We start from the raw sequence: 72,089 nt of genomic DNA on the forward strand, positions 1-72,089 counted from the left end.
CATTTCTAATTGGTTTTTCTGGAAGTGGATACTTGAGTCATGCCATGAATTTTTATTTACACTATGAACAACTGACCATTTCACCCTTCTGTCTAGATTAGGTTGATTTCTCAATTGAAACAATAACTTTAAGGTTGTTTGTAGATAAAACACCAATTGAAGAGCTCAATCAGTTTTTGAAATTCAACTACCAAGATAGTAGGCGTCCGTGTTCAGTGATTCATTCAGGTGGTTTGGCGTGGCTCGATAGAAATGAATGTAAGTTGTTATATATTTCTAACAAATTAAAGTAAGTTGTTATTTGTAACATCCGTTTTATCAGGTAAATTGTTTTAATTATTTAATTTAAGGATTTTGGACGGACTCAACGAGTTGGTGCCTCAACTCGTCGAGTAGGGTCGCGACTTGGTGAAGTGTTAAATGGATGGACTCGACGAGTAGGGTATCTGACTCGCCGAGTCAGCGCTGCTGAGGAAAACCCTAATTATCCAGGTTTGTGACCTATTTAAAGGCTCTTATGGCCTTCATTTTTGGCCACACTTTCCCTTGAGAGACCCTATTTGATCCAGAGAGCATAGAGAGAACGAGGGGGCTAATTTCATCATCTTGGTGCATTCTTGCAAGGAAGAAGGAGGTTATTCAAGCAATATCAACTTGAGGGGCTCAGATTTGCTGCTATTCCATTCAAGGCTGTTGTTTAAGATATAAATCTATACCTATTTTCGTATGGTTAGTAGATCTCATGAATTTAGGGTTTCTTCACTCTCTTTTAAGTTGAATTATGAAGTATGTGAAGTCCTTTTGAGGCTTAGACATTAGATCTGGACCTTGAGAGGTCCAGAGAGTCCCATGATCCCAACTTTATGCAGTCACATAAGAGTATTGAGCCTAAAACACCATTAAGATGGTCATTTTGTCAAATAGTGCTAGATATGTGATGCATGAACATAAAGGTTGGACCTTTACGTGACTTTTGGATGCTAGGAGGTTGGATCTATAAGCTAGAGTTACAGATCTGACCTCAGGTGGTTGAATGAGAAATCCGATGGAGCCAACTCGCCGAGTCCATGTGTAACAACCTGAAGTTATCCATCGCCGAAACCCATTTCGTCCATAAGACCCATTTTTAGCAATTCGTTCCGGTTTCATTTTTGGGCTAAGTTATTCAAACTCATATGATTATTATAATCTAATGAGTGTCCAAACCCCTTAGGAACTCATGAAATTGGCCCAAAATTTATTGATTTGAGAATTTTAGAATCGTTCCCGCCGGATTACGACAACTTAATCGGGTGCGACCAAAAGCCCCGTTTAACGTCGGTATCGGTTAAAATTTCACCGTGTCCAAAACTTAGAACATATTTAAAGGAGTTTAATATTTCGTTTGAAGCTTTTTCCCTCTCTCTCTCTAACCTCTCTCCTCAACCAAAGATTCAAGGTCCAAAACATTGATTTAAGGCTCCAAATCTTTGAGGTAACATCCCTAACTTGTTGTTCAACCTCGTAGGCCTTCAAATTCGTGTTTAAACATTGTAAAAGGACCATCTTCATGAGTTTACGGCCAAGGAGCATGCTTGGGCCGTAAACTCAAATAAAATGGGTTTTCAAGCCTTAAAACCCCTCCAAAACAATTTTGGGACTTAGATACGACTATATGGCTTACAAATTCGGACTTAGAACACCCTAAACATGAATTTTGAGGAGTAAACATGGTTTTACTGCCCAAGAACATGCTTGGGCCATAAACTCATCATTCATGGAGAGTAAACTCCAAATCAAGTGTTTAAAAGCCATATTAACACACCATTAGCCTTGGAATAAATCCTAGAACCAACCAAAATTAGTTTGATGACCTTAAACATGATAAATACCTTCCATTTGAGTGTTTACGGCCAAGACTCCCCAAGAACAAGTTCCAGGGCCGTAAACTCCTTTACATAGCTTAAATGGTGCCCAAAATTCATCCCAAGGCTTGGAAAAATTGTTAGAATCACATGTGATTGTCCTAGCATCACCAAATAAATTAAGGAATGGGTATGGGGGAGTTTACGGCCGTAAACTCCATGTTTACTGCCATAAACTCCAATAAATGGTCCTTAAGTGAATTCAATCCATTCCAAGGCCCTAGAATTAATCCTAGCTAATTTTCCCAAGTGTTAGCATGCCATTTTGCACCATAAAACCCTCAACCATGAGTTCACGGCCGTGAAATCATGTGTGTATAGTGTATAGGGCCGTAAACTCCATAAGGAGTTTACTCTTGAAGAGTAAACTCATTTCCTAAGTCCCACACGTCCGTAGATGTCACCCGGGTCACTCCAAACGCTTGTTTTGAAGTGTTTTCGCTCATTAGAGTGTATTATCATATCTAATTAGTGACTTAAAATCTAATTAGATATATTTGTATATCATTTCATATTACATAGGAACCTCGCACGTATTCAAGCCTTGATTTGACATTTAGCATTCTAGTCGACACATTCCGCTTCCGGTGAGTTCATACCCCTACCCTTTTCAATGGTTTTTCAATGTTTTCAGGGGGGAATACAAGCAAAAGTACAAGAATATCTTGTACTTAAATTCATTATTTTATTTAAATGGTTTCATAATTCGTACACTTTTAAGAATTGAAAACATATTAACAAATGGTTTAACTTATAGAATTGTTCTTCAAACCTATTTCAATTCTTATTATATAGTGTTATACTTTATACTTCACAATTGATTGTTCACACTTTTACTGATAGAAATCATAGAACATTTGTATTGTCCTTAATAAAACACCGTAGGTTCGAGTGTAAAGGACAGACATCATTAGAACGTAGTCAGTCATAGATACTACTTCCCCTAGATACGAGAGTAAAGAGTAATCTTAAAGATTGGAGACACGTCCTTTGTAACACTTCCCTTGGCACGCGAGAGTGGAGGACTATCCCTGTAACCAGAATCTCTAGAAGGGAGAACGTGACTTGAGTGTATAGATCTATACGGGACTGACTATCCCGCACCTGGCTGCTAGCTACAGCCGAACCGAAAGGTTCAAGGGTGACGAAAGTCATAAAAAGATACTGGCCCTGGCCCGAGTCATATCTAGTCTGTAGTATGGTTATGGAACTTGCAATCAAGATTGTGAGCACTTTACACTTAATTATTAGTTTTATATATGTGTTAAAACTAATGTACATTTAAGGGTAATCAGAATTTCAGGAGACTCCACACACACACTTTAAGTATGGTAGATACTTGTACATTACTTTCAGATTCGGTAACACTTCACACACATTTAGGAAAATATAGGATTTTCCTGGGATAACATTAGTAAATAACTAGAAATGTGTAATCATTCAGATAACTAAACTTTACAATATACAAGGGTAAACATGTTTTCAGTGTACATCTTTTACATAGCATTTTGGATTCGATAACCAACTTTTAAGAAAATATGGGATTTTCTTGGGTGTAACTTTTTCAGAAACAGAAAGGAACTCGTACATTTTCAGAAAACAAACCACTTATGAACTCACCAGCTTTATGTTGATTTTTAAACTGCTTGTATTCTCAAGTCCGCATTAGACAGGTACCCGATGATCCTTTTTGTCGAAGACGGAGTGCGATGAAGTCACGTCTTACTTTTGTTCATATATACTATGTATCACACTTGTACAACTTTACTTTTAAACAACTGTAAATTTCATATGTAAGGTAAAGGTTGTTTACTTTGCTTACTATGTGCATTGGATTTGGTACTCAACGTGGAGTCCGCCCCGGAAATGTTTCCGCCTTCGGTTTTCGGGGTGTGACACCATGGGATGACTCGACGAGTCGTAGCGGGTGTGACCTAGTAGCCTAGACCCAGTGTTAACTCATCGAGTTGGGAGTCAACTCAGTGAGCTGAGTGAACCCTAGGAAGAACGTGGAGAATACGAGTGGACTCGGCGAGTCACAGGTGTGCACTCGGCGAGTCGGGTCAATCTTGGTTGTTGACTCGGTCTGGCTTTTTGTTGACTTCCTGGATGAGTCAATAAGGGGCAGGAGGGACCGAGGGGTAAAATAGACTTTTACCCATCCCGAGGGTAAAAAGGGGAAAAAAGGACTTAAGGAGTAAATGAGTAATAAGATGAATAATGATTGAGATGCTTGTCTAATGTGTAGGCGGAGGCTAGTCCAGGATTTTCGAGTGCTATCTATTACCTACTAGCCACCAGGTGAGTCTTCTCACTATACTTTACCTAGAGTGGTAATTGTGTGTGACCAGAGGGACTTATGTGCTTGCTTGAGTTATGCATTTTGTTTGTGTTATTTTATGCTATGTGCTATATAGACTGGACCGGAGGGTCCAACGAACTATGAGGCCAGAAGGCTCTCAACCAGACAAGACCGGAGGGTCCAACGAGCTATAACCGGATCAGAGGGTCCAACGAGCTATGGGACTGGAGGGTTCCACCAAGACACATTGACCGGAAGGGCTTACAGAGCTATAGCCTCGAGTGGATAATTAGTTGTGCGTGGTATTTTGGGGAACTCGCTAAGCTTCGTGCTTACCGTTTTATGTGTTATGTGTTTCAGGTTTTCTCAGGATTGCGGGACAGCACCGACTTGATTGTACACACCAGAGAAAGAATTATGTTTCGAGGATCTTGGATTATTAACTGATTAAACTTGGAGTTATGTTATGTAAGTAAATAAATGATATTTTATGAAATGTGTTATGAATATTATATGATTAAAAATGAAAAATTGGTTTTGAAAATTCACGTCGTGACAAGTTGGTATCAGAGCCTTGGTTTGAGGGATTCGGATGCACCTTCGGGTTAATCTGGACCCAAACTGAGGATTTGAGAAAAAATTTCAAAGAAATGATTTTTCTAAAACGAGCAATAGTTTCTGAGAGAAAACAAGAAGGAGCAGTGTGTACAATCAGCCAGAGCCTGAACGGTGATTTCCCAAAATACCCTATTTTTATGTTATGAGATATTTTGTGATATTCCGCATGCTAGAGGATAGGCTAGGTATTTCATATTTTAGGACTAGAGTGGCCTGATTTGTGATGCCTTAGCCTAGGAGTTGTTGTTATTTGTCATGTGCTTTCGAGTATGTGCTGAGTAAGAGTATCCAGCAGGAATATTACAAAGATAGAGTTTCAAGTAGAGGAGTAATCTAGGAGAGACACCTAGATGAGCATTTGAGGAGCCTACTGAGAGAGTAGTGAGATGCCCATGTGGGGTAGAGTTGCTTGAGTTCAGTGACACTTGTTGAGTATGAGTAGAGCAATAGAGTTGTAACGTAGAGTGGGTTTTACATGTTTATTCGATGCCCGAATGTTGCCTGCTTCGTGCTTTGTGGAACTCCCGATGATGGGAGTCAGCTACCAAGTGAAATGTGATGATATTCAGGAGGTAGATGACTGGCATCATAGGAGTTTTACAGCAGCTGATGGCGGAGAAGTGTGAGAACCTAGAAAGAGCCTAGGGAGTGACCTTAGTCAGATGAGTACGCTGACAGAGTAGAGCATTTCGTTTGGGAGCGAGCATGTGTGACGGGATTGGTGGTCGAGAAGGTTGAGCAGCTACTTAGAAACTCTGGGATGGTCCGTGTAGAAAGTATGGGTAGATGTGGCAAGTAGTATGGGCCCGTGCTGCCGAAAGCAGAGGACCCATACTCGAAACAGGGGGTATTCCGGAGGTTCTAAGTAGCAGATTGAGAAGTGATGTCATGGTTCAAGTACCATGCTAAGTAGCAGATTGAGAAGTGATGTTATGGTTTGAGTACCATGCTAAGTAGCAGATTGAGAAGTGATGTCATGGTTCGAGTACCATGCTAAGTAGCAGCTTGAGAAGTGATGTCATGGTTCGAGTACCATGCTAAGTAGCAGATTGAGAAGTGATGTCATGGTTCGAGTACCATGCTAAGTAGCAGATTGAGAAGTGATTTCATGGTTCGAGTACCATGCTAAGTAGCAGATTGAGAGGTGATGTCATGGTTCGAGTACCATGCTAAGTAGCAGATTGAGAGGTGATGTCATGGTTTGAGTACCATGCTTTGTAGCAGATTGAGAGGTGATGTCATGGTTCGAGTACCATGATTCGTAGCAGATAATGCTTGTGTTTTTCCAGTTATTTCTTCATGATTGATTAGGTGTGTTGGATTAATGTCTAAGTCCATAACTATTTTGGTATGTACTTGACCCGATTATGAGCATGCTCCTTTTGGGTTGCCTTCACCATAACAATATGTAGGATGAATTAAGGAGAGAAAGGTTTAATTATGATTTATTAATATATTATGAGAATAATATATCAAAGGAGAAATCATATTGTTTAATTAATATTAGTCAAGAATTAATTAAGAATTAATTTTGTGGCTAAAAGAGATTAATTAAACTTATGGGACTTATTGTGTAATTATAAGATAATTACATAATTGGGCTATGGATCACCTTGGAATAATAGGTTGGACGAATTCTCTAGGGAAGCCAATTAGAAATCGTCCAAGGCATGTTCCAGAAGGGGTCCATGGGCTGCTTACGGCTTAAGCAGTCAAATTAGGGTTTCCTTGTTAGATAACCCTAATTGCTTACCTATTTAAAGAACCCTTGAGACCCAAAAACGTGGCTAATACTTGTATTAGGGTTTCCAGCCGTTTTTGGTGCCTCCCCTCTCTTCTCTCCTTCATCCAATTGCTTAGTGGTGTTTGTGACTCCATTAGAGGTGCAACACTTGAGGCACTAAGCTTTCTGAAGCAAATCAAAGCAAGGAATTGATTGTTATTACTATATAACAATCAAAGGTAATTACTAAACCCTTATTTCAGTTCTTATTTGATAGATATAGGGTTTATAGCTTTGGATATTCGATTGCATGTTCATTAGACAAACTAGATCCAAAAGCTATTAGGGTTTGCATGTACACCATAGGAATGATGTATTGCTCGAAACCCATCAAGGTGGAGATTGGATGTGATAGAGTATGAGGTCAGAGGGCCATGTTGAACAAGTTTCCATGAAGCGTCCCTTGTGAGGGAAGTCGAGATGATTCCAAGGTATTTTTGGTGAGATATCAGATGAAGTCGCAAGACTCAAGGATGAGTAGAGATGACGTTTATGGAGGATTGCGACCTGAGTTGAGCAATCAGCCGATAGTGGAGATGTCACCTTCTGTGACCTGAGTGGTGTTATTTACGTTTCCTGTGGGAAAACATAAGAGGTGTTGAGATTTCGGTTTCTGAGCTTGGGGGTAAACCCTGAGGGTTAGCATTGATGGCGATCTTCCACCAGAGTATTTGGGTAGTATGTCTGTCGCAAGGTAACGATATAGCATGAGCAGGTTATCCGTGGGAACTGAGATAGTCAAGGACAAGGGTGCACTCTATTTGAGTATAGTAGGTGTCGCACCCCAAAACCACGAACGGCAGAAACGTTCAGGGGTGGAGGACATCATGTACAGTATCACAACAGTGCAATATAATAAACAAGCAACAACATCGTCCATTGAATTATAAGTAGAGTTTTTAATACATGTGTGTTCTTTCATAATGTACAACAATAAAATGAATAATCAAAATAAGGCGAGTCTTGTCTGTGCTCCATCTTCTCAAAAACCTGACCATCGCACCTGTCTAACTGATGACCTGAGAATACAAGTTATTTTGAAAGAGAGTATCAGCTTTAAAGCTGGTGAATTCATAAGTAATTAAGTGTCGTTGTCTTGCTTATGAAAATCTATTATGAAGGCCATGTAAACCTTTAAATGAAAATGTTGATGTAAGTATGAAAAACCCTAGAAAATCCCTTATTTTCTATTAGTCTGAGATGTAGTCTTCTACCAAGACCCGAATGTTTTGTTATGGCAATGTAGCCTTCTACCAAGACCCGAATATTTTGTTATGATAATGTAGTCTTCTACCAAGACCCAAATGTTTTGTTATGATAATGTAGTCTTCTACCAAGACCCGAATGTTTTGTTATGATAATGTAGTCTTCTACCAAGACCCAAATGTTTTGTTATGATAATGTAGTCTTCTACCAAGACCCGAATGTTTTGTTATGTAAAATGATAGTTTTTCCTTTCTATTGACTAGTACTAAAAGTACTTAGTCTAACTCTTTGTTTAGGTGAATGTATCACAAAATAAAGTAAAATAGGAAAATGATATGATAGTCTTCTACCAAGACTTAAATGTTTTGTAAGTAAAATGATAGCTTTTCCTTTCCATTGACTAGTACTAAAAGTGCTTAGTCTAACTCATTGTTTATGTGAATATATCACAAAATAAAGTAAAATAGGAAAATGATATGATAGTCTTCTACCAAGACTTAAATGTTCTGTAAGTAAAATGATAGATTTTCCATTCTATTGACTAGTACTAATTGTGCTTAGTCTAACTCATCGTTTATGTGAATATATCACAAAATAAAGTAAGATAGGAAAAATATAATCATGTAAGTGTTATTATCTTGGGTTACCAGGACAAACACGACATCGCCGAAGCGAAAGATAGACCCTATGAACATCCGAAGAGTGTCCCCTCATCCTATGTAGCGGCAGCAGGGTGGAGGGAGGGTTAGTCCCGATATCGATCTCCTAATACCGATCGTTAACCTAATGATCCTCCGAAGATTCACATCTCATCCATTGTTGCAACAGTTGGACAGAGGGATGGTTAGTCCCGTCACTGACTACTTAATAAGTAACAACCTTAGACAGCCGTAGACATTCATCGACCACTGGTGCTAATCAGTGGGGTTCGGAATGGTAAGTCCCGCCGAAATATCCCATTGAACCGGGATAGGAAAGATAATTTACTCAGAAAGTACTAATAAATCATCCTCGTAGTTCTAAGTACAAGTATCCAGGTAAGTAAATACAGGGTAATGCACCTATGTAGAAGTGTTCTTGTATGGTATTCATGTAAGTGTGTTCATGTAACAGGTAAGTATATGTAAACATATTCATGTATCATGTAATCCTAAGTAAGTGTACTCATGTATCATGTAAGGTATTGGTATAGACTCATGAATGAACTGACTCTTGTGTGATTCCTTGTAGTAGTAATAATGTTAGATATCTTCTAACTATCCCTATGATGGTTAACTGAAAGGTAATTGGTTGTTTACGTAGGTTTATGCACTCTTGCTACCCAAGAGTATTAGAAACTAAATGAAGGGTGAAAACTATAATCTCTAACATATATATGAACATATGCGCATAAGTATAGTTTGATTCAAGAAGGTAAAATAATGGTTTTGCAAGATATCTAGGAGTTTTGAACAATAATTAAGAATGACTTGATGTCATTTTAATAAACATTTCAAAACTAATACTTTTGTTATCAAGGTATTTTAAGATAGAAAACCACTTCATGTGTCACCTTTTGAAATATGTGAAATCTACTGAGTGAAAACACAGTTATAAAATACATAAGATTGATTTAATAACATACTGTTTTCTACTTGTATTCCCCCCATTAAAACATTTAAAATCATTTAAAACATTGATTAAGGGGTATGAACTCACCTGTAGTTGGTAGTTTAGATGAACTGGACGGTATAGGATTGTTAGGCATCAAGTGAGGACTTGTACACACACTACGATCCTAATGAACATATAATCACACATATATGCACTCAATTAGTCTCAACTTACTAATTTATAATGTTAAGACATCCTAGACATAATAAACACTTTATATAAGTGTTTTGAGCCCTAAGGATTGCATCTAAGCTATTGTGGGACAAGGTACTTGTGTTTAGGGTTCCAAAGGACCCCATATATGAGTTTACTCTCCTTATACCATCACACATGGAGTTTACGGTTGTAAACTCTTGAGTTTATGGCCGTAAACTCCAAGACTCAATGTCTTTGGTTGTTTTATGGTGTTAAATAATCCCTAGAATTATTCCAACTTGGTGGTTAAGTCCTTGGAAGGGTTTAAGGCATAGAAATACTCCATTTAGGAGTTTACGGCCCTAAGGCCATTTCCCTTAGATTTTGCGGCCGTAAACTCTTAAGTATGGGTGTTTTTGATGCTTTCAAGTCTCTTGCACATGTGGTATAGGTTCTAGACTTTTATTCCAAGCATATGAAGGCATTAGGCACACTTTGGTGCCCTTCTTTCATGTTTACGGCCCAAGAACCATGTCTTGGCCGTAAACGCACTTTGGAAGGTGATTTTGATATGTTTTGGTCCTTGATTTAAGTGGGAACAATTCCTAGTAAATGTCTAATGCTTTAGGTGCCTTAAAAACACCCTTTTGTGCATGATTTTTGGAGTTCACGGTCCAAGATCCTCTTGGGCCGTGAACTCCCATACATATGTGTTTCTTTGGTGTTTTCATGTCCCAACTACACTTATAAACAAGCCTAAGGTAGTAGTATATCGCGGGGGAAAGGCTAGGCATTGTTTTCGGGAGTTTACCGCCCAAGAACACCTTGGGGAGTAAACTCCTAAATCTAGTGATTTAGCTATGTAATCTATGTTATGAACACATTTAAAGCTATATAACACTACTAGAGAGGGGTACTCACGATTTGGGATAAAAACCCGAAGATCCGTGAGAGAGAAAATGGCTTTTCTCTAGTTGGAAATGCGAATAATGAATGAATTTGGTTCAGAATTCTATTTATAGTCCTGAGATATTTTTGGCAGAAAATATTTTTATTCCTGAAATGATTTCTAATATTACAGAGTGTTGGAATAACAGTGTTGCACAAAACCCTAGTGCAACCACTCTCCTGATATCTCCTTAAGTGTAAATCCTGAAAAACTGCCAAATTTATACCCGAAGTCTGGAATTTCACTGAAACTGTTCTAAGCTCTATTGTCTTGATATGGTTTGTTCAAAATGAAAATTTCGGGTTGTCACAGTAGGGCATGTATTAGTTGCAGCATCGGACGCTCAAGAGGAGTATACCGGGGCGGTGGCTCTTATTGTATATAATGGGTATCAAGTGTGGTAATGAGGTCTCCGCTCTCATGATAATTTACGTGATGGAACGTTGGTTGAGGAGTCGAGGATGAGGAGTATGATAGTTCATTATTTCTAGACTGAGAGTCAGAGTTACTACTGGACAGTTAAGATGTCCGGTAATGGGATGGTATGAGATTCTGAATAGCTAGAGGTAGTCATGATGAGAAGTTTTTGAGGATTTCATCTGAGATTCAGGGTATTTGGAGTTGCTTGATCTCTAGCGGGGAGATCGAGCGTTGCGCAACACCTTCCAAGGGTAGGTGCGATGTTACTGGTAGAAACAGTATGTGGGATAGATTGTTAATGCGCCAATCGGTGTTGGGTCGAATCCTAAGTGGGGGGGGGGGGACCGGGTATTTTATTGAAGGGATCAAAGATTTGTTCAAGAGCGGTTGAAGAACTGGATATAGAGACTTGCAGAACGGATTCATGAGACCAGGGTTATTGGTGATCGAGGCGAGGTGCAGAGCAAGGCAATTCATGTTGTGCATGTTCAAGAAAGGATGAGTGTCTCCACGGAAGGTGGCTATTGGTCAAACACCTTGTGGTGGTTAGGAATTCTTCAAGGTTATAATGGTGAATTCGAGGGGGTTGACCCGTAAGGTTAGTTCAGCGGTTGAGAATTTCTGGTGCAATGTATGGGCTGGTATTTGTAGTTGGGAAGGGCAGAAGTTGATTAGGCAACCAACTTTTGGGCATTATGAGTATGCTCGCATGAGTTCTGAGCATTACAGGAGAGAGTTTCAGATTGTCGTCAATATTTTCTGAGTCGTTTACTATTTCTCCGTGTTTCAAATTGAGAATTGGAATACTCCAAAATTTCGGGTTGTGTGACAGGAAGATCGGTGGTGAAAGGAATTCTGCAGGGACGTGTTGTGTATCAGAGTATGATGCCGTAAATAGGAGATCAGTGGCTGAGGTAAGACATCGTGAGGTTCTGTGATGGTGTACCGAGGTATCCGAGTTTAATGCCTTGAATTTCGGATTATTTTGGGTCTTGAGTTTGAGAAGGCAAGTGGTGTATCAAGTATCTATGGTTCCAGTGGGAGCCCTCCGGCTAATGGCAGCAAGTGAGGTTATTTAAGAAAATCGATTGCAGCGAGAAAAGGGGTTTGGTCGTGACGGTTTCCGTTAGGAATTGTGATGCATAATTTGGATAAGTGTGAACACCTATCTATGTTGGTCCGCGGAGCATGAGTTAGTGGACGCACTAGGGTGTTGTGATGCTACAAGGAGCCGTAGTACTCACTAGTCAGTGAGAGGTTGTTGTGATGTTGCGGGGAGCCATAGTACTCACTAGTCAGTGAGAGGTTGTTGTGATGCTGCGGGGAATTGTGGTACTTACTAGTCAGTGAAAGGTTGTTGTGATGTTGCGGGGAGCCATAGTAATCACTAGTCAGTGAAAGGTTGTTGTGATGCTGCGGGGAGCCATGGTACTTACTAGTCAGTGGGAGGTTGTTGTGATGCTGGGGGGAGCCGTAGTACTCACTAGTCAACGAGAGGGTGTTGTGATACTACGTGGAGCCGTAGTACTCACTAGTCAGTGAGAGAGTGTTGTGATGAAGTCTCTGATTAGATCATGACATAGAAGAGTTTTAGGCTTGGGTAGCCCTAATATTTGAGTTTTTGGGAGCCTGGTGGTCGAACCAGGGGCGAGACTGGGGTCTCCGTATTTGTTAGGAATCGTTATATTCTGAATTGAGTTGTGGTTGTCGCAACCAAAGGGAAGTGGAGAAGTGGTATACGTGCGGGTTGCGGGTCATGAGTCATGAGTTGAGTGCTTCATTGGGACGAGTGGTTCCAACTCTGGGTTAGAACAAACTCTCGAGTTTGATTTTGGCTCTGGTGGTGCGTTGGGTAATCGAGATGAGATTATGGATTCTGAGGTGGGTTCCATGTTGAGGGGTATTGTTTGTCTTCTGATGTCTTAGACTTGTGTAGGTCAGTACTCGGGTATGGGAGGTACCGCGAGATGCATGGAACTATGAGCAGTAGATGACAGAGGTTGGGGTTGAGTCGATCTTCAGTTGGGATTGTAGTATTCGTTTGGGGTAAAGATAACTTCATGACTTGTGTATCACAATGGACCGAGATAGTTGTTGTGAGAAGGAAGGCGGAGAGACGTGTCGGGCATGTAGTGGGTAACCTTTGGAGGTCCAACTGAGGGGTCGAGAGTAGACCAGGTGCTAAATGTTAAAAAGAGATATTTGGGGGAAAGTGAAGGATTACAATTTTTAGATGTTTGAGGACTTCTGAGCGAGCAGGATCATTTTTGTTCTTGTGTTGGAGAACAGGGTGTTGAAAGTTTATTGTTCGGATGGGTTCTGATAGTAGTTCAGTGGAAGAGCCCCTGGTGGGATGTGAACCCTTTCGTTCCTTGGGGCGTGATTCAGATTGTTTTGTACGTTTGGTATGAGTAATCGGTAGCCGATTGTTGGATTTTGTCTTGTGAGAATCATAGGAGCAGTGAGTTATCAGGGTTTGATGTTCGAGGAGCGAACAACATGGTGATAGCTTGAGTGGGCGGTCTGGCGACGGGCCAGGCCACTAGAGTTTCCAGATTTTAGGAAGGTCAGAAAGGGGTATCTTAGTGGCAGAGGGTTGGTTTTGTTCCGGACTTAGGAATTTCTGTGTGGATTCAGGTGTCCATGGAAAAATATATCGGTGTGGTATGAGATCCTTTCGGTAGTGCCTTTCGGGTTGTTGTATTTAATCTATGTGTGGTTAAAGAGCGATTTCGAGGGCGAAATCTAATTCTAGTGGGGGAGAATTGTAACATCCGGTTTACCAGGTAAATTGTTTTAATTATTTAATTTAAGGATTTTGGACGGACTCGACGATTTGGTGCCTCAACTCGTCGAGTAGGGTCGCGACTTGGTGACGTGTTAAATGGATCGACTCGATGAGTCGGGTATCTGACTCGCTGAGTCAACACTACTGAGGAAAACCCTAATTGTCCGGGTTTGTGACCTATTTAAAGGCTCTCATGGCCTTCATTTGCGGCCGCACTTTCCCTTGAGATACCCTATTTGATCCAGAGAGCATAGAGAGAAGGAGGGGGCTAATTTCATCATCTTGGTGCATTCTTGCAAGGAAGAAGGATGATGTTCAAGCAAGATCAACTTGAGGGGATTAGATCTGCTTCTATTCCATTCAAGGCTGTTGTTTAAGGTATAAATCAATACCTATTTTCGTATGGTTAGTAGATCTCATGAATTTAGGGTTTCTTCGCCCTCTTTTAAGTTAAGTTATGAAGTATGTGAAGTCCCTTTGAGGCTTAGACATCAGACTTGGACCTTGATAGGTCCAGAGAGTCCCATGATCCCAGCTTTATGCAGTCACATAAGAGTATTGAGCCTGAAACACCATTAAGAGGGTCATTTTGTCAAATTCAGCTAGATATGTGATGCATGAACATAAAGGTTGTACCTTTACGTGATTCTTGGATGCTAAGAGGTTGGATCTATAAGCTAGAGTCACAGATCTGACCTCATGTGGCAGAATGAGAAATCCGATGGAGCCAACTCGCCGAGTCCATGGGATGACTCGACGAGTCGTAGCGGGTGTGACCTAGTAGCCAGGACCCGGTGTTAACTCATCGAGTTGGGAGTCAACTCAGTGAGCTGAGTGAACCCTAGGAAGAACGTGGAGAATACGAGTGGACTCGGCGAGTCACAGGTGTGTACTCGGCGAGTCGGTTCAATCTTGGTTGTTGACTCGGTCTGGCTTTTTGTTGACTTCCTGGGTGAGTCAATAAGGGGAAGGAGGGGCCGAGGGGTAAAATAGACTTTTACCCATCCCGAGGGTAAAAAGGGGAAAAGAGGACTTAAGGAGTAAATGAGTAATAAGGTGAATAATGATTGAGATGCTTGTCTAATGTGTAGGCGGAGGCTAGTCCAGGATTTTCGAGTGCTGTCTATTACCTACTAGCCACCAGGTGAGTCTTCTCACTATACTTTACCTAGAGTGGTAATTGTGTGTGACCAGAGGGTCTTATGTGCTTGCTTGAGTTATGCATTTTGTCTGTGTGATTTTATGCTATGTGTTATATAGACCGGACCGGAGGGTCCAACGAACTATGAGGCCGGAAGGCTCTCAACCAGACCGGACTGGAGGGTCCAACGAGCTATGACCAGACCAGAGGGTCCAACGAGCTATGGGACTGGAGGGTTCCACTAAGACACATTGACCGGAATGTCTTACAGAGCTATAGCCTCGAGTGGCTAATTACTTGTGCGTTGTATTTTGGGGAACTCACTAAGCTTCGTGCTTACCGTATGATGTGTTATGTGTTTCAGGTTTTCTCAGGATTGCGGGATGGCACCGACTTGGTTGAACACAACAGAGAAAGAATTATGTTTCGAGGATCCTGGACTATTAACTGATTAAACTCGGAGTTATGTTATGTAACTAAATAAATGATGTTTTATGAAATGTGTTATGAATATTATATGATTAAAAAGGTATTTGTTTTATGAAATATTATAGTTCCATACATATCGATTGAATGCAAACGGGCAACAAGTTGCGCGGCTAGCCCTTTCTGGATGGCAAAACCAATTCTTTTGAAAACAACATTTTTGGATCTAGGAGATATGACATTAGAATGCATGACCCGTTGGACTCTATTAAGGAGCTCCACCGCCTCTGGTGCGAGAAAACCAAATGTATCGAATGCAAAAGAAACAAACACATGTTGAGTTTCTATACATGCATTCTCGTGCTTTACCACTTTGCACACAACGGCTTTCAAAGCGGCATGCCCAGCTGTGAAACCCCTGCTTCCCAAACCAACGAGAGGAGAGACCCCAGTAAGATCCACGCACGCATGCTTCCCTCCTATCCATCCAAAGACCAAAATGTCAATCGGTCTAAGTGTGGACCTGCCATCCTGCGGGTCCGTCAAAAAGTTCACCGGTGTTTCTTTCTTCATAGAAATACTAGCACGCCGACAAGCATCAAAGAGAACATCCCGAACCACATCATGTCTATATTTGAAACCAGGGAGCTCTCTACAATGAACCGCGTGTTCCCCAAAGGTATCCAAACATGTCTTGCGATAAACTGGGCATATCTCGTCAATTGGGAATATAAGAATCATGAGGCGGTAACGAAGGATAGTTCGGTACTCCACAAGAGACATATGTTGGCCAAGACCATCAATAAGGATAGTTAGCAGAAAATCCTGAGCATTAGCGCCCGCAGACACTCAAAGACTGATTTCTGTCTGACAGTCATGTTGAAGTCAACTTCCATATCTTAGATGATTTTGCTAAAAAGGGCACATGCCAAAGCTTTTTGGGATTTAGGGGGGCGGTGTCCTTATAAGTGAAACCGCTACAGTCAAATTGTAACACCAAGATTTCCAAAAACAAAATTTTCATTTAATTAATCAATTTAATATTAAAAACACTTATTTAAAATCTTATTCACATTCGAATTACAAAACGTAGTTTCATTTTCATTATAGTAGAAGACCAGGATCCTCCAAAACACAACTCTTTCTTTGGTGTGTACAATCGAACCGTTGCCATCCCGCGTTACTGTAAGAACCTGAAACAACATAACATAAACAACGTAAGCACGAAGCTTAGTGAGTTCCCCAAAATACCTTACGCACATACGCCTTCCGGCCCGGACCTCTCGGTCCACATAACATTGCCTTCCGGCCCGGACCTTTCGATCCACATAACATTGCCTTCCGGCCCGGACCTTTCGATCCACATAACATCGCCTTCCGGCCCGGACCTTTCGATCCACATAACATTGCCTTCCGGCCCGGACCTTTCGGTCCATAATATATATCGCCTTCCGGCCCATAAGATAATTGCCTTCCGGCCCATACACATATATAACACATAATACAAATACTCTAACACATAAAGCACATATATCATATATCATACCTGACCTTTCTGTCACATAATACCTTGCCTTCCGGCCCATATATAAGCATGTATATCACGCGTAGCAGCTAACTTTCCATTTATAGCATATAAACATAACACATAACATACTTGACCTTCCGGTCACACAATCAAACCCTTCCGGGTGAGGTATAGTGAGAAGACTCACCTCGCAGACACTGGAAGATAGCAACTCCTGAAATCTCTTGCACTTGATCCTCCGAGCTACAAGCTCCCTGTCTCATCATATATCTCTTTTTAATACTCCTGTCTTCCACGTTAACTGACCCTAAGAAATCACACCAGTCAACTCTGGTCAACAGTCCATTGTCAGCTCGACTGGACTCGGCGAGTTCCCTGGCGACTCGGCGAGTCTGGTCGTCCTTCAATCCTCTAAGATTCCTCTTCTACTCGTCGAGTATCCTCTTTGACTCGACGAGTCACTCCTGGAAGAATCGCGGGGCCACCCCGACTCCACTCGCCGAGTCTGAAGAACAACTCGGCGAGTCCCAGTGAATCTTCAAGCTACTCGCCGAGTCTGATCATCCGACTCGGCGAGTCCACGCCATGCAGTCGATCCAACTGCTTCCTGAGATACGTTTTTCCCAAGATACACACTCATGGGACTTCTGGACCTCTAATCATCCTATTACTAGGGTAGAAACCTTTGTATAACAACATAATAATCCATCAAATCTCCAAATGGGTTTCATAAACCCTAAATTCGTGTACACATCAAAATAACAGGAATGATCCGAAACCTTACCTGAAAACATACTCTCTGTGTCCCCAAACCTCAGAACTCGACCTCCTTGCTCTTCCTTTGGCCAAAACCCTTCCTCTTCTTGCACCACAATTCCTTCAAAGTCAATAATGGCCTTCAAGTTTTGCTCCAAATGCCACAGTCGTCTAGGGTTCTCCACAATCGGCCAAAAGACGTGAAATAACGACATACAACCCTTAAATACGACCCAATACGAAACGGCTAGGGTTTCTGCTGAACAGCGTCGACTCGCCGAGTCCATACCTGGACTCGTCGAGTCCAGTCGCGAACCCGCGACCAAATCTGCGACCCTACTCGGCGAGTCTGGCTCCAACTCGCCGAGTCTCCCCTTTAAAACACCCCAAAATGCAATTTAAACATACTTGAGATTTTGGGCTGTTACAATTCTCCCCCACTAGAATTAGACTTCGCCCTCGAAGTCTCACTCTGAAAATAGTTCTGGATGCTGCTCCCGCATCACACGTTTCGGCTTCCCTAAACACTTCCAATATCTTCCGAGGTCGCTACTGAACCAATACCAGAGGTACCTCCTTGTTCCTCAGAACCTTGATCTTCCGATCTCCGACGGCCACTGGCCTCCCGACGTAACACAGGCTCGCATCCACCTAATCGTTCTCTAGTAGAACCACTGCTGACTCATCCGCTATACACCTATTCAACTGCGACACATACCAGTGTCATGGATCCGTCCCAGTTCCGTTGACAGCTCCAAACGATAGGCCACCCTTCCTACCTTCGCACCTTCACGAAAAGACCCAACATACCGGGGCCCCCCATTTACCCCTCTTCCTAAATCGAAGCACCCGTCAGAAATACGAAGTCGCTGACCTGAATCACATACTCTTAACGGCGTCTGCCTGCATACTTTCCTGTTAACTCTAAACGATCACTAACTCTCCTTAACCTGCTGAGTCTGCTTTGTCAACTAAATACGAACTCTGAACTGCTCATCACTCTCTGAAATCTGAAATTACCCACGATGCACTCTGCTCCAAATCTCAACGATCACTCAAGCCATAAGGGTTAGGAAACCCTGAACCACCGGATCCCCGATCCAAAGCCCACTTTGCCCATTCCGGACCGACTGAGAGATCCGTTCTCCCTCTCAGATCAACTCTCACAAGTTCCCTCTTGCCATCACATGCACATACTGAACTAGTCCCAACACCCGCAGGTGGAAGGACCCGACACACTGATGCTATCCTCGAACATTCCCCAAGATGAACCACCACATCCACCCTACACTCTGATCAGATTCACACTGAAAATTTAAAATTTTCTCTCTCCATGCATCCCTTCTAAGCCTCAACAGACATCCCAACCGGATGGGTTCCTACTCCATTGCCGCGAACACGATGCTCCAAAACCATACTCGAAATACTCTAACCATAACTCTGCTCTGCAGCTTTCACTTTCGTGAACTTGCACCCCCTTTCGGAGTTACATACCCTCCTCTTTTCCTTTTCCACGGAACTCTCTTGAACATAATGCCACTCCAACCGGTGCCACGGTGCTCGCCCCAAGCGACACCACCCTTTTTGCGTAACTGCTATTCACATACTCCGGTTCTCATTGCAGGGGCTCTCATTCCCATGCACTCTCTCCACTCATCAAAATCACTGCCTCAGCTAAACAAGATCAATAACCCGGGGCCAGACCTTCCTATGCAACCACACTGCAACATACGCGATCCGCAAATCTCGAGCTAATCCAGCAATACCAACAGAGTCTCCAGTATGACTGGACCGACTCTCATAACACATACTAGCCACTCGAGGCTATATCTCTGTGGATCCATACACCCAAACTCTGCGAACCCTCAGGTTCTAACTCTGGGAACCTTCCGGTTCCGGCTCTAGAAACATGCACAACATAATCCCGTGGGATTAATGCAGTACAACCCATCACGTACCCCTAACATACCAATACTCTGATCGCATAACCCCGGTTACTTACTCAAGCTTGATCCCGACCTTCTCTCAGGCCTCCACAATAAACTGCCCTGGGTCCGTATCCCGCCCCGCATACCCGACACTCGCTCTCGTCGGCCTATACTCTGCGCTGACAAACACTGCTGAATCCCAACAGCTAAGCACCCTTACATACTCATCGATCTCCCGGGGAATTTTACAATTCTCCCCCACTAAAGCACTGACTAACTGCCACCGGTCGTCATTACCGACCTTTCAGAACCATCCTGCACAAAGAGAACATTTACCCACTGACTGTTTCCCACAAGCGTAAGCAACCCTCAGCAAAACACATCTCCTCCCTGATCAATCCGCTCAAAAGAATCCGATCTTTCAATTATCCGCTCCACAACTGCAGATGCTACCCGTCATTCAACCCAGTGCCGCATCTCCACTATCAGCCCTCACGACCGATGACCAACGGAATTTCCCAAGCAATAACCCATAACCAAGCCCACAACCTGCCCAAAGGATGAACACCACATCGAAAACCGCACAAGACTACTGACACTAACACACCAATTATAACCATACCCAACCATCAGGGAATAACGAATGCTAAAGCGAAAACCTGAGGCACCAATCCATAACCATGCCAAACTCGCGAAACAACGAATACCGCATCGAAATCCACACCAGACACCAGCACAAACGATACGCCACAATCAACGCAAGCTACTCAAGACATCAAGAGAGCATCATACCCGCAGCTGCCTCCGGCACTGCTCCGTCTCCCTCTGCCGCAAGCCGATAAGCACGACCTTGAGCCCTTGGGCTCTGCTCCATCCTGTCCTCCTCCTGAACTCCTCAAGGTGGCCGATGCTAGAGCCTGCACCGGTCCTGCAGGAAACTGTGGACGGTTGACCCTCAAATGTCCAACCTGCCGACACTGATAACAAATCCTGAAATCCCGAATTGGCACTGACTGCCGACAATCCCGTGCACCATGCCCCTCCTTTCCGCACTTGCAGCATGCACCACCGGGCCAACAAGCTCCGGTGCCACCTCTCTCACACTTCCCACAAGTGTGACCGCTCCGATCCCCCATTCTAACGTCTACGGTCATGGACCGTTTCGGCGCCGACTGCGACTGCATCGGGGCCTGCCTCAGCTCACGCAACTGCAACTCAACCTCTAACTCACGCCACATGGCGGCCTCCTGCAACTCCAACAGGGTTTCACACCTCTGCGCAGACACGAACTGTCTAATACCCCCTTGAGCATACTCAGATATCGGGGCATCTGAGCCTGCTCCGAAGCGAACTTAGGGAAAAACATCGCCCTCCCAATAAGCATCCCGGTGATCTCAGTCACCGACTCCAAATCCTGCCTCAGCTCAAGGAATTTCCGAGCCAATCTCTCCTTTTCATCCCGCGGAACATAGCGAGTACTGAACATCCCTCTGAATTGATCCCATGAAACCGCAGCCCTCTGCGCATCGGAAAATGACCTCGTGGTCAATCTCCACCAATCCTTCGCCCCGAGCCTCAATAGGTTCAAAGCACACCCCATCCTCTGATCAGCAGGGCATAAACTCGTGGAGAAACACCCCTCCATGTCTGATAACCATCTCATAGCAACAATCGAGTCCTGAACTCCATCGAAAGTGGGAGGCTTCGCATAATAGAAGTCCCGATACTGAAAACCCCGACTAGCCCCTTTCTTTGCCGTTGCTACAGCCGCTGTAACCGCCGCGGCAGCCGTCTCTGCGAAAGCCGCATATCGCTCATCAAACTACTTCAATCATAGTGGTCCTGATCGACCCAAACAATTCTGACGACTCAGCCCGCAACAATGCAGCAACCTCATCACGCAGGCTCTCGCGAATCCTCGCATCTCGCTCGCTCGTGCTTGTCCGATCGATAACCGGATAACAAGATGGCCACAAGCATCACCCACTACGAACCACGGTACTCATCCCATGACATCCCTCCTCAACATGCTTCGGTGTATGGTACCTGAACCCTAGCACCACTCCTCAATCTGCTCCAATGTATAGCACTCGAACCACAACGTCTATCTCAATCTGTTCCGATGTATGGTGCCCTGACCATAACATCACTCTGTATCCGCTCCGATGTATGGTATTCGAACCATAACATCACTCCTCAATCTGTTCCTTAGGACCTTCAGAATGCCCCCTGTATCAAGTATGGGTCCTCTGCTTTCAGTAGTACGGGCCCATACTACCTGCCACATCTACCCATACTTTCCACACGGACCATCCCAGAGTTCCTAAGTAGCTGATAAACCTGCTCTTTCACCCATCTCATCGCGCGTGCTCGCTTTCCAGCGAAATCTTCTACTCTACCCGCTCACTCACCTGGCTAGGTTTACTCCCTAGTCCCTTCCGCTGTCCTCCCACTTCTTTGCTATCAGCTGCTGAAGAGTTCCTAATGATGCCAGCCCTCCACCTCCTGAGTATCGTCATACTCACTTGGTAGCTGACTCCCATCATCGATAACTCCACAAAGCACAAAGCAAGCAGCATTCGAGCATTGAAGCATACATAGGACTCCCCATCTGTGGTAGCTCCCCTTCTCGGCTCATCCTCGGAAGTACCTCCGTACCCCGTAGCTTTACCTCTTGTGCGTTCTAACTAGATACTCTCACTCATCACATACACACAAAAGCATAAGGCACATATAGCAGCAAACCCTAGACTAAGGCATCACAAATCAGGCCACTCTAGTCCTAAGATGTGAAATACCTAGCCTGTCTCTAGCATGCAATAATGTCTCATAAAGTGCATAATAGATATTTCATAATACAAAAGTAAGGGTATTTTGGGAAATCACCGTTTGGCTCTGGCTGATTGTACACACTGCTCTTTCTTGCTTTCTCTTTGAACTCTTTTTCACTTTTAGAAAACCATTTATTTGGAAAACTTTTTCTTACTTCCTCAGTTTGAGTCCAGAGTTACCCGTAGGCGCGTCCGAATCCCTCAAACCAAGGCTCTGATACCAATTTGTAACACCAAGATTTCCAAAAACAAAATTTTCATTTAATTAATCAATTTAATATTAAAAACACTTATTTAAAATCTTATTCACATTCGAATTACAAAACGTAGTTTCATTTTCATTATAGTAGAAGACCAGGATCCTCCAAAACACAACTCTTTCTTTGGTGTGTACAATCGAACCGTTGCCATCCCGCGTTACTGTAAGAACCTGAAACAACATAACATAAACAACGTAAGCACGAAGCTTAGTGAGTTCCCCAAAATACCTTACGCACATACGCCTTCCGGCCCGGACCTCTCGGTCCACATAACATTGCCTTCCGGCCCGGACCTTTCGATCCACATAACATTGCCTTCCGGCCCGGACCTTTCGATCCACATAACATCGCCTTCCGGCCCGGACCTTTCGATCCACATAACATTGCCTTCCGGCCCGGACCTTTCGGTCCATAATATATATCGCCTTCCGGCCCATAAGATAATTGCCTTCCGGCCCATACACATATATAACACATAATACAAATACTCTAACACATAAAGCACATATATCATATATCATACCTGACCTTTCTGTCACATAATACCTTGCCTTCCGGCCCATATATAAGCATGTATATCACGCGTAGCAGCTAACTTTCCATTTATAGCATATAAACATAACACATAACATACTTGACCTTCCGGTCACACAATCAAACCCTTCCGGGTGAGGTATAGTGAGAAGACTCACCTCGCAGACACTGGAAGATAGCAACTCCTGAAATCTCTTGCACTTGATCCTCCGAGCTACAAGCTCCCTGTCTCATCATATATCTCTTTTTAATACTCCTGTCTTCCACGTTAACTGACCCTAAGAAATCACACCAGTCAACTCTGGTCAACAGTCCATTGTCAGCTCGACTGGACTCGGCGAGTTCCCTGGCGACTCGGCGAGTCTGGTCGTCCTTCAATCCTCTAAGATTCCCCTTCTACTCGTCGAGTATCCTCTTTGACTCGACGAGTCACTCCTGGAAGAATCGCGGGGCCACCCCGACTCCACTCGCCGAGTCTGAAGAACAACTCGGCGAGTCCCAGTGAATCTTCAAGCTACTCGCCGAGTCTGATCATCCGACTCGGCGAGTCCACGCCATGCAGTCGATCCAACTGCTTCCTGAGATACGTTTTTCCCAAGATACACACTCATGGGACTTCTGGACCTCTAATCATCCTATTACTAGGGTAGAAACCTTTGTATAACAACATAATAATCCATCAAATCTCCAAATGGGTTTCATAAACCCTAAATTCGTGTACACATCAAAATAACATGAATGATCCGAAACCTTACCTGAAAACATACTCTCTGTGTCCCCAAACCTCAGAACTCGACCTCCTTGCTCTTCCTTTGGCCAAAACCCTTCCTCTTCTTGCACCACAATTCCTTCAAAGTCAATAATGGCCTTCAAGTTTTGCTCCAAATGCCACAGTCGTCTAGGGTTCTCCACAATCGGCCAAAAGACGTGAAATAACGACATACAACCCTTAAATACGACCCAATACGAAACGGCTAGGGTTTCTGCTGAACAGCGTCGACTCGCCGAGTCCATACCTGGACTCGTCGAGTCCAGTCGCGAACCCGCGACCAAATCTGCGACCCTACTCGGCGAGTCTGGCTCCAACTCGCCGAGTCTCCCCTTTAAAACACCCCAAAATGCAATTTAACCATACTTGAGATTTTGGGCTGTTACACAAATCTCGGAATCGATTAAAAATGAAAATTTGGTTTTGAAAAATCACTATGTGACATTATTTCTTTCTAACAAACGGAAGTAAATTGTTATTTCTATCATTTAATTTTTGTTAAATACAAAAAATAACAACTTCCTTTAATCCTAGATTCATATCTTCTACATGATCCAAAAGAAGCCATCTTTCAACCTTTATTAGTAGAATATTTGTTAGTTGATAGTTACAATTAATCTTATATTTTTTTTAATGTTATCCATGTTAACAATATCTTTTAGTTATGTACTGTATCAACTTTCGATATAATATAAACAAGTATCAATTTTTATATACAATTTCGTTCATAACTGAACACAACATAAAAAAAAATAAAAAAAATAAAAAAAAAACCGCTGACCCATGCGAAGCATAGCCCTTTTCTAGTTAATTTTTATTTTTAAGTTGTGTCAAAATTTAAAAAAGAAAAAATAAATAAATGTTTACACTTTTTGACCCGTATGCCACTTTTACGGCTTTAAACACTAATAATGTAAAAGTGAGATGCAATTTCCACCACTTTCGCATTTTGGCCCATATATTAACTTTTTAAAAGTTACTTTAACTAATAACCTTCAATAAAAACACAAACCATAGCAAATAACAGTGAACTTTGTCACTAAAAAATATAGATAACGCTCTTTTTCATGATAATAATTAATTTGTATTTTTCTATGGAGTTGCATAATATACCAATTTACATTTTGTTATATAATATTTATCGAATTTGGACCAAAAAATATATAAGGATGTTTATTGATAATTGGTCCAAAATTTAATGTCATCATCTCACAGCATTTTCATGAAGAAAACGTTGCCACATCACCCACCCAATCTTCTTACAAAAACATCATTCTCCTGGATATAAATCATAAGGCAAAGATTTCAAGCTCATCAACAGTTCATCACTAAAACCATAAAATAAAATGCCCACTATATCACCTTCTTCTACCTCTGATCCTGCAACTTCTTCATTTATCCCTGAAAAAATGGCTACAAAACTTCCGGTTGAGATAGGGACGAAAGGAACAGTCGGGTCACTCATAATCCAAGAAATCGAGTACTTCAACAGGCTCGAAATCCCAGTAGCAGCTCAAACACGCAAAAATGGCAGACACACTAAGCCAAGAAGAAAGAACAGGTTCGTACCAAGCATGTGTTCAGCCATCGAAGTGGAGAAAATTACAGTGGTACGTTACAAAAACCCTAAAAGATTATCGATTTAGCTATTGGTTTCTGAAAGCTTGGAGAAATTAAGCTTCTTGAGTCGATTTGTTATGGGATCGGGCATCCTGCACTTTATGTCCACCACTTCAACTATATAAGAACCCTTTCGTCTATTAGGATTCCGGCCACTTTTTCTCGTTTTGTGGGTTTTGGTTTTCCGGCCGGTGTCGGTGTTCTTTTCGTTTGTACTGCTGCTGTTGCTTGAGCTTGCTTCAATGGCGGAATTTGAAGATGCATCTTCGACTGTGTGTAATTCTCTTGACATTAAGGCACTTATTGTACCGGTGGTTCCAATTTTGATGGATCCTCCGCCACCCTTGATAGATTCGAGTGCTGGAATCATGTTTTACCACCAATCTTGATCGATAGTGAAATTGCTCACGAATCTTAAATTTGTACTTAATCACAAGTTCGCAGCCTCTTTTAAGCTACAAGTTTCCAGAAATGGAAGTAATAAATACATGACACGTAAAAGAAGATGAGGGTTGTTGATAAAATAAACATAATTATCGTGAAATTAACAAGGTATGCACTACCATTATAAAACAAAATTTTGGGTATCCACCACAATAACAAAAAGAATCATATTTTATGGTACAGAATAAATTAATAACAAAACACGTAATCGTGATTCATGGAACAAGTATGCATAAATGTTTTCAAAACGATCGTTGTGATATCAAGAATTTAAATCAGAATCAAATGATGTTAAATTGGGGTTGTAAAACAGGTATGTTGATAATCAAAACCTGGATATAAGTTACATCGAGAATGTACATTTTCTTGAATTATATTTCGATTGTTGCATGAAATTAGCGCGACCATAATCCAGAAAAGAACTTTGTTTTCTTAGGCACAAAAAAAGAGAGCAACATAATAAATTATGTGTATGGAAAGTTTAGATTCCTAAGAGAGTAAGAGACCAATATGAGTATTTTTAGTATATTGCTAGTTTGCAAGATAGTTTTTGAAAGCTTCTATCTTTTAACTTTTTTATAAACACTCGAAAAAAAAAACTTCATAATTAGTAGAGCTTCTAGCTTTAGCTAAAACAAAAGGTTTTGAATCTAATAAGGTGCCACCTTGCGGGAATATAATCTAATTCTTTTGGCACTACTCATATGAATTCAAACTAAACCAAACACAACATTTTGGCAATGAATCATTATAATGTGATCAAACCAAACTGAATGAAACCGACAAAATGTTGTTTCATAATGCCTAAAAAACAAAATACATGCTTAATTGCTTATTAAAATAGGTTATCAAGAGTAATGTCACATTGATATCGGTTGCAAAAAAACTGATACTCAAAGGGTAAAGCAACATCACGTATATACATTATACATAGTACTCTTATTTATTAATATTTTTAAAAATCTGAATTTTACAAACCTTAAACTCTATTTGTTAAAAGTGATTATTACAAATACAACCCACTAAAATGCATCTAAACGCCGTTTCTTCTATAATGTGTTATAAAAGTTAAATATATGATTCTAACTATTCAATATCTTCAAAACACCACACTGATAATGCTCGAGAGATAAATCTAACAAAATTCACCCACTTGAATAATTCAAAAGGTTAAAAATCATCAAGAAAAAGCTTGAACATTGCACAAAATCATTTAAGGTAATATGAACGAAATTAGTTATCATCCTCGGTTCCAATCAAATGCAAGGAATGACATGTCAACTATTACCCTAAATAAAACTTTTTGTTCATTTCAAGTCATTTCTTGGTGAATTCAAACTTTACTGACTAAAGTAGAAACTGGAACAAGATTGGTGGCCATTAAATGCAATTAACCCTAATTAAAAAAGTAGGGTGAAGTGGATGAAGGCACCAAACTTAATCTTTAATCAATGGCATTCAATAAATATCGGGACAACTTCAATAAACACCATAACTAATCATCAAATTTGAAGTGCAGAATTGATGGAGAACCACCTTTAAAACCCTAGTGCCCACTTTTTAAATCGATCTTAAACCACACGCCATGGGCGAGAGTGTGTGTAAATGTGAAGAAACAGTGGGGCAAAGTCCATAAAGCATCATAAGGAAGATAAAGAATCACAGATGGAGACAGGAAACCCCATTAATGAGTCACCTTCTGGTAAGCATCAAGAAACCATTTTTAACAGGTTGTGAAAAGGGAAAACCCAAGAAAAGCTTACCCAAAATGCGAAAAGTTCTAATAGAAGAATCTTTAATGAAAACCTTCAAGAAGAAGCTCCGGATTTTTTTAATGTATGCAGGCAGCTATCAAAAAAACCAGGGAGAAAATCAAGAACAAGATCCGACAAGAAATGTGCCCTTGCATTTTCATGGACCAAGGACCTTTTTTTTATGGGCTGATATGTAATCGTACACCCTCTCATTTAAGGGTTTTTTTGTCAAATTAATTAATGGGGTTGTACATCGTAGAATAATCTCCTATTATAATAAATAAGTACAACTTAGACACGTGTCAATCATATAGCCTTCCCCCTTTGAATTTTCCCACTTTTTTCACTAAGTGAATTTCCGGTTCTACCCTTCATTCACCACGTCAATTTTGCTGCATTTCAAACAAAAAAAGGAAGGTAATTAATAAAAAATTGGTAAAATACGATAATTGAATCTGTCAAAAGGTAAATTCTTATCAATTCCTTAAATACCGCAACATACCTAATCTTTGTTTTTAAAATACAAATATCACGGTTTCTTCATTCACAGCGATTACAATTTCCACAGGAAGACATATATCAATTACAGTAGACCATCTAAAATCGTGTTCTGTTTTTCTTTAAGGTAACACTTTCATTCATCTTATCATTCCTTCTACTGTTTTTTTTATCACTTTCTTTGTGTATATATCTGTTTTTTTTAATCAGTTTGAAGGCTTCATAATCATAATATGAACCAAAGTATGAAACTGTTACGGTATATAAGTATTCAGTTAAGTAAACATCAATCGTTTTTTTAAATGTATATGTTTCATTCGTAACTCTTTCATTCAACCGTGGTTTCTCTTTAAGGTAACTCTTTCATTTATCTGATCATTCAAACTACTGTTGTTTTTATCACTTTCTTTGTGTATATATCTGTTTTTTTTTAATAAGTTTGAAGGCTTCATAATCGTAATATGAACCAAAGTACCAGTCTCGTGTATTTAACCAAAATTTTTCTAGATTTGGTCATCTGTTAAAGGAAGATCAAAGTTACATCATTTTAAAACCCAGTATGGCTGCTGTGAAGAATGGGTTCAGTGTTACCGGTCAAAGACAAACCATTACTTTGGATTGGAGAACTATTATAAAAAGATGTGACGATTTTTCAGGTCCAATTAATGGTTTTCTGTTTGTTGAATTTAATTCTATCGTGGAACAAACTTGCCCAAGACAATCATTTTTTGGTAAGTTGTTTAATTTTATTCCATTCAGTTTTATAATTTATGTATTTTCTTATCAATGTTATTATCAATTTTATTCCATTCAGTTTTAACTAAATAATTTCTACTTCTATTTTATTAAATTGTGTAGATGTTATTGGACAAATTGTGTCATTTCGTCCCCTTGAAGCATCCGATCCTAACACACAAAGGCATTACATGAAGATTACACTAACTAATTTAGAGTGAGATTATGCAAATAAAAAATTATTATTTTTATTTTATTCTTATTTTTACTAATATAAGTATCAATTAAAAATACTAATTAAATTAAAAAAAAAAATTAGGAGTGTACACTTGCAGGTCACTATATTTGGAAGTCAAGCACACCAATTGTCACAGTACTTGAAAAGTAACCCCACGGTTACTTGTGTTGTTATAGTGATGCAGTTTGTTAAACTGAACATTTGGGATGGTTTGTATTTAAACTATATATATTTACATATTTTTCATCAATCTACTTTTATTTAATAATTTTTTTTACAGGAATAGGTCAGGCAAAAAGTCATTATGATGTAACAAAAATGTTCATTAATTCTGAAATCGATGAGATTAATGACTTCAAAAAAGAGTTAGTCTATTTTAATATATATTTAAACTGTTTAAAAAATTATATGTTGTGTTTAAAATTATAACTATTCAGTCTATTGTAATTAATAATATAACTTAAAACAATCCAGATTGAAAGTTAATGTTAATGGAGGTACGCCGGAAAAAAGCATAACTACGCTGCCAAGTTACGCTTCTTCATACATAGATGATTTTAAAGGGGATTTCCCTTTAAAAACCATTTCGGAGATCACAGAACCACTCAAAGTATGTTTCTTTATTTTAGGTCCTTTGATTTTATATACATTTTTTGTGTTTTTTTTGTTAATTTTACATTTTATTTTATACAGCCAATGAAATTTGTATTAGTTGGTAAGATTGTCAATATAAGACAGAATCTACGTTGGTGTTATGGAGCGTGCTACAAATGTGGGAAAAAGATAAACAAAGTGCCCAAACCAAATCTGTCTTATACTGCCCCCGACAATATCTCAGAAACTGTTGAAATTCAGTGTTTAGATCCAGTTTGCAATGACGAGAATTTTCATGTTGTTTTAAAGTAAACACATATTTATATATTCCATATGAAATTTTATGTTTTTTTAAATTTAGGATGTCATATCACAGACAGATGAGAGTTTTACTCCATCAACAGTTGATAAATCATCTGCAATCAGTCCGTTGAAAATATCAACTGATTTGAAGCGAAACCTCCATGACATTTATGACGTTGATTGTGGAGGTGATATGAGTTCCACAAAAACTAAAAGAAAATCAATTGGAGAGGGAAATACACTTTTAGTTCCTAAATTGGAAAAGTGAGTTCTTTTATGTTTTCAGGAAGAAATTAGAATTTTTGAGATGGTTTTCTTTGCTGTTAAAAGTTGTTTTACTTATTTGGTACAATGATTGGTTAAAATAAGTTTTTTATGGGACAAATTTCTTGACAATGGTTCAATTACATTTATTTCATTTTGGTTTCCTTTTTTTGATTACTACTATCATCATTTGAATGTATTTTTTGGATGATTTCAAAGACATATTATTATACCTATGTTGCTTAAATGTCATGCTCAATGTCTTTTTATGTAACCGGTTTATTGTAACTAATTGTACATGTTCGCCTATGTTGTACATGTTTTTCTATGTTACATATTCTTTAAATCCATTCTATACAAACACTTTTTTATGGGACAAATTTTAAGATAATTGTTCTTTAAAATTAATAAATTTATGTTTTTCTTTTTTTGGATGATTTCAATGACATATTATTATAACTATGTTGATTAAATGTCAGACTCAATGTCTTTCTATATATATAAACAGTTTAATGAATTATTGCTTGTCCTTTTTTTGCTAATCGTTTCACTGCCTTATTTTTTAAAGTTATAATCTCCTATTATAATTTATACTTACTGTTTTACTTTTAATGTGAAAGTCAAGTAATCAGATTATCTAACAAAAGATAATAATGTTATTACGATATTATTAGCATTTCAAAATTAACATATTGTTTCTACATTTCTAGATTATCTAACAATTGATAATTTTTATTAATGTTAATAGATTAATATTTCGAGAAAAAATGACCATCCCAAGTATTATTAAATTTATAATAATTCTAAAATCTAATATATATATATATATGCAAACCAGATGGCATTACCTCCATATTATTATCGCAGCTGAAGAAAATAAGTACCAGACTTCCACGTGTCAATCTGCCAGACCTCCAAATTTGTTTTTTCCCGCTTCTTTTCTTCATCTCCAACTTCAAGTCCTTTCATGTAATTGATACATACAATCCCGACAAGTATGTAACATAAAGAATAAAGATAAAGATTCATTAATAAAATTAGAAAGAATATTATGATTTTCAGAAAATATGCAAAAATCTTTTAATAAGATAAACTATACACCGCATGTTCAAGTCAAATATATCAATACCATAAATAATTTTTTAATTTCGTCCATATAACATATTTCATTGTCATTTTATGTAATCCCTTCTTAACTGCAAATCGTATATTTATTAAGAATTGATCAAAAGTCTATTAAATCCCATAAGATCAGGTACAAAAAAATATCCAATCCAATTTTAATAACAACATATGCATAAAATCCGGAGTTATAATCTCATAATATTAAAATAATAACATTTATATGTATAACTATATATAAATATACCTCTATACGTAATATACATCTTCTTTAATTTACAGATCCTGTCTTCTTTGTCTTTCAAAAGCATCTGCAGTTAATAAATCGCTTTTCTTACTTCAATCTACTTCGTAAACTTTTTATCATCTATTTCGTTCACACATCAACTACCATTGAATTCTTCCTCCTGTTAATCCTGCAAAACATCCAGAATCACATATCAGGTAAGTTTTTTCAGAGTATTTGGTACTATTCTTTTCATCGGTTGATGTATATTCTTTTAGTATATCAGTTTTTGTATTACATTGTTCATTCAACATTCAATAACAATATACAAGTTGCCATTATATAGTTCATCACTTTCATGTTTAATTTATAATATATTAATGCCACTTTCATGATTTATTGTATTCTTTTCATTATACTCTAATGTATATTGCATCATACAAGGTCATGATTACAAATAATTGAATTTAGAAAACATAAATTATTTTCTCATAACGATTTATATATTTATTTAAACCAAAATTACAAATTTACTAATATAACTTATATTAGTTTAAATTAAAACTTTTTTTCCAAATTTTTGATTAGTTATTACGATTTCAAATTATTAATAATGTTTTTCTTAAGCATGAGAATCTTTAATTTTGAAAATATTTGTAGATTAAAACTTGGACAATAACATTTTCATTAATTTTATTTATTAAACATAAAATTTAATTAACTACTAAAGCCGACATTAGGTAAAAAGGATGTCATTACCTCCATTAAATGCTCAACCGAGCAAAATCATGAACGTGATATGTTTTCCAATTTAAACTCATTCTCTGCATTTAAAAACCAAAAAATCAGGAAGTTCAAAATCTTAATTTGTAAGTCAAAGATATCAATATAATAGCTACTCAATTAATTTCATCAATTTAACTATTTTTTTCCTAATTTTCTGCAATCCCTTATTAAATGCAAATCATATCTTTAATTTAAATTAATATATAATCTACTAAATCCCATAAAATCATGAACACAAAAATATCATATACAATTTCAATAACAATAAATTCATAAAATCAGTGATTATATTGCGAAGATATTCAAAGATTAATTTTATATCTATAAATATACCTTACTACGTGAAATCCAACGTTTTGAAATTACTCATTCGTCTTCTTCCTGTTTCAATTGCATCTGTGAAAGCCTCTTTCAACTTTCTTACCTCAATCTGCTTCATACAAGTTCTATTCATCTATTCATTTGAAATGCCAACTGCTTTTCAATCCTATGCCCTCTTAAGTCCTGCAACAATTACATATTCACATATCAGGTTAATGTTTTGAAACTAATTTTTAGTTTTTTTATTCGACCAATAATAAAGTTTTTTTAATATACCCATAATATCCTCCTACTTAAGAAAATGTACTTTTCATATCAATAAACTTTAGAAATAAATTACACTTCCGTTTATAATAAAGTTTTTTTTTACTAAACTACAAAATTTATTAACAACAAGGACCACTCATGTCATTTTTTTCTACCACAGGGACTGGTATTGTAACTTTTAAAGCCACAAGGACCATTTTTCTAATAAAATATGATAACAATGTCCATTTATGTAACATTTTATTAAAGGATCATTTTTTTCATGATTTTCCTGACAAATACCATAATTTTTTTGTATTACTTATGTTTCAAACTATTGTACTTTCAATATCTATCCATATTATCATCCTACTTTTGAAAATTTTCCTTCAATGGCTCTCACTTAAGATTTTTAACCGTTCATCCTATTTCCACTTGATTCATCAAACAGAAAAAAGAACCCTTTTACCCATTATCCAAAATTATGACGAAAATACCCTTGTGATATTATGTATTTTACTTAGAAATGCAAGCAGAAATTTTACAACACTTTTATAAATTTTAAAAAAAATCTATATATAAGCCACCTACTCTATATTTTAATGAGATAGCGATGAACAAAAATATCATCAAAAGTATAGCATTATGTTTTTTCCATTTCCTATGAAATAAATAGTGAAAAAATTAAGTTATACCGCTACTTTGAGTGGTTTCTGTGACATCCATGCTGAACACCAGGTATCTTAAAGAGCTCACTATCAACTATTTTAGTTTTGCCACGTGTTGGAACTACCCTCAACAAACACACCAGAAGTGAATTGAAGTTGATTAAGCTCCTAATTTCTTCATAAATATCAAATGATTTACCTGTTAAAACAATCACTTTTACATTATCTCTCTCGTAGCATTTCAATCAAGATTTGGTTAATAAAAGTTAAAGCAATGGTACGATCATAATGAAATTGATGATGTAGGTTATAGAAATAATTAAAAGAAAAACAAACAAACAAATTATGGTAGCAAATACCAAATATACAAAATAATGCAAAATAAATTACATTTTACTGCTAGGTAGTGGCTATTGAATGCCTTCGTATCCAAGTTCAAATTGGGTTTCCAATTAATCACCAATAAGCTCAACATCCTATTCTTTTTCTACCTGAAAACAACACAACAGACATCTGTCAAACATAATACATAAAATCAGAATCATATCAGTAGAAAAAATAAAAATAAAAATCAACATGATGGGAGAAAGAGGAAGAGAGGCGTATGAGTACGGATATCGGTTTGGTGTAGTTTAGGGTTTACGTTAGTGTTTAGAATCGAGCAAAAATGAGAAAAGTAGTAATGCTATAACCGCTTAATCGTAAAATTATTATGTACCTAATAAAGAAATTGGATGTCGAGAATTGTAATATGATTCAATAAACACCAGGTAATGGAAACATGGAGAGAGATAAATGGAAACAGTAAGCGAGAAAGGGAGTCCGACCTAGGGTTACAAGGAGAGTTGGGTAGAGATTGGGAACTGAGAAAAACAGATGGTAACACACTGTGACCGAAGAGAGATACATAACACTACCCCTTTTTTTATCTCTGGTTGATCGATACATAACTCCAATTCAACTTCAAACATGTAAGGATTCCTATCTTTGAAACACCCATGAAATATCTTCTGATTAATCACTGAAATGTGATTCCTTCCTCTTCGATTTTTGTGTTTGTGCTGAAATCATGTTTAGGGTTAGGGTTCATTCTCCTCTTCTTATCTCTTCGATTTCTCCCGAGGTTGTAAGGCCAAAATACGATTCACATTTCATAAAGTGTATTTATCATTAAAAGTAATAAATTATTAAGTTTAATATTTTTAATTATACTCACAATTACACAGTATAAACAAATATCAAATATTGATTTTATATTATTTTTAAATGTAAAAAATTTGAAAAAAAATACTGACACATACTTGGAATTCACAACATTTTAGACAGTGTCCTTAATTCTTATACATACTTATATATTAATTTTATTTATTTGATAAATGTTATGTCAATAGTTAATTCTTATCTCTTAAGCATGTTAAGGACTATACTAATTTTATTTATTTTTTAATTGTTGCAGCCATCTGATGCATTCGTTTCCTTCTAAAAAGACTAGAAAACTAAATAGTTTTTATTTAGATAATACAAAAAATATCAATTTGGGTACTAACTCAACACATGTATTTTCAACAACTACAAATGTTAATACTTCGATTTATAAAGGTAAGTTTTTCATATATATTTTTTATTATAATTCTTAATTTTTAAATGACATAATTTTTTTAATAATATAAATATTTATTAACCTAAAAAAATAGATACATTCTCTAATTCTTCAGCCGATGCAAGTCAATTTTCTTCGAAATTTGTAACCGATGCTTACAAAGGTACGTTTATTACTTTAATATTATTATACAATATTATTATTTACCTAATTATACATTTGATTTCCTATCCTATTATTTATTATGCAGAAAACAACAATAACATGGACCAGTTGCAAGCCAGAGAGAAAAGAAGACAAAGAAAAATATATTTGGAAAATAAAAGATCTAACAAAATGAATACAAGAACCAAAATTACAAGTACATCAATAGTGCATCTTTTAACTAATATAATTACTTTTTACGCTAATAATATTTTTAATTCTATGTTTTAAGTTTATTTTACATTTATATACAATAAATGATCTCTAATAAATTTTTTTTTCAAAACCTGTAATATTAGATGATTTCATGTCATTACTTTGTTTTATACATATGTCTTAATTTTTTAAAAGTTTTTTTTATTTGCAGATCAATCAAGCTACATTGTTGGTCAAACTGAAAATGTCAGTTCATTTGCTTCACCTGCAATCCAAAATAGAAACGTACAATACTCTCCTTCCTTTACAGATGTTAGAACTCCGTTATCTAACATTACAAATGTTAGAACTACATTATCTAACACTACAAATGGTAATAATTTTTCTTTTATAATGTACTATTATCCATATTCTATATAATCTGCATATATATACTTTTTTTTGGTCAGATAACATCAGTTTCGATAAATATTCCACTTCGAATGTAGCAAACAAAAGACAGTACAATGTACTTTCAAATGATATGACATCCAAAAATGCATCTACATTAACTGGTTCTTCATCATCAATCAAGTTAAATCCAGGATGTCATAAATCAAAAAGGAAGACGACAAATTTATCCCCTATCCCATTGATTGATTTGAGAGACGATGTAGAAAATATACATCAACTCATAAATGAAAACCTTATGGTTGGTATCTCAAATGGTAATAAAAAAATTAATATCCATTTTCATTTTTTTTACATTTTAAATAGTGTGTTGTATATACTTATAAAATTTCGAAATAATTTTTTTTTTGCCTTTTCTTTTACAGAATATTTGGATCATGGTGATCAAAATGTTGTATGTCAAACATGTCATGCAAAGTTATGGAGAAATGAATCCATTAGAGGCAAAGAAAAAGGGAACACGGATTATTCATTATGTTGTGGTTACGGCAAAGTTCAACTTCCAGAATTAAAGAGAGCACCCTTGAGTTATGAAACAATGTTTCGAAATATGGATTCTAAAAGCAAACACTTTATGAAAAACATTCGACGTTACAACTCAATGTTTTCTTTTACGTCGATGGGTGGTAAAATTGATACTTCAATCAATAGAGGAAACGCTCCATACATTTTTAGATTGGGTGGTCAAAATTATCATAGTATTGGAAGCCTTTTACCATCCAAAGAGTCTAACCCTAAATTCTCTCAGTTATACATTTATGATACTGAGAACGAAATTTCAAATAGACAGAAATGCTTTGGGTATTTTTTGTAACTCCTTATTCATAATTAATTATTATTATTATTTTATAGTTATATATATATATATATATATATATATATATATATATATATATATATATATAGTAAGTACTAATATTATATAAAAATTTATTTTTTTTAGTGGGGAAAAAGATCAATCAACATCAATTGACACCGATATTATTGAAGATATTAAGGTGATGTTGGATTCAAATAATGTGTTGGTTAAATCTTATAGAATGGTAAGAGATAATTTTCAGAAAAATCCTCAAGTCGATATGAAATTACGACTTATCGGGAGAAGACAGCGAGATGGAAGAACATATAACATACCGACTGCTTCTGAGGTTGCCGCCTTAATTATCGGTGACAGTTGTGAATCAATTGAAAATAGGGATATTGTTGTTCAAACAAAATCTGGATTTTTACAGCGTATCAGTGAATTGCATCCTTCATACCTTCCTCTACAATATCCACTGCTATTTCCATATGGGGATGATGGTTACAGTGTTGACATTCTTCATAGAGGTGTGGCATTTACAACCAACAGCAAGCGAGCGAAATGTACAATGAGAGAATATTTTGCTTTTAGAATTCAAGATAGAGATCATTCGTTCTCGCTCATTCTTAATTCAAAAAGGTTGTTTCAACAGTTTCTGGTAGATGCCTATACTATGATGGAAACAGAGAGATTGCATTACATACGTAAGCAACAACATGTTCTTAGATGCGAGTCTTACGAGAATTTACATAACCAGAAAGCTAGAGGAACCACTAATATCTCCAATGTCGGTCAGCGTGTGATTTTACCTTCGTCATTTACTGGTGGTGCACGATATATGTTGCAAAACTATTTGGATGCCATGTCACTTTGTAAATGGTTTGGATATCCAGATTTTTTCATAACCTTCACGTGTAATCCCAAATGGCCAGAGATTAAAAGGTTTCTTAAGGATACTTCACTTCAACCAGAAGACAGGCCTGATATATTATGTAGGTTGTTCAAGATAAAGCTCGATGCATTTATTAAAGAGTTAAGAGAGAAGAGAATTTTCGGCACAGTTCAAGCATGTAATTAAGATTATATTTTTTCATTATTGTATTTAATATTACTCTTATTATAGTATATGTTATTTAAGTTTTTATTGTCTAATCATATTTTGTTTTTTTTTTTTTGCAAATATTTTGCAGATGTTTATACGATTGAATTTCAAAAGAGAGGTTTGCCGCATAGTCATATTTGTTTGTTTATGCATTCTGACAACAAGTTACCCACTGTTGAATTTATCGATCCGATAATTTCCGCCGAGATACCAGACAAAGTTCAAGAGCCTGAATTATATTCACTTGTCAATGAGTTCATGATTCATGGTCCATGTGGAGCTCAAAATATGAATTGTCCATGCATGGTGGATAATAAGTGCTCTAAAAACTTTCCAAAACAATTCTGTAATCATTCGTCTGTTGATCAGAATGGTTTTCCTTTATATAGGAGAAGAGACGATGGTCATTTTGTAGAAAAGTCGGGTGTCAAGTTGGATAATAGAAATGTTGTTCCATACAACAAATATCTATTAAAAAGATATCAGACACATATTAATGTTGAATGGTGCAATCAGGGATCTTCTATAAAGTATCTGTTTAAATACATAAACAAGGGTCCAGATAGAGCTACAGTTGCTGTTCTACCAACAAGCAATGAATGTGAAAATAATGATGCGGTCGATGAAATAACGGAATATTACGATTGTAGATATTTATCTGCATGTGAAGCATCATGGAGAATATTTACATATGATGTTCATTGCAGGTATCATTTTGTGTTTAGACTACCTTTTTCATATTCATTATTTAAATATGATGTTCACTGCAGGTATCCTTCTGTGGTTAGACTACCTTTTCATCTTCCAAATCAACAACAGATCGTGTATGGCGAAGACGATGATATCGACGATGTTCTGGACAAAGCTTCTGTTGCTGCTTCAAAGTTCACATCATGGATGGAGTGTAATGCAATTAATAGTGAAGCACGAGATCTTACATATGTTGAATTTCCTACAAAGTTTGTTTGGAAGTTAAATGGTAGATTTTGGAGCAGAAGGAAAGTGGGAAAAGCCATTGGTAGAATTCATTCGGTTTCACCTAAACTTGGCGAAGCTTATTTTTTAAGGATTCTTTTAAATAAAGTTAAAGGACCGACGTCATTTGATGATATTCGCACAGTAAACGGTCAAACATATGCTTCTTTTAGAGATGCTTGTTTTGCACTTGGTCTATTAGATGATGACAAGGAATACATCGATGCAATTAAAGAAGCAAGTCATTCTGGATCTGGTTTTTATCTACGCTTCTTATTTGCAACTTTGTTCATGTGTAATAGTATGTCTAAACCAGAGGCCGTTTGGGAAAATACATGGGAATATTTGGCAGATGGAATTCTATATAACCAACGACAAAGGTTAAAGTCTCCAGGTATTTCAATTATTATCTTCATTTCTATTTAAAATATTATTTTTAAAATATCAACACCAATTAAATAATTATTATACATATTATTAAATATTGTATTTTATTTTTTTAAGTTAATTTTAAATTTGTGGTGCAGACTTATCACTCAGTGAAGATGAAGTTAAGAATTTAACTTTGTTCGAAATAGAACAAATCTTACTTCGAAATAACTCCACTCTCAAAAATTTCACAAACATGCCTTACCCAAATGTTGAATCAGTTTCTTCTTCGAATAATCGACTTATCATTGAGGAACTAGATTTCGACATTCTCGTTATAAAGAATGACTTTGATCGTATGTTTCTTGCATTAACAAATGAGCAATGTAACATTTTCGTTGACATCATGAGTGCTGTTAAAGAAAATAAAGGAGGTGTTTTCTTCGTTTATGGTTATGGTGGAACGGGTAAAACTTTTTTGTGGAAGACAATATCTGCAGCCATTAGATCTGACGGTAACATTGTTTTAAATGTTGCTTCAAGCGGTATTGCATCATTATTATTGCCCGGTGGTAGAACAGCACACTCTCGATTTATACTTCCATTTGAACTTACAGAAGATTCTTTTTGTAAAATAAATCCAGATGGTGACTTGGCTAGCTTAATAAGAAAAACCTCTTTGATAATTTGGGATGAAGCACCTATGATCCATAAGCATGCATTTGAAGCTTTAGATCGAACATTGAAAGATGTGTTAAGGTGTGAAAATTCTAGCATCTCAGATATTCCTTTTAGAGGGAAAGTTATTGTCTTTGGAGGAGATTTCAGACAGATTCTACCTGTAGTTCCGGGTGGCAGCAGACAAAACATTGTTAACGCTTCTTTGAGTTCCTCATATTTATGGCAACATTGCAAAGTGTATAGATTAACAAAAAATATGAGACTCAGTGTCGGAAAGGATCAAGCTAATATAGAAAAAATAAAAGATTTTGCAAGTTGGTTATTGGATATAGGAGAAGGCAAACTCGGTGGTCCGAACGACGGCGAAACAATTATTGATGTTCCGGATGATATTCTCATTAAGGATGCAGATGATCCTATAGGTTCATTAATTGAGTTTGTATATCCTTCAATTTTGGAGAAGTATAGCACTACAAATTATTTCCAAGAAAGAGCGATACTTGCTCCAAAGAATGAAGTTGTTCAAGAAATAAACGACCGTTTGCTTAATAAGTTTCCAGGAGATGAGGTTGAATATTTAAGTTCAGATAGCATATGTGAGTCCGAATTTGTCCATAATCAGTTTGATGCAAATTTATACTCTCCTGATGTATTAAATGGTCTGAAAGTATCCGGTCTACCAAATCATAAGTTAGTTTTAAAAATTGGTGTTCCAGTAATGTTACTGAGAAATATTGATCAGAAAAACGGCTTATGTAATGGCACAAGACTACAGGTGATATCATTGGGCAAACGTGTTATCGAGGCGCGTATAATAACTGGAACTAATATTGGAAACCGAACTTTTATTCCAAGAATGTCTTTAACTCCATCAGAAAAAAAAATTCCATTCAAATTCACAAGAAGACAGTTTCCTTTGGCGGTATGTTTTGCAATGACTATTAATAAGAGTCAAGGACAATCATTATCGAAGGTTGGTTTGTTTCTCAAAGATCCGGTTTTTTCACATGGACAATTGTATGTTGCGTTATCTAGAGTTCAAAGCCGAGAGGGATTGAAATTATTAATTTTAGATAAAGATGGTAGAGTAACAAACAAAACTTCCAATGTTGTTTATAAGGAAGTTTTTCGCAATCTATAACCAACTTTTTTGTAACATATTTTAGTTATTTATAGCATAGCACATTTCATCCATCGTAATAAGTAAATACTTTATAATTACGTATTGTTTTTTTTATGTTAATTTCATGACTGACATCGTTATTTTGTTTTGAATGAAATCAATTGTGATGTTTTTTTTGTCATTACTTAAACGTATCTTGCATTATATAAAATATTTAATTTTATAAAAGAGGTGGATTTACATTTATAATTAAATACTTAAACTTTACAAATTTATTCTAAATAGAAAACATATCGTAAGAAAAAACATACGAAAACAGCAAAAATTCTATTAACCTAACGTACAATCCACATGAAAGATAAGGAAAAAAAGTAAAAAATAAAGGTTTTAAAATTCTCCATTTGTAGTTAAATACTTAACAATTCTTGTGTAACTAAATACCTACAAATAAAATCCGTATAAAAAAATACAATATTAGTCTTCTAATTTAATGATATTTTATTTATTACATAATTAAATTTACAATTTTATTTAACATTAACACCCGTGGGTTCCACGGGTTTTCACCTAGTATTAAATTAAAGCGATAAGAATAAATTACACGAATGATCCCTATGGTTTGGGTTAATTTGCATGTTTGGTCCTTAACTTATTTTTTTAACTCGAACGGTTGTTACTGATTGTTTTTGTTGCGCGTTTGGTCTCCCTCTCACCTAAAAAAATTATTTTTTTTTTAATTTATTTAAATAAACACACCTCCAACCTCACTTCCACCTTACTTTATATTACCTTACATACCCATCTTATTTAAATAAATTAGAAAATCAAGGACAACATAGTCCTTTTGGGTAAGACAATGATCAAGCACGCAATAAAAACAAACGATAAGAACCTTACGAGTTAAAAAAATAACTTATGGACCAAACGAGTAAAATACATCAAACCATAGGGACAATTCGTGTAATTTACTCAAGGGATAATGACTTAAAAGGTAATATATTTTTCAATTTCTACACATATTGTCATTGAGTTTTTTTTCTTCCATATTTGCTCATTCAACTTGTTTAATTGTACACATTTGATCCTTATGATCGGTTATTTCAGGTAAACCGGAAAAAATGACTTAATAAGGAAATATATTTTTCAATTTATCCACATTTAATCCTTATATTTTTTTCACATTTAGTGATTAATATATTTTTTTTGTAAAATAAGTCTTTGTTGTTTTTATACATACTCAGTACTAATGACCAGTTTATTTAGCTTTTTCCCATGTCATCCTATATGGGACAATCATTAACAAGGTGTTCAGGGTTGTTCGTGCTTATGGCCACCACGTCCTCAACTGCTTGATTGCTTAGGTCATGCATTTCGCTTAGGTCTTGTGTTATGAACATTATAACTTCTTCATACGATCTCAGATTTTAACAATCTTTATATCCATGCGTTCGTATTTGTTGTGTTCAGAACATCGTAACTTCTTCATGCCATCTCGGATTTTAACGATCTTTATATCAACGCATTCGTATTTGAGTCTACTATAACTTTCATTTAAATTATTCCCGTTAAAAGGTAATATATTTTTACTTATGATCTTTATATACATGCATTCTTTATGAATATATGTATGAACGTTTTTTATAAAGTCGTAATTAAATATATATTACTTTTTAATATGAGTAATCTAAGCTACTTTGTTGCTTAGGTCTTGTGTTCTAAACGTAATAACTTTTTCATACGATCTCAGATTTTAATGATCTTCATGTCCACGTGTTCGTATTTAACTCTACTACAACTTTAATTTAGATTACTTCCGTTCAAAAGCTATATATTTTTACTTATGATCTTTATATACATGTGTTCTGTATGAATGTATGTATGAACTTTTTTTTTTATAAAATCATGAGTAAAAATATATTAATTTTTAATGCGAGTAATCTAAATGAAAATTATAGTAGACTCAAATACGAACGTGTGGATATAAAGATCATTAAAATACGAGATCGTACGAAGAAGCTACGATGTTCAAACACAAGACCTAAACACCAAGCAATTGAGGTCGCAATGAACAACCCCTAACACCTCACTAATGATTGTCTTGTTTATGGTGTTGTGAGAAAAGCCTAAAAATATCGTTCATAAGTACTGAATGTGTACAAAACAACAATGACGTGGTTTGCAATAAAAAATATTAAGGAATAAATGTGTACAAAGTGAAAAAATATTACCCTATTTGTAACATCCCAATTTTCAAGACCAAAATTTTCATTTTAATATAACGATTTAGAAAAACATTTATAACAAACATCATCAAGTAACCATAGGTGCATGTCTCAAAGCCATATCATAAAATAGTAACGATGTCAGAGTACAATCCTAAGAATATCATAATGCAGAAATCCTATGTGTGTGATGCGTTGCTACCATGCCCGGCTCCTTCCCCTTCGATGAAGAGGTACCTGAAAACAAAACTGAAAACTGTAAGCAAGAAGCTTAGTGAGTTCCCTCATCATACAACATACCATACATAACACATACTGCTAGGCATATTTGGGTGTCGGACCTGCCCTGCTGAGCATATCGGGGTGCTCAACCTACCCCTGCTAGGCATATCGGGGTGCCTAACCTACCCCTGTCAGACATACCGGGATGTCCGACCTACTCCTCCGGTTTATCTCAACCGGTTACGGGGACTATTTCACCCCTACTACTACCACATAAAAACATAAGATAATCATACTGTCAGATATATCGGGGTGTCTGACTTACCCCTTGGCCCTATCGACTGGATATGGGGACTATTCCCCCTACTACCACTATCACATATCGTCATATCAGGCTAGCACATAATCATAACAACATACCAGAAAATTATCACGAAGATAATTATCTCTACTATAAATCTTACTAGTGGTTCGGCCTTGGTGCCTTCAACCCACTTCTACTGGAAGGTAACTCACCTCAAAGTCGTGTAGTATCTGAACTGTCCTCGGTGTTGGGATCAAATCCTCTCAAACTCCTCGAACTCCTACACATAACAACCTTCCTTAATTACCATTTCATACTCACAACCCTTTCAAGGGTCAACTCAGGTCAAAGTCAAAGTCAAGGTCAACACCCTGGTCAAAGTCAACTTCTGGTCAAAGTTAACATCTGGTTGACTATACTCGCCAAGTTGGTCCACCAACTCGTCGGGTTCCATAATCCACTAAATACTGAAACTTCAATCCTACTTGTCGAGTCTTTCAAGAAATCACCGAGTTCTCTTTCATACAGAATTGGGACCTTTTGCTCATGACTCGTCGAGTTTACCCTTGAACTCATCGACTCCAGCTTCATATAAGTTGGAACATTTAGTCCTTGACTCACTGAGTTCTTCCTTGAACTCGTCGAGTTCTTCTTCGTATCAGTCAGGACATTGCCTTCAACTCGTCGAGTTCATCCTTGAACTCGTCTGTTCTTTGATCTTCAAGTTCATATTCACGTCCATCTTGTTGAGTCCTTTTCTAGATTCAACCAAATTGCTCAGAAACAAAAAAGGTTGGGGAACCATGACCCGACTCGCCGAGTCATATGAGCGACTCGTCGAGTCCCCCAAAGTCTAAGTCTATCCAGTCGATTTTTGTTGGGCTTAATGCACTCAGAGCATAGATCTGGTTTTCTAGGGTCGATGTAACACATAAAGTTACAAATTTTATGTTTATGCATGGGGTATTTGGCTCAGATGGTCCTAAAAGAGTTTTATATGATGTATGGGACTCCTATATATGTCCATAAAGTTGGCACCTTTATGCCATGGAGTCACTCTAAGGCTCTGGATCCGAAGTTATAACTCCAAAACAAACCTGCACCCATGAATGGTTCTATAAAATGATCCATAAAGCCCTAAACTACCCCATGAAGGAATCTAAGGAAGGAATGAGCAAGGTATAGACTTTATATCTCAATGAGCTGGAAAAGTGGCACAATCTCTGCATCTACTTGCTTCCTCAAGAACCTCCAAGCTTTCTCTTCCTTCTCAAGCTTCAAAATCACCAAAAACACACAACATTGGCTCAAGAATACTCAAAATGGGCTAGGGTTTCGTGAATGATGTTTGGAGGTAATGGAGGCTGTAATGAAGGCCGGTTAAGGTGTTTAAATAGGGTGCAAACCCTAAAATTTAGGGTTTCATCCAGACATGTCTACTCATTGAGTCGGGGCTTCCGACTCGGCAAGTAGACTCTTCCACCCGCGTCCAAGATTCGCCTATACTCGACGAGTTGGGGCCTCCAACTCATTGACTCCTAGTGTAAAAATGCAAAAATTCATGTTTAAAATACATACCGGGAACCGGGCGTTACACTATTAAGACATTCTTTCCCGCTTACCTGGAGTAGCCAGTCATAAAGACCGAATTTACACAGTTAAACAAGTTCAAAAGGCGAATATAGACGAAAAAACTCAATGACCAAATGTGTACAAATTAAAAAGTATATTATCATTTTAAGTCATTATTCCCAGATTTCATAAACTAGTAAGAAATTCATTTTGCTCTAAGTTGACAGAAAACCTTTTTGCATAGATAAGTGTTTTATCCTTTTATAATGATGCACTTGATTTGATGGACCTTTGTAAAAAATTTGATTTACAGAGAGAAAATTTATGTCACTCTTTATTGATCACAAACTATAAAGTTTGTCTGATTTAAGTAAAATTAATAGGCATTTTGCAAGTACTGACTGTATGTGATACCATTAAATCTCGTTAAATAAAGTTTTTGTTGATTAATAAGGACACGCCGTTTGACAAAGACGATGTGATGCCAATGTTTGTGTTTTTGAATAAATTAAAGGGACAATCTGTTATAAGCTTATGTTAATTTCATAATAAACCAGGTTTATTCTGTTTGAAAAGTGTGTCATCTCAAGCTTGTCGGATTCAAACTTGAGACCATTTTATTTTAACAAATGATCACCATTAGATCATTGTGATGTTCGTAACAAGCCTATTAAATTCATCCTTTAGGTAAAGTTAAGTTTATATTTGAAACAAAAACATTATATGTTTAATAAATTTAAGAAAATTAAAAAATATATAAATATATCATCATCTTAAACATATCAAATTAAGGTTGATATATGTTTTGATCAAGAACACAAGTGTAACGTCCCAAAAATCCATGGAAAAAATTTCATTTTTAAAACATTGGTTCATATAACATTCTATTCCCAAAATCATTCAATGTGAAAATAGTATTTAAACAACAGAGTAACAATCACGATTAATCAAATGTGAAATAAACTCAGGGGATGTTGTGCAGTCACGTCGAGCCCTTCCTGTAACGCCCTAAATCAGGTACGTCTTGAAACACTCAAGAATTCACATTTTTACATAATTGTCCCTTTAAGTACGTTGGACTTACTTAAGTGTACGCTTAGCGTACTAGCTATAGATGGTCGCGGAGGAGTTGGACGTACATTGGGCGTACCAGAAGTACGTCGGGCATACGTGCCGAGGGTGTAAACCCTAAATTTCAGACTTGTGACCTATTTAAACGCCTTTAACCCACTTGAGCCTCACCCTCATCAGCTCTCTTCACCTTCAAACGTTCCTAGAATCCCTAATAGCCTTTGTGAGTGCTTTTGAGCCTTAAGAGTGCATTGTGGTCCTTTTTAGTGTTCACTCCAAGGAGAAGAAGTGGTCAAGCAAGCTTGGGACGAGTTAGTGATTCAAGGATCTGCATCTTGGTAATCTTACAAAGCTTCTGGAGGTAAAAAGCTTGCATCTTTCCACTTAAATCTCTAGATCTAGCTAGGGTTTTCTACCTTGTCCCTTTTGGTTGATTTTGGACCTCCATTAGTGAGTTAAGCAACTCCAAAGGATGGGAATTACAAATCTGAGGTCCCCTGGTCCTTTAGTAGCATAAAAATGGAGTCTTGGTGGAAGTATTGGCCTCATGGATGGGTTAAAGACCTTGAAAAGGTCTTAATGGAGGCGTTGGGTGTATATGAGCCATCCAAAGGCATAAAGTTGCCAACTTTATGCCTTAGGACGTCTTAACAAACTTAGATTTGGCTTTTGGACGTAAAGGAATCGACTATTAAGCACTTAATGGAGAAAGTGCTTAAATGTACTTTGCACGTAGTTCTAAGACCCCAATACGTTGTGCGTACCAGGATGGTACGTCGAGCGTACGCATCACAGTTGGGTCAAATCTGTTTTAGGCCTTTGAGTCATGGGCCTCACTTGGTAATTGGACTTGGTTGCATTCTGTCAGTTATGGTCCATTTCATCTGTTATTGGCTATGGATATATTGGTTGGGGCTTATTGGGCCAAGAGGCCCATTAATGATTTTGGACTTGGACTTTGGGCTCATTAGCAAGGGAAGGATAATTGGGCCTCATGGAAGGGTTGGAGTTTGGGTTTATTTTGATTAAGTAAGGTCCTGACATTAATTAATATTATTATTCAGCACGGGAGGTTACGGACTGTTAGGAGAGCAGCTTTTGTATTCAGCAGACAGAGGTGAGTCTTCTCACCACACCCATGGGTCTAAGGCACCAAGGTCGGCCCATTATGTGATTACGATACATGTGTTAGTCATTCTGTGATTTGATAGGCTATGTGATTGTGTGTTTTGCATGGAAGACCCCGGGGGGAGCCTGTGGCATTTGATATAAGACCATGTGACGTAGCCCATGGCATTCCTAGGTAAAGACCATGTGGGGTAGCCCATGACATTGGATGTAAGGCCATGTGGGGTAGCCCATGGCAGTCCTAGGTAAAGACCATGTGGGGTAGCCCATGACATTGGATATAAGACCATGTAGGATAGTCCATGGCAGTCCTAGGTAAAGACCATGTGGGGTAGCCCATGGCATTCTTACAGGTTTTATGTATACATGGCTTATTTGATATGTGTATAACTTTAACTAGCTAACAGGATATATGTATGTGGATTTTATGTGGTATGCTCTGGGGAACTCACTAAGCATTTCGCTTACAAGTTGTCGATTTGTTTTAGGTGCATCTGACCCCGCAAAGCGTGATGGCGTGGCGTACACTCTATCTCTCTTTCACTGATATGTTTTGGGGACATGCTGATGTTTTCTTTTAAATAAATTGTAATGAATGTGGATTTGAAAATAATTATGTTGGGATTACATGATTTATGCAAATGTGCTTGACTAGTTAAAAATGAAAATTTTATTTGGAAAAATTTGGGTCGTTACACTTCCCTTTCAAACTGAAAATACCTGAAATCATAAACATAAAACTGTAAGCACATAGCTTAGTGAGTTTCCCAAAATACCACATACCATACATATCCTTAGGTCTAGCCCTCACATTGGGCCCAACCTATAACAATGGGTCTAGCCCTCACATTGGGCCCAACCCATAACAATGGGTCTAGCCCTTTCTAATCAATAGGCCCAGCCCAGCATACAATTGGTCCTAACCTGTCATATAATGGGCCTAGCCCAACATATAATGAGCCCAACCCTCTCATGCAGTTGTGCTCAGCCTTACATGCATGTCATTGGGCCCAACCCATCATATAATGCAAGAGTCACAAAGACAGCTAGCATCCTACATAACATATCATAGTAGGTCGGCAACGGTGTAACATCCATAAAATTTTGAAATTTTTAAACTTTTAAATAAATCCAAAAACCATCATTTATTACGTATTGTTTTCAAAATAAGTTTCACATCAGAGTTTCCCAAAAATCATAACACAAAATATTAGGAGGTGTGCGATCAAGCCTTCGCCTTCCCGCGATCATCTGAAGTACCTGAAACATAATCAAAAACTGTAAGCCCAAAGCTTAGTGAGTTTTCCCCAAAATACCACCACATAAACATAACAGACAACACCATGCATAAATGAGCCTTCAGCTTGGCCGGACCGCCTCGCAGGGCCTACATCCTATCTGAACCGCTCGCCGGGCCTTCGGCCTGACTGGACCGCCTCGCAGGGGCTTCAGTCTATCTGGGCTACCCTGGGTCTGTTGGCCTTCAACACAAAGCAGGACCGCCCCAACACGAGCACACACACATGTCGACATATACATAACTCATAAACACATAATCAATCAACAGAAAAGCACAGATCATACATATCAATAAGCATAGCATCATCCTATCTACCAGGGTTCAGATTTAAACAATTACTACAGTACTCAGTTATACGATAACCAGGATAACAATCTGAAGGGCCAGCCTTGGTGCCTTCGAGCCAACAAGTACAGTGAGGAATACTCACCTCTCAAGTAGTGTTGAACTGGTAAAATCCAACTTCAAACTTAGCTCCAGACTCAAATGCCTACAACCACCATATGACCATTTTTATCAAAACCCCAAAACACCCTAAATGCCCTCAAAGTCAAACTTGGTCAACCATGGTCAAAGTTAAAGTCAATAGTCAATGTCAACAATCCATGTTGACCCAACTCGTCAAGTGCACATACTAATTCGTCGAGTTACTATAGTATCCAGAAAAGCGGGCAACTCGCCGAGTTATCAGGACAACTCGTCGAGTTCCTACAGCATCCAGAGAAGCGGGAAAACGCGAGCCAACTCACCGAGTTGTCAGGACAACTCGTCGATTTTTCCACTTAACACATTCAGCCCCTTCTTATCAAATCTAATGCTTAGAAATGTAGATCTGATACCCAAGGGTTGGAAACCCACGTAAACTTGCTAACTTTACATCCATGCATGACACAAGGAGGCTCCAAGACTCAAGAAAGGCTTAATAAGGGACCTAAAGCATGAAATAGGTCTAGAACTCGATAAAGCTTGCAACTTTAAGTCCAATGAGGCCATAAGACATCCAGATCTGAAGTCATAACTTCATGAAATACTCAACCCATGAACAATCCCAAAAATGAGCCAAATATGACAATAAACTTCCAAGAAAGAGATCTAAGCAATAGATGAGCAAGGTGTCAACTTTATACCTCAAAATGGATGCAACAAAAGAGTAAGTTTTGGATCTAAAGCCTTCCTTTCAATCAATCCACTTCAAACTTTAAGATCCTTCAAAAGAACACCAAGAAATCACCCTTCAAGCTTACACACATACACAAATATGGGAGAGGATGCACGAACTAAGGTTTTCTGGACAGAGGAGACGGATAAGGAGGCCACCCAAAGGATATAAGGCCTTTAAATAGGGTGCAACACCCTAAAAATTAGGGTTTCTTAATCAGTCACCAACTCGTCGAGTTTTCCCTCAGCAACTCACCGAGTTAGTCCAAAAATATGTGCGGCCCAAAAGTCTTCAACACGTCAAGTTGAGGCCATCAACTTGACGAGTTCCAAGGGAAATCTGCCTTTTTGATAAAAAAAAAAATCTCATACATGGGAATCGGGATGTTACAATTGGTGCCTTCGACCCACAGATACAGTGAGGAAACTCACCTCAACTAGAGAAAACTGAATCACACACGCACTGTTGCTACCGACTCCTCACACTGAATATATCCAAAAATTATCCCTAATCAATAATTAAGGCAATCTCCCAAAGACCAAGGTTCAATTCATATCTCATCATACCAAGGGGTAAAAGACTATTTTACCCTTCCTATACATGGCCCAACACAACAAGGCCTAAACCCAAAATGACCCAAAGCCCAAAAATGGCCCAAGAGCCATTCTAGTGAGTACCCATTGCGTACCACCCTAGTATGCCCAGCGTACGAAGCTGAAGCCCAATCTCAATCCAATCTTCTTAATGCCTTAAGACAACAAGTCTAACTTCCAGATCTTATTCATTTGCAACATCCTAATTCATAAAGTTCCTAACTTTATGACTTTGCATGGCTTAATGGTGTCCAAACCAAAGCCCAAAATCCATAATTTCATCAAAAGGCCACTAGCTCATGCATAGAAGGATAATACTCATCAAGAACCACAATAGGACCAAAACATGACAAATCATAACCCAAACTAGATCTACATGAAATAACCATCAAGATTAAAACTTTATACATCCAGAAGCTTGAAAGGGGGAAAAGAGTTTTGGATCTTCAAGCTTCCAGCTAACCAACAATCCTCCAATGAGTTCTTCTTCCTCCAAAAGCACCAAGAACACACTAAAATCACTCAAAGGCTCAATAATCTATCAAATGGGGATAGGGTTTCAAATTTAGAGTTAGAGAGGATGGAGGCTAAAGATAAGAAGGGTTTGGAATAAGTTAAGGACTTTAAATAGGGTCCAAGACCTATATATTAGGGTTTGCATCTGAATGACGTACGCCCACTGTACTGACAAGAAACTTCGCGGTCAACCATGGCTAGTACGCACAGCGTACACCTTGTATGCCCAACGTACTAGGCCAAAGCCTAAAACCAACCTAATTTCTAACAGTCAGAACTTTTGTGTTCCAAATTTGTTTTCGATGTTCTTTATGTGCTTGGAAAGGTAATGAAAGGCCCTACAACCCCATCAAGTCTCCTTTGACTCTAAACCTTCCAAACTGGAATCCTTAAATCAATAAAGTCCCGAAGCATCACTTTTACCAATATACTCTTGGACTCCAAAACAAAAATCGAGAGCTTGGCTCACAGAACCTATATAATCCACTCCCAAATGGGCCTAGAACCGAAACCCTTTGAAGTCCAAGGCCCTAGCTTGATCAATTAGTGTCCATAATTCCCAAAACTAGAGACTTCTCGAGACTGGATGTTACAACAAGAAGAATGTATAGAGATAGAGTGAGAGAGAAATGAGTTTGTATCGAACCAAAAATCTTAGAGTAAAATTTTCATTTTTAATATAACCAAAACATTCATTAACCTTTATACAAACATTTAGAAATTTCAAAAGAGAATGATTATCAGAGTTCATTCCCAAAATCACGAATTGTAGAAAGCACGGGTGTATGCGCTGCGATCAAACCGGACCCTTCTCTTTCGAATCGGAAATACCCGAAACCAAAAACCACAAATTGTAAGCACAAAGCTTAGTGTGTTCCCCAAATACCACATACCATACATATCCAAGAGCCATACATATCATACATATCCCACAATCAATAAAGGTGCTATGTGCCAACCATAGTCTTGCCATTTTGCTATGAGTCGCCTCGTGGTCTTCCTTGCTAGGTTGGGGGTCAAAACCCTGGGTCTTACAAACAAGTGCTAGAAGCTACCTCCTGGTCTTCCATGCAAGCATCACAAAGACAACTAACATACAATCTACCATTAACAACTAATTAACTGCCAGAGTTCAAACTCTAGTCTTGCATACTGTTTGCCAGGCGTCGCCTCCTGGTCTTTCATATGAAATGACAAGGGTTACCCTCATGTATTCCTATAATACTATAACACCTAGAAATTTTAAACCAATTTAAAAATTTTCAACACAATTAAAAACCATTTGATCATTACATAATTTGTTTTCAAAATCATAATCATCAGAGTATCCCAATTTTCCAATCATAAAAACATAGCAACAGGAGGAGCGGTATGATCATGCCTTCGCCTTTCCTCGATCACCAGAAGTACCTGAAACAACATCTGAAACTGTAAGCCCGAAAGCTTAGTGAGCTACCACCAAAATACCACCCATACATAACCATAATCATATCAAATCAACAAATACAAGACAACATGCATAATGAGCCTTCAGCCTGACTGGACCGCCTCGTAGGGCCTACATCCTACATGGACCGCTCTCGAGCCTTTGGCATGACTGGACCGCTTCGCAGGGCCTACAGCCTATCCGGACCGCTCACCGGGTATATTGGCCTACAGCACAAAGCAGGACCGCCTCAACCCAACCCCCAATCAAACAAACATGTGCACATAAATATCAAACGCTAGCTCATATCATATAATAGTCACATTGATCTAACAAATCACTAACCATAGCAACGTCCCAATAACCGGGATACAAACCTAACCTATCACTAACATAGCATCATCCTATAACCAGAACACATATCTAACTAGGTCACTACACATAAGCATATCACCATCCTAACTACCAGGATGTAATCAATAAACATATCATGCCATAACCAAATACAATCCATAAAGTGTCGGCCTTGGTGCCTTAGACCCTGTTGATATAGTGAGGATAACTCACCTCTCAACTGTCGACTGAAAATAGAAGGCTCAACTCTCGGATCACTGCCACAAACTCCGCCACCTATATCCAACACATCACAAAGTTCATAAATTTCCAAGACCCCCAGGAGTCACATACTAAATCCTAGATCATAGCCAAGGCCAATGTTCAAGGTCAACAGTCCATGTTGACCTGACTCGTCGAGTGCATCCAGCCACACACCGAGTCCCTGCATAGCTTTCCAACTCGCCGAGTCGCCTGAGCGACTCGTCGAGTTCCTAGTGTTTGCGACCGATAACTCTCTAGCTAACCCGTCGAGTTTCCTTGCAACTCCCCGATTTCATGCATGTCCAAGGGTCGGGAAGACCCTAGCTGACTCATCGAATCATTCGAATGACTCGTCGAGCCCAAGGCAATCTTCATCGGACTCACCAAGTCACTCATCCGACTCGCCGAGCCCACGACCATTTTCATCGGACTCGCCGAGTTGACTATATCACTCGTCGAGTCCCTTCAGACTTTCATCCACACAGATGCTTTTTAAGCCATGCAAAGGCTCCATATTGTAGATCCAACTTCCCAAGGCATGCTTATCACGTAAAGTTGCAAACTTTATGTGCATGCAAAGCTCTAAAGCCTTAAAATGACAAAATTAGGCTTGCAAAGAAGTCTAACACTTGAGGGGGGTTCATACTTGTCAAAGCTGGCAACTTTATGGCCCTAGAGACGAAAGAGAGTTCAGATCTGAAGTTGCAACTTCAGATCTTAGCTCAAACACAAGCAAAGTTCCCTAAAAACCATCCAAAAGAGATCTAGTAAGAAATGAGTCAAGGTAACAGCTTAATACTTTCAAAAGGGTGCCCACTGAAGTAGATCTCTGATTCCCCACGAGTTCCTTACTTCTAATCACTTGTTTTCCCCCAAGATTTTCTCACCAAAATCCTCCTTCCAAGCTTAACACACCAAGAAGGCACACACACATGAATTTAGGGTTTAGAATAACAAGATGTTGTAGAGGGGAGGCTAGGGAGGCCAATGATCCTTTAAATAGGGTTTCACCCTCCAGCTCCTACTCGTCGAGTCCCTCTTTGGACTCGGCGAGCAGGTCACTTAAACACATGGACCAACCCGCTGCTACTCGATGAGTCGAGCAACCAACTCGACGAGTAGACCTTGAAACCACAAAGATCTAACAAAAGAAATCAATACCTGGGAATCGGGGCGTTACAAATACATAAACCAAATGGGCCGGCATTGGTGCCTTCGATCCATAAAACAGTGAGGAGACTCACCTGGAACGCTACGCGAATAATCCTTCACTTCTACTGCCGCTGCGAACCGGCTCCCAAACTGACCCAAACAACCCAAAACCATAATCAATAACTAAGCAAGGTTAAACCCAAGCACTAGGCCCAAAGATGACCAACTAACCAGAACTAAGGCCCAAACCCATTGGGTTACATCAAAGCCCAACTCGATTGGGCCCACTGAGGCCCAATTCACCATCCAAGGCCCATCAGGACAAGCCTAAGCAAGGCAGCCCAACTTGAAGTCCATAATCCATAACTTGGGGTAAAATGACCATTTTATCCCTAGCTGAACTTGAACCAAAAAGGCCCAAAACCAAAAGATCCACAAAGGCCCACTTATGACCCATTTTTCCAAATTGGGCCAACTCCCATATGGGCCTTATCCTAAAGCCCAATAATTTCCTTAGTCCCAAAATTTTGATCTCAGATGACCCAAAAGGCCTAAAGCAACAAGATGGCCTAAAGATGCAAAGCCCAAAACACAACAAGCCCAAGCCCAGTTGAACGGCATACGTGGGGCGTACATTCAGCTAAGTTGGGCGTACTCGGAGAATCCAGATCACGACCAAAACACGGTACGTTAGGCGTACCATCAGTTATGCGGGGCATAACCGGGACTTTTCTAAAACTCAAAACAAGACTTAATCCTTTCAGACCTTGCATCCAAACCTCAGAAGACCTTTAATCTAAGCTCTTAATGCATAAAGTTGGCACCTTTATGCATCTTCATGACTCAATGGAACCCAACAACCATCTTAATCCATTAAGACCCATTCTAATCCAACTAGAACATGCATGGACCATTCTTAAACATCAAGCAAGCATTACTATGAAGTATAAACATTAGAAGAGGCGAGATCTATCACTCCAAGCTCCTGGAGTAGATCAAACTCACAATGAGAACTTAATACATCATAAAACCCTTAATCATGCCCTAAACTCAAACTAGCATAAAAAGAAGTCAAGATAAGAACTTTTTACCTCCTGAAGCTACCTAAGAGCGTGAAGATTTTGGATCTATAACCCCAAGGCTACACCAAGCTTGATCACCAAGATCCACCTCCTTGAAATAACACTAAGGACCTTCAAAATCACCTCCAAGCTCAAGAATGCACCACAAAAAGGGATTAAGGTTCAAAATGAGGCTTAAAGACAATGGAGGCCATGAAATGAAAGAGCCTTGAGCTCATAAAAATGTTTAAATGGTGCCCAAACCCTAAAAAATTAGGGTTCAACACTCTACTCAATACGTTGGTCCCTAGATTACGTTGGTCGTACTCACCCAGGCACGTGCCCTCCTCACCATGCACGCATGGGAGTTAATTTGCAAACCTTTACCATTAGGGGCCAAATCTGCCAAATATTTCAAATTGCCATAACTTCCTCATCTGAGGTCCGTTTCCAACGAACCTTATATCCACGGAAAGGTGGCGAGAAGCCCTACGCTTCTAACGACACACCATATCCTTAAAACATCCCAAACAAAACCCAAAATCAATAAAAGACCAAGTTATCAAATTACAATTATACCCTTGACTTCCGAAGGCACCATCAAACACTTGGATCACTTAAACCATAACACCCACATCTGAAAAGGGCCAAATTCATTCTACCCTAAGGCCCTAAGGCCCTAAGCCTCATGTGTAACATCCCGAAATATCAAGAGTAGAGTGGAAGGGCTAAAAGAGTAAATTAGGAAGGAGTGACTCGGCGAGTCCATGGATGGACTCGGCGAGTAGAGTCGCGATTTGGTCGCATGTTAAGTAGCTGACTCGGCGAGTCAATGAGGTGGACTCGGCGAGTAGGCGTTGAGTGGAGAAAACCCTAATTCTCGGGGTTGAGCCCTATATAAGGAACATTATGTTCTCCTACCAGCCTCTTTATCACCCCTTGAGTCCCAGAAACCCTAAAATCATGGAGAAGCACCATTGTTGAGCAAATTAGAGCTTGGAGAGGTGATTATTGAAGAGATCTTAGAGAAGGAGAGGCTTGGAGCACGGGGCTTTGCTTGGATTCAAGTTTCATTGCAGTTGGGGCGTTCTTTTGAGGTAATATCTCGTTTTTGAGCTGCTATTTCTTAGATGCATCATTTTGGGGACATTAGAGATCACATCTTTGGATGTATTGGAGTTTAGAGGTTAGATCTGAGGTTGCTACCTCAGATCTGGAATAGAGAAGGGTTGGAATGCATGAAAGTCCCTGAGTTGAGTGTTGGATGAAGCTATCATGTCCCAAACCTTAGCCCTAATGTGCAAAATGCATAGATCTCTTTGGATTCACGTAAAGTTTGCCACTTTACGTGATGGATGAGTTGTAGGAGGCTAGATCTATGTTTTGGAGCAATTGCATGGCCTGGAATGCTTCTGAATGGATTCAGACCGATGGTACTCGGCGAGTCACATGGATGTACTCGACGAGTTGCTTGAAGATGAGCTGGAACTCGACGAGTTGGAAGAACAACTCGGCGAGTTGGATGAAGATGGCCTGGAACTCGGCGAGTTGTATGAACAACTCGGCGAGTAGGTTGAAGATAGCCTTAGACTCGGCGAGTCTGTTCTTGGACTCGGCGAGTCTTGTCGAAGGGTCCCAATATTTTCTGGTCGAGTCGAGAATCAGTGAGTCAAGGGATGACTCGGTGAGTTGTGTGCGAGTGGACTCAGAGTTGTTGAACTCGATAAGTCTCGGGGTGACTCGGCGAGTTAGGTCGCGGATTGAGGGAAGTTCTGAGTATGAGGACTCGGCGAGTCATCGGGTTGACTCGGCGAGTAGAGTCAGTCAGGGGTTGACTTTGACCTTGTCTTTGACCAAGGGTTGACCAGTGGTTTCTAGGGGCATTTTGGTAATTGTTGATTATGGTTTTGAGTTCAATGCATTGGTGGTTGACCGGTGGTGGAGATCGTATCAGTGATCGGAGCAGCTTGGGTTATCTGTTCAGTCGGCAGTTTCGAGGTGAGTTATCCTCACTATATCAATAGGGTTTAAGGCACCAAGGCCGACCCTCTATCGGATGGAAATTCGGGTAGTTGTCAGTTGTTATGATATTGCGGGATATGGGCCGGAAGGCATTATATGTTGTGGGCCGGAAGGCATTATGATGTGGACCGGAAGGTCATGGCTTGGAAAGGCGTATGTGCGTAATTAGTATGTTGGATGAGTCATAGGGGGATGTTATGCTAGTGATCGGCTAGGCCGATATCTTGGTTAGGGAGATGATATGTTATGTGATCTGTTTGACTGATTTGCTGACTGTGAACTGTTATATGATTATATGTTATGTGCACACGGTTGCTTGGATTGGAGTGTGACCCGGTATGCATGGGTGTTCTATGTTCTGTTATGTTATGTATGCTGTTATGTTATGGGCCGGAAGGCAATATGTTATGGGCCGGAAGGCAATATGTTTTGGACCGGAAGGTCGTGCCTGGAAAGGGCATATATGTGGTTGGTATTTTGGGGGTATCTCACTAAGCTTTCGGGCTTATAGTTGTGGTTTTATGTTTTCAGGTTCTTCAGGAGATCGTGGCTAGGCGAAGGCGTGATCGTACCGCTCCTCATGATTTTATAGTGATGTGATTCTAGGAACACGTTAAATGTTTTGTAGTGAAAACCTTTTTGTAAAGATTTTAATGAAATCGAGCTGTTTTGAAAAATTTAAAACTGGTTGTATTTTTCGGTCGTTACATCATGACAACTGATGATTGGGCTGCAGCCCCAAAAAGGAAGCAATCCAAAACCGAGTGTTACTGAATTTCATTCAATCTTTTTAATCAATACATAATAAGATCATTTACATATATTCAGACCTTAAATATATGTAAGCACAATTCTAGCAGCCACTATCTAACTAACTAATTGAAACAAGTAGTTAAATTACAAAAATACCCTCAGGTAGTTAGGCAGCTAGGTTGATAAAACCAACACCCCCCTCAAGCTGGAGGGTAAAGGTTGTAACCCCAGATTGGAAATGGCGTAAGAATGTTGAGATACATTTAATGATTTGGTAAACACGTCAGCATATTGATCTTGGGTAGAAACATAGGACAGAGTAATCAACCCGTTTTGCAGCTTTTCTCGAACATAATGACAGTCAATTTTGATGTGTTTAGTCCGCTCGTGAAAGAATGGAATGTGAGCTATATGAATTGATTCTTCGTTGTTACACTTGAGTGGAATTGGAGTAATATATGAGACTTGCAACTCATGAAAAAGCCTTGTTAGCCAAGCTAACTCAACACAGTCGTCCCATCGATCTATACTCAGCCTCAGTTGAAGAAAAAGAAATAGTTGCTTGTTTCTTGGACTTCCAAGATGTGTCTCCAAGTAATATAAAATAGCCACTAACTGATCGGCGAGTGATTGGGCAAGCAGCCCAATCAGAGTCACAATAAGCTTCTAGTTGGAAAGTAGGTTGATTATTGAAGAATATTCCTTAGGAAATTATCCCTTTCAAATAACGTAAAACATGCAAAGTTGCATCAAAGTGAGCTTGACTTGGTTGCCGATTGAACCGACCGAGACGTTGTATTGCATATGATAAATCTAGTCTTGTGTGAACAATAAAGTTCAGTTTTCCAATTAATTGCCGATAAGAAGTAGAATTAGTGAGAAGATATGGCATTGATGTAGTTAAATGAAGATTCAGTGGAAGTGAAGTGGAAATAGAAGTGGTATCTTGCATCACAAAAGCATCATTGATCATTGCTACTCTTGGATTCAAACTTGCATATTGAGTTTAAGATATTTAAAAATTACATACATAATAGCTAATATTATGTATATATCTTGAATGATTCAGAAATGAATGTTTATTTTCTTATAGCTATATTAATCTATATTAATGTATGATTATAAATATATATATATATATATATATATATATATATATATATATATATATATATATATATAAATAAATGTTATAGCTATATTCACGTATGATTATAATTATATTCATAATGATTATATATATATATATATATATATATATATATATATATATATATATATATATATATATATATATATATATTAAAAAATCCATTCATGTTTGTTATGAATATAAATTTAAAAAACATTCACTTGATCAGATTTAATATAAACTAATTATTTTACATAAACAAATCAAAACAAATATAACACATTCACAACTTTAAAATGCATAACAGTCCCGTGCAGCAAAAAAAATTGTTTTTGAGTTTTCTAGAAAGAAATTAGTTAACAACATTTGATCCATAAAATATTTACCCCATAAAAATTTCTATAAGAACAAAATCAAAATTGTATATGCAATCTTCTGTCACCTTATTTTTACAAGCAAATTAACTTCAATATATTAAAAATAGGAAATCAATTTAAAATGCATTATATGAAAGTCAAAGAATGCACAGAGAGTGATTTTACATTTGTAAGTGTCTCTTGCTGGGGTCATTTGATGGCTAAGAGTATAAGGTGTGGACAACTAGTCATAACATCATTTTGGTGTCACCTCACATGCCATATCAATGGTGTTATAACACCAAGTGGGAAAATTGTAACCATGTTATAGCTTGTTATAACACCAACTTTTTTCCACTTTATAGTTTCTTTTTTATTTTTATTTTTTTCAAATTTCTTTTTTTTAATTTAAACAAATTTATTTTAAATATAACATAATAAATAAAACATAATGTTTAAAAATTATAAATAATATAGAATAAAAATTAATTTTAAAAATTAAAAATAACATAGAAATTAAATGACACATAACATCCAAATTCAAAAAAAAAAAATTACAACACTATTCGTTAAAAAAATATTTTTTTAAAACTAAACGCTATTTGTTATCATTACCATAGAAGATATAATCCGTCAAATCCTCTCGAAGTTGTTAGTGTTTATTTGTTTCCTGAATGTCAACAACTCGATGCAAATACTCTGTTGTTCCTGGTTGAAATTGAACATGTCTAGGCTCTGTTGGGATATAGTGTGCAATATTGCGTTCTTTATCTTCTACCATCATGTTATGCATTATGATACATACATACATGATATATCGTAGAGTTTATAAATCCAATGGTCGTGCTGCATGTTCAACTATATGCTACTTCGCCTTTAGCACTCCAAAAGCACGTTCCACATCCTTACGTGCTCCTTCTTGTCTTATCTTAAATAATATGTCTCTTTCTTCAACCGGGTGTCGGAATGCCTTCACAAATGTCGAATACTGAGGATATATTCCATTCGTAAGGTAATATCCATATTTGTATTCTTTTCCATTCACCGTAAAAAGAGCATTTGGGGCATTTCCATTCAAAAGATCGTCGAATATTGGCGACTGATCAAGAACGTTGACGTCATTGTTGGAACCCGCAACCCCAAAAAATGCATGTCAAATCCATATCTCTTGAGAAGCAACAACCTCTAAAACCAATGATGGCGATCCATGATGACCACTAGCTTATTGCCCTTTCCATGCTACCGGACAATTTTTCCATTTCCAGTGTGTGCAATCAATGTGTAACGACATAAATTTTCGAAACAATTTTTCACATTTTAAAAACATTCTTTCATTCATAATAGTTATAAAAATATCATTGTATCACATTACATCCCAAGATCATAACATGTAAAACTCCTCATGTGTGTATTGATCATGTCGGCGTCTTCCCGCAGTCGTCACTAGTACCTGAAACACATCACACAACACTGTAAGCATAAATGCTTAGTGAGTTCCCCAAAATACCACATGCCACACATACACCTTTCCAGGCCATAACTCTATGGGATCTTCCGATCCGAGTGTCTCAGGGGACTTCCGTCCCGAACTCCGGTAGACCTTACGGTCCTACCCGTATCAACCTTCCGGTCCGTACCCTCTTGACCTTTCGGTCCATATCATCTTGACCTTCCGGTGCATACCATACATAACATACATAGCACATACATATCATATAACAAATAACACATACATCTCATAGCATACAAGACCTTCCGGTCGCACATAGGTACCCTTCCAGGTACAGTATAGTGAGAAGACTCACATCGGTATCTCGGATAATCTCGTACTCGATCATACTGGTCTAGCCCCCGCCTAAACACATAACAATACTCTCAAATAAATAATGGCTCTCAAAGGCTAGATTAAATCCACTCTATAATTTCCACAGAAGGGTAAAATACCATTTTACCCCTCCCTGACCCAAAAGTCCAAAGGTTAACCAAAACCCTAAAAGTCAATGAAAGTCAACAGAAGGCAGTACGCGGCGCGTACCTTCTCTGTACGCAGGGCGTACGCCAGCGAACCACAATCGGGGCTTCAACCCCTTACGCTACGCATACTGGGAGTTACGCCCTGCGTAAGTCCCAGTTCAGCCATTTCTTAGATTTTGGTCTTAAACAATTAAGACACTCCTTCAACTTCCAGATATGACTCTCTTACAACCTCTTAATCCATAAAGTCGGAACCTTTAAGCCTTTGCATGGCTGTAAAGGTCCCTACACCCTCAAACCTCTTTCCTTTTCCCTCCAAAGGTCTAGATCTCATGCATGGCTCCATCTTTACGTCCAAGTTTGCATTTTTATGAACATACAACACTTATAGACCAGAAATATGATAGATCTAGGCCAATGGAAACTATTTGCTCATAAAGTCTCCATCTTGGGACCAAAAACCCTAGAAATTGGTCCAAGAAGCACATAACTCAAATAACAAGTCAAGGTTTGAGCTTTTTACCTCAGGAAGAACCTCCAACCTCTGAAAAGCTCAGATCTACTCTTTCCCACAAGCTTCTAGCCTCCAAAATGACCTCTTCTTTCCTTCCACCACATTGAAATAACACTAGAAGCTTAGAACACCAACACACTTGCTAAAAACGAAGGGATTCTCTCTATTAGGGTTTTTCCTCTGGATTGGAGGCTGAGGTTGCAGCCATAGCATTCCTTATATAGTGCTCAAGCCCCAAATTAGGGTTTACATCTGGACACATTACGCCCGGCGTAACCTGGGTACGCGCGGCGTAACCTGGGTACGCCCAGCGTACCCAGGCGAGTCCGCGTCCAAAATAAGCGCACGGGTACGCGCAATGTACTCCTTAGTACGCCCAGCGTACTCACAAGTCTAACACATAGATAAAGGACTTAAATTGACAACTTGGGAAAGGAGAAGGGTTAAATAGCTTTACCAGAATTTAGGGATGTTACAATTCTTCCCCACTAGAACCAGACTTTGCCCTCGAAGTCTCATGCCGAAAATAACTCCGGATGCTGCTCCTGTATCTCCGACTCCGGCTCCCAAGTCAGCTCGGATCCCTTCCGATGTTGCCACTAGACCTGAACCAGGGGCACTTCCTTGTTCCTTAGAACCTTGATCTTCCGATCCAAGATTGCAATCGGCCTCTCAGTATAATTCAGACTCGCGTCCACCTAGATATCCTCCAACAGTACCATTGCCGACTCATCGGCTATACACTTCCTCAACTGAGACACGTGGAAGGTATCATGAATCTGGCTCAACTCTATAGGTAGCTCCAAACGATATGCTACCCTGCCCACCCTCGCGATCACCCTAAATGGCCCAATATACCAGGGCCCCAGCTTGCCCCTCTTTCTTAAACGAATCACTCCTTTCCAAGGGGATACTTTCAGAAGAACAAAATCCCCAACCTGAAACTCGATCTCTAATCGACGCCTATCCGCGTAACTCTTCTGTCGACTCTGGGTCGTCAGCAATCTCTGCCTAACCCGTTGTATCTGCTTTGTCGTTTGAAGCATTATCTTAGTGTTTCCCATTACTCTCTGCCCTACCTCTCCCTAACAAATGGGAGTCCAACACCTCCTCCCATACAACAGCTCAAAGGGAGGCATACCAATGCTCGAATGGTGGCTGTTGTTATAGGAAAACTCAGCCAAAGGCAGATACGTGTCCCAACTCCCTCCGAAGTGCAACACACATGCCTGAAGCATGTCTTCGAGCGTCTGAATCGTCCGCTCACTCTGTCTGTCCATCTGTGGGTGGTAAGCGGGTACTGAAATGCAGCCTCGTGCCCAACTCCTCGTGGAACTTCTTCTAGAACCTGGAAGTAAAACGTACATCCCGATCTGATACAATTGAGATCGGCACCCCATGTCGCGATACCACCTCTCTCACATACAATTCTGCTAGCCTCTCAGCAGAAGAGCTCTCATTGATAGCAAGAAAGTGAGCGCTCTTCGTCAGGCGGTCGACGATCACCCAAATTGCAATCGACACCCTGCGCGGTTCTCGGAAACTTGGTGATGAGATCCATAGAAATCTGTTCCCACTTCCATTGGGGAACCTCCAGTGGCTGCAACATGCCATATGGTCGCCGGTGCTCGGCTTTAACCCTGCGACAGGTTAAGCACCTCTCAACAAACCATGCTACAGCCCTCTTCATACATGGACACCAATATTCCTTTTTCAAATCCAAATACATCTTAGTGGCCCCAGGATGGATAGAAAATCTCGATCTATGCGCCTCCTCCATCAAATTGGTGTGCGCTCTGCCTGCATACGGCACCCAAATCCGACCCTGAAGGGTCATCAGCCCGCGACTATCGGTAACGAACTCCGGCACCTGCCCAATCACCCGCTCCCTCTTGCGGTTCTCCGGTCTCTAAGCCTCCGCCTGGGCCTCCCAAATGGTGTCCAACACCGAAGTCATCACTGTCAACCGCATACAAATATCACGAATCGGGACGCTCTCCGCCCTACGGCTCAAGGCATCAGCTACGACATTATCCTTTCCTAGGTGGTACAGGATCTCACAATCATAATCCTTTACCACATCCAGCCACCTCCTCTGGCGCATATTCAGATTGGGCTGATCCATCAAATACTTCAAACTCTTGTGGTCCGTGTAGATGGTACACCGAACCCCATACAAATAGTGACGCCAGATCTTGAGGGCGAACACCACAGCCCCCAACTCCAAATCATGGGTAGGATACCTCGTCTCATGAGGCTTCAGCTGCCTCGACGCATACGCTACCACATGCCCCCTCTGCATAAGTACTGCACCCAACCCCGATATCGATGTGTCACAATATACCACAAAATCCTCCATCCCTTCCGGGAGGGCTAGCACCGGGGCTTCGCACAATCTCTGGCGAAGTGTCTCAAACGAGGTCTGCTGCTCCGGACCCCATGAAAAAGCAACACCCTTCCGAGTCAACCTGGTGAGTGGCACGACGATCTTGGTCAAATCCCTGATAAATCTCCGATAATAGCCGGCCAATCCTAGAATTCTCCTGATCTCGGTGGGCGATCTCGGCACCTCCCACCTCATGACTGCCTCAATCTTGGCCGGATTGACCAAAATCCCATTTTGGTTTATGAGATGCCCCAAGAACTGGACCTCTCGTAACCAGAACTCGTACTTGGAGAATTTGGCATAAAGCCTCTCCGATCTCAGAACTTCAAGGATCTCCCTCAAATGCTCCTCATGTTGCTCTCTAGATCTCGAATACACCAAAATATCATCAATGAACACGATCACCGACCGATCCAGCATCGGCCTGCACACCCTGTTCATGAGATCCATGAATGTTTTTGGTGCATTGGTGAGCCCAAAAGCATCACCACGAACTCGTAATGCCCATAACGAGTTCTGAATGCCGTCTTCAGGATATCTTCATCCCGAACCCTCATCTGATGATAACTCGACCTCAAATCTATCTTGGAGAACCAAGACGCCCCCTGCAATTGATCGAACAGATCGTCGATCCTCAGCAATGGATAACGGTTCTTGACCGTCAACTTGTTCAACTCCCGGTAATCAATACACATCCGGTGTGAACCATCCTTTTTGTTGACAAAAAGGATCGGCGCTAGCTCCCCATGGCGAGCTACTCGGTCAAATAAACCCCTTCCCCAGCAACTCCTGAAGCTGCGAGGATAACTCCTGCATCTCTGGCGGCGCAGGGCGATAAGGCGCCTTGGCGATAGGCGTTGCTCCCGGAACCAAATCGATACGGAACTCCACTTGCCTCTCGGGAGGCACACCCGGCAATTCCTCGGGAAAAACATTCGGGAACTCACACACTATCGGAACCTCATCAATCGAACTTGGCCTCCCATCGGCCACTCGCGTATCCATCACATAGGCTACGAACCCGCTATAGCCCTGCTGCAAACTCTGTCTCACCCTGGCAGCCGAAAAAAACGTTGATCCACATCGGGTACCCTCGCCGTACACCGTAAGTACTCCCCCACTAGGGTCTCGTATCGTCACCAACTGACGCTCGCAGTCTATAACAGCTCCAAATCGGCTCAACCAATCCATGCCCAATATAACACATATATCCCCCATCGCAATCGGGACCAGATCTATCGGGAACTCCACACCGAAGATCTCAAGCATACATCCTCGAATCACATCTGTAGCATACACCGCTCGCTCGTCAGCTATAGAAACTTGCAGAGGTCGACTCAACGCCTCTCGTCGGATACTAATGTGTTGACTAAATGCTAAAGAAACAAATGACCGACTCGCACCCGAGTCAAATAACACCAAAGCAGGTACAGAATTCACAAGAAAGGTACCTACGCATATCATCATATAAGCACAATATCTCAACTCAACAAAAATAAATAAAGAATACATACCAGCCACAATATCGGGCGCTATGCGGACCTCCTCCGCTGTCAACTGGAAAGCTATCCCACGAGCCTTCGGTGCCTTGGCCTTCACTGGCCGAACCTCGGTAACCCTAGCAGCAGGCGCAGATCCCTGTGCTGACCCCTGATGCAACTGCGGACACTCGGCCTTCCAATGGCCAGTCTGGTTGCAATGAAATCAAACCATAAATCCCTTGGGGCAATCCTTGGCGATATGCCCCTCCTTGCCACATTTGTAGCAAGCACCCGATCGACAGACCCCCTCATGTCCCTTGTCGCACTTCCCACAAGTGCGGCCCTTCTGGCCTCCATTCCTCGAATCAGTGGACTTGGTCCGCTTGCTTGTCAGTTGAGACTGAGTCGGCCGCTGATCCATCCTCTGAGACTCGGCCTCCTCCCTGGCCTGAGTCTCCAACTCAATCTCCCTCTTTCGGGCATTTGCCTGGAGCTCATCAAATGTCTGATACGTCGAGTTCGACACGAAATCCCGAATGTCTCTCCTCAGAACGCCCAAATACCGGCTCATACGTGCCTGCTCAGGGTAGAACATCGCCCTCTCATGAAACTTCCTGGTAATCACAGTGACCGAATTAGTACCCTGCTTGAGGGTCAAGAACTCTTACACCAACCGTTCCCTCTCCACCGGGGGAACATACTCATCTCTGAACATGGTGGTGAACCTCTCCCAGGTCACCTCTGAAATCTATGCAACTGTGAAGTTTGCCGTCACGAACTTCCACCAGTCCTTCGCTCCCAAGCGAAGCTGGTTCAACGTGAACCGAACCCTCAGATGCTCCGTACATGAACACGTATAGAAGCATCCCTCAGTATCAGAAATACATCTCATCGCAGCGATCGGATCCTGCGTCCCATCAAACTCAGGTGGCTTCGTGTTGCTGAACTCCCGAAACAACAACGAGTCACCTCCCTGAGGCCTGGCAGCAGCCATAGATGCAGTAGCTGCAGCAGCAGCAGCCTCAGTCACCGCGGCGTACCACTCATCGAAATTCTCAATTAGTGTGGTCTTGATAGACCCAAACATCTCCGGAATCTCGGCCCTGATCGCCGCCGCCACCTCATCGTGGATCATCTAACGAAGCTCCTCATCACTCACACCGCTCGCCTCAGGTCTGTGGCGTGTCCCAACCATGATGTCTCTGAAATATAACATAATAATATCAAAGACTCGTTTGATCATGCTCGCACTCGATAACTCGACCCTACTCGTTCCTTAGTACCCAAAGGATTCTTACTTAGAGTGCGCACTGCTCCGGTGTCTTCGGTAGTACGGGCCCTTATACTACCGTCTACACCGCATCAGTATTCACCCTAAGTCCTCCTCCTTGGATCCCAGATCACAAGTACTCTATATCTCACTGGCATAGGCTACCCTTCGGTAGACCTCTTATCATCCCCTCACTGCTACCTACTCGCTCTCAAGCATCACATAGCAACACAATCCTTCCTAGGCTAAGGCATCACAAAATCAGGCCACTCTAGTCCTAATATGAATACCTAGACAACTCTAGCATGCATATCATATCATAACATATCTCATAACACATAATGTAAGGGTATTTTGGGAAACCATCATTCAGGCACTGGCTGATCGTACACACACTACTCCGTTCTGTCTTCCTTAAAACCTTTTACTCTTTTAGAAAAATTGTTTATTTTATGAAAACTTTCTCAAATCCTCAGTTTGAGTTCAGATTCATCCAAAGATGCACCCGAATCCCTCAAACCAAGGCTCTGATACCAACTTGTAACGACATAAATTTTCGAAACAATTTTTCACATTTTAAAAACATTCTTTCATTCATAATAGTTATAAAAATATCATTGTATCACATAACAACCCATAACATTACATCCCAAGATCATAACATGTAAAACTCCTTGTGTGTGTACTGATCATGCCGGTGCCTTCCCGCGGTCGTCACTAGTACCTGAAACACATCACACAACACTGTAAGCATAAATGCTTGGTGAGTTCCCTAAAATACCACATACCACACATACGCCTTTCCAGGCCATAACTCTATGGGATCTTCCGATCCGAGTGTCTCAGGGGACTTCCGTACCGAACTCCGGTAGACCTTCCGGTCCGTACCCTCTTGACCTTCCGGCCCATATCATCTTGACCTTCCGGTCCATACCATACATAACATACATAGCACATACATATCATATAACAAATAACACATACATCTCATAGCATACAAGACCTTCCGGTCGCACATAGGTACCCTTCCAGGTACAGTATAGTAAGAAGACTCACCTCGGTATCTCGGATAATCTCGTACTCGATCACACTGGTCTAGCCCCCGCCTAAACACATAACAATACTCTCAAATAAATAATGGCTCTCAAAGGCTAGATTAAATCCACTCTATAATTTCCACAGAAGGGTAAAAGACCATTTTACCCCTCCCTGACCCAAAAGTCCAAAGGTTAACCACAACCCTAAAAGTCAACGAAAGTCAACAGAAGGCAGTACGCGGCGCGTACCTTCTCTGTACACGAGGCGTATGCCAGCGAACCACAATCAGGGCTTCAACCCCTTACGATGCGCATACTGGGAGTTACGCCCTGCGTAAGTCCCAGTTCAGCCATTTCTTAGATTTTGGTCTTAAACAATTAAGACACTCCTTCAACTTCCAGATCTGACTCTCTTACAACCTCTTAATCCATAAAGTCGGAACCTTTAAGCCTTTGCATGGCTGTAAAGGTCCCTACACCCTCAAACCTCTTTCCTTTTCCCTCCAAAGGTCTAGATCTCATGCATGGCTCCATCTTTACGTCCAAGTTTGCATTTTTATGAACATACAACACTTATAGACCAGAAATATGATAAATCTAGGCCAATGGAGACCATTTGCTCATAAAGTCTCCATCTTGGGACCAAAAACCCTAGAAATTGGGCCAAGAAGCACATAACTCAAATAACGAGTCAAGGTTTGAGCTTTTTACCTCAGGAAGAACCTCCAACCTCTGAAAAGCTCAGATCTACTCTTTCCCACAAGCTTCTAGCCTCCAAAATGACCTCTTCTTTCCTTCCACCACCTTGAAATGACACTAGAAGCTTAGAACACCAACACACTTGCTAAAAACAAAGGGACTCTCTTTATTAGGGTTTTTCTCTCTGGAATGGAGGCTGAGGTTACAGCCATAACATTCCTTATATAGTGCTCAAGCCCCAAATTAGGGTTTACATCTGGACACATTACGCTCGGCGTAACCTGGGTACGCCCGGCGTAACCTGGGTACGCCCAGCGTACCCAGGCGAGTCCGCGTCCAAAATAAGCGCACGAGTACGCGCAGCGTACTCCTTAGTACGCCCAGCATACTCACAAGTCTAACACATACATAAAGGACTTAACTTGACAACTTGGGAAAGGAGAAGGGTTAAATAGCTTTACCTGAATTTCGGGATGTTACACAATGCTTCTAATCATTCTGAGAAACCCATGGCGTTCTTCATGCGCCACATACAATTCTTGCAAATCATGCAATGAAGGTTTCTGCAAATACACATCTCCAAATGTTTCAACAACACCCCTTGACAATGTATACAAACTTTCCCTTGCGGTTCTTTCGGACATTCTCATATAGTCGTCCATGGTGTCGGGTGACTCCCCCATAGCCATCAAACGAATGGTCACAACACATTTTTGTAACGTTGTAAATCCTCGTCTACCTCTAGCATCATATCTCAATTGAAAAATTCATACCTAAACATAACTTAACTACGGTTTAAAAATATATTTGTTGTAAAATTAAAGAAACATGTAGTGCATTCGTATTTATTGTATAAAAGTATAGTAAAGAAACATGTAGTACATTCATGTCCTTCCTCGTGATTTCTATTTAACATCGCACGTCTTGTTAGGAGCGGGGCTGAGTCTGGTTGTAGCAGATCGGTAGTATAATAATGATACATCATTCTGAAGAAAACATCATCATCGGAATCATCGGACGAGTCGAAAGGTTCCATAATTTTTTTTGAAGATAATTGAAATTATATAGAGATAAAGAGAGAAGTTATGTGTAAAAAATTGTATAGATAATAGGGTATTTATATAGGAAAATAGTAGTTTTAAAGTTTTTTTTATTAAATTGACCGTTTGATTTTAAAACCAAACGGTATAATGGTTGTTTCATCCGGTGGTAACAAGCATAAGTTCTAACACGACGAGTAGCAACGACTAGGGGGGGGGGGGGGGGGGGGGGGGTTCCCCCCGTTAAGACGTCGTTATGGCTGTCCAGCTCAGCCCATAACGATCAATTCATGTCTCATACCGCATGCTCTAATGATATAAGTACCCCCTTCTTTTCTAATTTCACCCTCTTGATGTGACTTTTTTGTCTTTTGTTGTTTTTTTTTCCCTATTTTATTTTTTTTTTTAATTTTTAATTTTAATCTTATTATTATTATTATTATTATTATTATAAATTTCGGACAACATTTTAAAATTCGGATGAAATTTTAAAATTCGACCGACATAATAAAATTCGAACGACTATTTAAAACGGAACAAAAGCAAAGTTTGTCTTTATTTATCACATATATATTAATTGGTTTGGTATTACTTTTGGGTGGTGCGTTATACAAATTGAAAGCAAAATTTTTACTTTTTGTTCCATTTTATATAGTCGTTCGAATTTTATAATATCGTCTGAATTTATAATGTTGTCCGGATTTTATATGGTTAATAATAACAATAATAATAATAATAATAATAATAAAAGAAAAAACAACAAAAAAGGAAAAAGGAAAGAAAAAAAATGATGTCAAATCAAAAGTAAAAGGTTGATTATATTGATTTTAGGGGGGATAAAATTAGTTAAGAGGAATACTTATAGCACAACTCTCATTTGATTTGTGTGTCTTTTATGCAAAACATATTATCACAATCATCATTGATGGGTCTTCATCAAGCTAGTGGCTACGTCAAGCCACCCACTTCATTATAAAATCTTTAAACACCATTCCCACACATATCAGATCAGACTAATTAGTAATGAATCACTTATAATTTTAATAAGAGTAAACTGAAATTAATATCATAAAATAGCTTCTGAAAATCAAAACATGAACCAGAAGAAAGAAAATACAAACAAGAATAATAATCATAACTTCAGAACATCAGGGTCACAATCGGTGTGCAGTCCTAATATTGTCATAGCACCACCACCATCGCCACCAACATACATCCAGCACCGCTGCTTCACCCTCTCCCTTCTCGATCTCACTTTGAATCCTCTTGTACTCTCTCATATGTTTGGCAGTTTTAGATGATCATAAAACTCTTATATGACCAAATCAGCGAAAACATAAAACCTCTCTCTCTCTCTCTAGAACGTTGACTCGAATACCATTGTTGGGTTATGATGATCGGAAGAGCACAAAGCAGCGAAAACATAAAAAATAGAACTTGATCATCATGACCCATTATATATCACCACCATCGCCACCAACATACATCCAGCACCACTGCTTCACCCTCTCCCTTCTCGATCTCATTTTGAATCCTCTTGTACTCTCTCATATGTTTGGCAGTTTTAGATGATCATAAAACTCTTATATGACCAAATCAGCGAAAACATAAAACCTCTCTCTCTAGAACGTTGACTCGAATACCATTGTTGGGTTATGATGATCGGAAGAGCACAAAGCAACGAAAACATAAAAAATAGAACTTGATCATCATCACCCATTATATATCTTGTTCTAACAACCTTTTAGCAACGAAAACATAAAAAATAGAACTCGAATACCATTGTTGGGTTATAATGATCTAATGATTAATTAACAAACTAGTCTCTTTTACTTTTCTTTTGTCATCTTATACTTAAATCACACCACATTGCATTTCTTTTGTCATCTT

General features: G+C 39.1%; 2 protein-coding genes and 1 long non-coding RNA gene across 6 annotated transcripts; 2 read left to right on the forward strand and 1 right to left on the reverse strand.

Moving 5' to 3' along the window:
- Window positions 1-25,091: 25,091 nt before the first annotated feature.
- Window positions 25,092-34,870, reverse strand: LOC111882807 (uncharacterized). Of its 4 annotated transcripts, XR_002847236.3 has the most exons (9): window positions 34,578-34,870; window positions 34,141-34,241; window positions 33,778-33,949; window positions 32,849-33,019; window positions 32,489-32,553; window positions 31,751-31,919; window positions 31,230-31,343; window positions 27,759-28,141; window positions 25,092-26,006 (listed from the first exon to the last, which is right to left on the reverse strand). It is a non-coding gene; the product is annotated as an uncharacterized LOC111882807 (long non-coding RNA). The 4 variants fall into 4 exon arrangements; XR_008224209.1 differs by having other exon boundaries at window positions 31,230-31,919; window positions 34,668-34,870; XR_008224207.1 differs by having other exon boundaries at window positions 31,230-31,919.
- On the forward strand, window positions 28,141-30,860 carry LOC111882805 (uncharacterized). Its single transcript, XM_023879183.3, has 6 exons — window positions 28,141-28,978; window positions 29,106-29,199; window positions 29,302-29,429; window positions 29,501-29,585; window positions 29,695-29,830; window positions 29,914-30,860. The coding sequence occupies exons 1-6, from the start codon at window positions 28,807-28,809 to the stop codon at window positions 30,124-30,126; spliced, it is 828 nt and encodes a 275-aa protein (XP_023734951.1). The 5' UTR covers window positions 28,141-28,806; the 3' UTR covers window positions 30,127-30,860.
- A 343-nt stretch (window positions 34,871-35,213) lies between the features above and the next one.
- LOC111882810 (uncharacterized) lies at window positions 35,214-41,230 on the forward strand. The gene is made up of 9 exons (XM_023879185.2): window positions 35,214-35,349; window positions 35,445-35,513; window positions 35,922-36,083; window positions 36,160-36,417; window positions 36,526-36,961; window positions 37,104-38,032; window positions 38,153-38,771; window positions 38,835-39,433; window positions 39,567-41,230. The coding sequence occupies exons 1-9, from the start codon at window positions 35,214-35,216 to the stop codon at window positions 41,228-41,230; spliced, it is 4,872 nt and encodes a 1,623-aa protein (XP_023734953.2).
- Window positions 41,231-72,089: the final 30,859 nt, after the last annotated feature.

This window comes from Lactuca sativa, chromosome 5, assembly GCF_002870075.4.
Source record: "Lactuca sativa cultivar Salinas chromosome 5, Lsat_Salinas_v11, whole genome shotgun sequence".
NCBI lineage: Eukaryota > Viridiplantae > Streptophyta > Magnoliopsida > Asterales > Asteraceae > Lactuca > Lactuca sativa.

Excerpts from the sequence above, each read along its gene's own strand:
- LOC111882805 (XM_023879183.3), top strand. The coding sequence starts at position 28,807 with ATGGCTGCTGTGAAGAATGGGTTCAGTGTTACCGGTCAAAGACAAACC. Across the intron at positions 29,430-29,500 it reads TAAACTGAACATTTGGGATG|GAATAGGTCAGGCAAAAAGT; the intron begins GTTTGTATTTAA and ends TTTTTTTTACAG. Across the intron at positions 29,831-29,913 it reads AGATCACAGAACCACTCAAA|CCAATGAAATTTGTATTAGT; the intron begins GTATGTTTCTTT and ends TATTTTATACAG.
- LOC111882810 (XM_023879185.2), top strand. The coding sequence starts at position 35,214 with ATGCATTCGTTTCCTTCTAAAAAGACTAGAAAACTAAATAGTTTTTAT. Across the intron at positions 35,514-35,921 it reads TGTAACCGATGCTTACAAAG|ATCAATCAAGCTACATTGTT; the intron begins GTACGTTTATTA and ends TTTTATTTGCAG. Across the intron at positions 36,418-36,525 it reads TATGGTTGGTATCTCAAATG|AATATTTGGATCATGGTGAT; the intron begins GTAATAAAAAAA and ends TTTCTTTTACAG.